General features: G+C 35.0%; 1 protein-coding gene across 1 annotated transcript; it reads right to left on the reverse strand.

Moving 5' to 3' along the window:
• Positions 1 to 39,188: 39,188 nt before the first annotated feature.
• Positions 39,189 to 44,790, reverse strand: LOC145562409 (uncharacterized). The gene is made up of 6 exons (XM_081622680.1): positions 44,566 to 44,790; positions 43,197 to 43,237; positions 42,942 to 43,105; positions 42,366 to 42,465; positions 42,092 to 42,261; positions 39,189 to 39,993 (listed from the first exon to the last, which is right to left on the reverse strand). Exons 1-6 carry the CDS (start codon positions 44,700 to 44,702, stop codon positions 39,457 to 39,459), a joined length of 1,149 nt encoding a protein of 382 aa, XP_081478806.1. The 5' UTR covers positions 44,703 to 44,790; the 3' UTR covers positions 39,189 to 39,456.
• Positions 44,791 to 72,089: the final 27,299 nt, after the last annotated feature.

Below are 72,089 nucleotides of genomic sequence, written 5' to 3' on the forward strand. Positions count from 1 at the left end.
ACATAGAATAGGGTTTAAAACTTTTCAAACTCTAAAATAAAAATATGAAATTAGGAAAGTTATATAATAAATAAAAAATAATTATTTTTTTATAAAATATTATATAAAATCATAAAATATTCGGATATTACAATCTACCCTCCTTAAAACAAGTTTCGTCCCAAAACTTAAAGTAGAAAAATAACTTGACTTGTAAATTTGAGAGAAAGTAAAAACTAATAAACCAAACTTTTCTTTATAAAATATATAGATAGAGTACTAAAATATTAGGGGTATTACAATATACTTCCTTTGTTTCTTTAATTATAGATGCAATACTTCTCTTTTCACGCTTGCCGATACATGATTTTAATCATTAGTATCTTTAATTATCAATTATAAACATTTGATATTTAAATAGTATAAATCGAGATTAAACTGAAAAGATCACACATGACTATATTTTGGCTTACGTATAAATCATTAAAGCTAGTCAAAGCGAAACATATGAATAGTATAAAAGTCAAATTGTTGTAACTATAAAAAAAAAGGAAGTATATTTTATTTTACTACATCACAAATTAAAAATTGTAAGGCGCACGGCTCACTTAGGTTGCTTTACAAATAATGTTTGGTTTGAAGTCATGTCGGGTTAAACTCATATCAAGTTAATATTAGTTTAGGTCAAAACAGATCATATTGAATCGGATTTTATCTGGTCAACTTTTGGTAGGGTTGAGCCCAGGTTGGGTTGAGCTCAGGTTGGGTTATTGGTTTGGTGACATATTCTTAGATGCACCGTACCCTTGTGCATCTAAGATGGCTGCATTACTAATCAAATACCCCCTTGATACACCAAACACACATATATACTATGTAGTATGTACTACTGGAGTACTGGCATATATTACTTCATCTCCTTCCTTCAATCATCTTCCTATTTTATTTCTTTCCTTATTTCTTAATTTTTACATAAATTTTTCTCTCTTTTTCAAATTCTCTACTTAATTATTAATTTTGGTTGAAATTTTCTCCCTCCATTGTGTTTGGCAATATCTTCTTCTTTTAAGATCTTCTCTCTCCTCCATTTTTTTTATTTTCGTTGATTCGTGATAGATTGTTAAATGGCACCCTTATTTTACCCGGTAACGTCCGCATTTAAATATGAATGGACAAACATACCCTCGCGTGTATTCCATGTTTTTCTTCTTTGGCCTCTAAATCAATCTAACATTCTCTCCTGCCAACAAACCACCACCGACTGAGAGCAAGGTCATTAGACACATCGTCGGAATTTTCGTTTTTTTTTTTTTTTTTTTTTTTTTTTGTGGAGGGGGAAAACGTCTATTTTTTTCAAAACTCTAAAGGAGAAAAGCCTAGATTTTTTAAAAGTCCCTAGGAGATTCAAAAATTCAAGGCGTTTTACCCCATAGAATTTTCCAGTTTTTTTTGCGTTTTTTGTTTTTAACATAACTTTTCAGAAATCGGATTAAGACAAATAATATATCGTTGAAAAGCTCTAGAAGTCTACTTTCTAACCTAACTGGAATCAGATCAATATCATTTCTAGATCTTAAGATATAGCTCAAATACTAAGTTTGGTCCAAAATCAAACTTAGTATTGACTTGATTGACTTGATTTTAGATGGTTTGGAAAGTAGACTTCTAGAGCTTTCCAACTATATACTACCTCCGGTACATATTATATGCAACTTTTGCCAAAAACGGAAATTTCACATTAGATGCAACTTTCTTCTTCTTTCCTTTTTTAGTAAATTTTTTTTAATGAAATTACTCAAATACCCTTACTTAAGATGTCATAAACACAATTAAACAACTAAATTAGAATAATAATTTAACTTAATTAACATAATTTTTCTCACCCAATTCAGTTCACCCAAACAAAATCCCATCAACAATCAACCTAAACTCAAAATAATCATTCAACTTCCACCCTTGTTCACAACTCCGGAAACCACCATCGTGAACGTCACCGGCCACCACCACCTTCAAGATTCCCGACTTTGACTCCGTCACCGGCCACCACCAACTTCCTCTCTCTGTGTCGCGCGCTATCTCTCTCTCTAGCGCCGCTCTCGCTCTCTCTCTCTCTCTCTCTCTATCTCGTTCTCTTAATTAAATATTTAGATTTGATGATTTAGGGGTTGGCTGGGCTTGTATTAGGTGTTTTGGAAGGTTTTTGGGGAAGGGTCGAGTGGATCTGGGTGAGTGGTGGAAGGTTTCGAGTGCTTTAGGGGGTTTTTGGGGTGGTTTGACGGTGGTTGTGGGTGGTTCTGGGCTAGTTCGAGTGGAGGCGGTGGTTCTGGGTTAGTTCGAGTGGAGCCGATTGTTCTGGGCTAGTTCGAGTGGAGGCGGTGGTTTTGGGATAGTTCGAGAAGATCGGACCAGTTTCAGGTGGTTTTGGGCTGGTTCTGGGCAGCTTCTGGGTGGTTCGAGTAGGTCAGGCTGGTTCTGGGATAGTTCAGGGGTGGGTGGTGGTGCACTGGTGCCGACGGGTTGGTTTTGCGGTGGTTCAGGGTAGGTTATAGTGAGTCAGGTGGTTTTGTGGTGGTTTAGGGCAAGTGGTGGTGCCGACGTCTGACGAGTTGGTTTTGCGGTGGTTCAGGGTGAGTGAAGGCGGTGCCGATGAGAGGCTGCGGTTAGACGATAATGGTAGCCTAGCTGGGTGACTGTTGTTGTTGGTGGTGGTTAATTATCTCCCTTCTCTCTCCTACCCTTAAATACATACTCTTTAATCCATTAAATCACTATTATGAAATTTTGTATTGGGTTCTGTGAGAGCTCCAAAGTTGCATCTAATATGTTCCGGAGGTAGTATTATTTTTCTTAATCTAAATTTGAGATAAAAAAATTATGATAAAAAACAAAAAACAAAAAAAAAAAAAAAACTGGAAAATTCTACAGGGTAAAAAATCTAGAATTTTAGAATCTCCAAGGGACTTTTGAAAATTCTATGCATTTCTCCCCTAGAGTTTTGAAAAAATTAGGCGTTTGGCCTCCACAAAAAAAAAAAAGATTTTAATTCCGGCGATGTGTCGGATGACCTTGTTCTCGGTCGGTGGTGGTTTGTTGGGAGGAGAGAATATTAGATTGAGTTAGAACATGGAAAATACGCGAGGTTATGTTTGTCTATCCATATTTAAATGCGGGCATTACTTGGTAAAATAAGGGTGTTATTTAGCTTCTCACTTAATTGGAATCTTGAAGAGATTGTTGATATAAGTTAGTTTATGTTACTGATTTGTAATTTGGTTTAATTAGTTATATTTTCTGAATATGTGATTGATATTGCATATATAATTTTTGGGTATTTTTTCAATTTGTAATAAGCGATGAACACAAATTGATTGTAGTACTTTTCTCTTCACTTTTCTTTCCTATAATAATTTTAATCAAAATTTTCATCAAAATTTCGATCATTATTTTCATCAAAATTTTATTCTCCTTTGTTTTTCCTCTTTCTTTCTTCATTTTCTCTCTCCACTTTTTCTTTATTTTTTTCTTTTGTTTCACTTTTTCGATTGATTTTGTTGCTTACTATAGAATTAGTTGTTATTCACAAAGAGATCGTCAATGTAGATTAGTGTTGTTTTTGTTTTGTTGATTGTAATTAGGTTTTTTTAGGTTATATTCAATTCTAATTATATTTTGTTTAAATAATACCAATTTGATCTATGTGTGAATTTTGATTTATTTGCGGTGATTTTGTAATGAATTTTGATCAAATTGATTAGGTTTGTGATGTAATTCATATGAATTGAATTTATGGACTTTAATTATGAACATAAGAAAATTGAAGAAATAAAAATATAAAATGATTATGAAACATACGCATTATTATAAGTATTAAAACTAGTGAGTGGCCCAGGCGTTGTCCCAGGTTGAGACTGTTGTAGACTTCTAATCGAGAAATTTTATTAAAGGCTTTTTTAAAAATGAAATTATTGTTGTCAAACAGTTATTATATGAGTTTTTTTTTTTTTTTTTTTTTTGGGAATTTCTCTTTGGTAACCATGCAAATTTTCATTTTTTCTCTATGCTAAATTGGGATAAAAGTTATTATTATTGGTAACATTGAATTTTTTGTTACCAAAGATAATAACTATTTTTAATAAAAATCTTTTAACCATGGTTAATTAATTTTTTTAATAATAAAATTATTTTAGAAATAATATATTTTTTTTAAATAAAACAAACTCCTCCCCCCACCACCCATCCCTCCTGCCCGTAATGACCCTCCTTCCCCTATTCCCGGGCACCTTAAACCCACCCGAAATCACCCAGAAAACTAACCCCCTTGCCTCAAAACCTTAATCCCGAAACCCTTTCCCCCTTTTCAATAATGGGTTGTTTACAGGTATGGTCTGCCTGGGGAAAGGGAGTGGGTAATGGCTGAGATTAGTTGCTGCTTGTGACGAATTTGGTTGGAAGGTGATGGTGGTCTTGCTGTCGGTTGTTGTCGGGTAATAGCAGGCTTCTCTGGTGGTTTTGGTTGTCGATTTGGGAGGTGCGTGAGGTGAGTTAGGGTGCAAAGGGGCCCCGAGTTAAGTGGAGGTTGGAGAAGGTCGGACGCCGGCACGTGGCAGGAAGAGATGGCTGGTGGGGATTGGGGAAGGGGTATGGTGAGCTGGTGCCTGGTGGGGAGGGGTGATTTTTTTTTTATTTTTTTTTTAAATTGTTAAAATTTTTTTTTAATGATATTTATCTTTTTCTAAATTGTTAAAAATATAAAAATATCTAACTATAGATAAAGATTCATTAAAAAATCATCATTAATTAATGTTATGTTTAACTTACTATCAATAATACAAGTTCATTAGATAATGGGTTTTTTTTACAATTTACCAAAGAGAAAAGTAAAAACTTAGATGTTACCAAAGAGAATTTTTTAATTGAACCTTGTGATTTGCATTTATATAAAAGTTTTTACATATTAAAAATATAGTTAATTGATATGGGCTTAGATGGTTAAGTAGTCACTTTTGATATAAAAGGTTGAGGGTTCGAATCTTCTTATCCTTATGTTATTATATGAAATACTATCGGTTTCTTGGGTGATGTGGCGTCATGAGACCTTGGAAAGGTGACGTGGTGCAATAAAAAGGCCATTATGTGGCACATTCACGTTTTTAGAGATGTCTTTTAATATATTAGTATAGATATGTACATATGCATTAAAAATATAATATACGCATTTGTGAAAATGAACATACGCATTCAAAATATGAACATACGCATTGGTTCATTTTTTGAATGCGTATGAGTTGAACATAATTAAGCATTTTAGAAGGTGAATATATACATTCAAAAATATGAACATAAGAATTTAAGAAAGTGAACATATGCATAAAAAAAATTGAACACATGCATTTTAGAAAGTGAATATAAACATAAGCAGACAAAATGAGAACATTTTATGAACATTAAGAATATTTATCATATGAACAACAAATAATAATCTTATGAACATTTCAAAACATTTTATGAACATAAGATATCCGTTTGATTTCACTAAATTTTTTAACAATTCCAATAAAAATTTCAAACAACAGAGTATCGAACAGTATTCAAACAAAATTAGATGATATTCATATAAATTCAAACAAAATTAAGTGAGTTTTACATAAAATTACCTTATTTGGGAGAATCCATTTGATTTTCATCTCATCTCAATATATTCATGGTTGTTTTGGAAGAGAGAGAGTGAATTGTGTTTGATTGTAAGAGAGAGAAAATCAAAGAGACGAGTAATAAATTTCCGCATATTCTTACATGCATATTCATGCGTAGAATAGGTGCAACACTGCAAAACGCATGATATTCTTCTTGAAACGCAGCCCACTCATATTATGAGTTTATGTTCTAACGTTTCTTCCCGCCTAATTTTTTTTTCCTTTTTTTCCAATTCTCTCTCTTCTCCTTTCTTTCCTAATTCTCATCAAAGTTTTCCATTAAAATTTTCATTGCTATCTTCTCTGTTTTTTTTTTGGACAAATTCTTCTCTGTTTTTTCTCCTTCCTTCTTTAATTTCTTTTACCTCTGTTTTTTTTCCTCTTTTTTCTCTCGCTTTTTTTTTCAATTTTACGATTGAATTTGTTCCTTATAATATGGATTTGGTTGTTCTTCCTGAAGAGACCGTCAATGTAGGTTAATGGCTTGTTTTGCGATTTGTAATTAGGTTTTTTTTTAAGATTAGTTTCAATTGTAATTGTTTTTTGTTTGATTTTAGGTTAGCTTCAATCAATTTCGATTGATTAGTAATTAAATTTCATCTAATTTTTGGTTCTGTTCGATCAATTTGATCTATTATGTATAAATTTCAAATTCTTATGTGGTGACTTTGTGATTAATTTCGATTGATTAGGTTTAATATGATTTTCTTAATTATTATGAATTGAATTTTATGTGATTTTCTATATTTTTTCGATCAATTTGATGTATATATATTTATGCTTTATATTATTTTTATTGATTATGTCTTGATTTTGTTATTAATTTTGTTTAATTTACTGAAATTGATTGTTTCGATTATATTAATATCTGTATTTTGTGCTAATTTTGATGAATATGATATTGTTTTAATTTTTGTGTGATTACTGTGATTAATTGTTAGCATACTGCAATTGTTTGTTGTTATGATTTTTGTAATATATTATTTTTTATGAACATTGACTCTTAAATAATGAACATTACATTTAAAATTATGAAGCTATGAACATTGTTTATTTAACATGAACTTTGATTCTTAAATAATGAACATTACATTTAAAAATTATGAACTTATGAACATTGTCTATTAAATAATGATCATTGACTTTTAAATAATGAACATTACATTTAATAATGAACATTTTAGTTGTAACATTTAGGGGTCTTATGAATATTCTTTACATAGTTATGAATTTATCTATTATACAATATGAACATTCAGTGTTATTTATTTTAGATACTACAGCTGCAACTGTATTTACTGAAGCTAAAGAATCTGAATTAATGAGGAAAATAGTAAGTAGTGATGATGAAGCATATGATTTGTACAATGATTATGCTTTTAAGATTGGTTTTAGTATAAGGGAGGGGAATGTAAGAATAGTTGGTAAGACTACTGTTTGGCGAAGTAGGAGATATGTATGTTAAAATGCTGGTTTGAAGGATGACTCTAAGAAGCACTTGAGGAAGTTTGAGAAGTTAGATTTTCGTACAAATTGTGGCGCTTTTGTGGAGTTCATTATTGATCCACAAGGTGTATGGACTGTTGTGGATCATCAGATGGATCATAATCATCCTTTAATACCAATTGACAGGAGACATTTGTTAAGGTCTCAAAGAAAAGTGATTACAGAGCAATTGAAGGTCATAAGTGTAATGAAGGCAAGTGGTGTTAGGGTAACTGATTCACTACTTCTTTTGTACAAAGAAGTTGGTGGTTCGCCGAATTTTAGGTGTACTCGAAAGGATATATACAATTCTTTGACTATTGAAAAGGCCAATAGACTTGATGGCTCGGATTGTAATAAATTGATTAAGTATTTTTCTCAAAGGCAAGCAAAATTATGAGTTTGAGGTAGATGAAGGAAATTCCCTTACTTGTTTTTTGGAGAGATGGAAGAATGAAAAGGGATTATGAACACTTTGGTGACTTGATGTTTTAAACACTACTTATAGAACAAACAAGTATGGCATGATACGTGCCCCTTTTGTTAGTATAAATCACCATTGTAATAGTGTCATGTTTGGTATGAAATTTGTTCTAGGTGAGAAAACAAGCAGTTTCATATGGTTATTTGAGTCTTTCATGAGATCAATGGGTGCTGGGCGTCATCAGATTACTATAATGATAGACTAATCACCTTCATTGCAGCAGGTTTAAGAGAAATTTTCCCAAATTCTAGACATCGTTTGTGTACATGGCATCTTGGGGAGAACTCAAAAACAAATATCGGTAAATTCAGAGCTTTGAAGGGGTTCACTAATCTTTTTGATTATCTGCTCAAGTACTGTGAAACTTCTGCAGATTTCGAACATTATTGGCGAAGGTACAACATTATTTTTTGTTGTTGCTCATTGTTATTTATATGAACATGTTTATTTTTGTTTATGATCATAATTAGATATTTCATGAATTTATAGGTTTATTCTATGAATATACGTTTTTATGAATTTATTGGTTTAGTATGAACATGTATACTGGTTGTTTTGTTCGTTGTTATTCTTATGAACATTTTAAACATTTTTATGAACATATTTAAATATATTATGAAGTTCTTGGATTATTTTATGAATATATGTAATGATTATATATATGTTTTTGCTCACTGTTCTGCATAAATTATTATCTATTATGAACATAATGATGTAGTTTATGAATATGATGTTTATTAAAGTGAACTTTCTTATACTAGAATGATGAACAAGTACAATTGTAATGATAATGATTGGTTGAATCATTTGTACTCGATCAAAGAAAAATGGTGTCCAGCCTATTCTAAAGAATATTTATCCGGAGGAGTTTGAGTTCACAAAGGAGTGAAACCACAAACCGTTTGGTTTCTCATAGATTAAGGAAGACGGATGGTTTGTATGCTTTTTACAAGACTTTTCTTAATGTTGTGGCTGAGTGGAGGAGTAAGGAAAGTAAGCAAGACTTTCGGTTTTTGAGAGGTAATCGTCATTTGGCGGTTGCTATTGTTAGTCTTCTTATTCATGGTAGAGAGGTTTATACTATTTCGGTTTATATTGTGTTTGAAGATCAACTTTCAAAAGCATTTTCTTGTTTTTAAGAGAGAAAGTATGAAAATGATGAGACAATTAGTTACTTGGTATGGAGTCCTAATAAGGATATAATTAGGCATGAGGTTGTTTTAAATAAATAATTCACTAGGGTAATCAACTGTACATGTAAGTATTGGAGTGAAATGAGTTTATTGTGTTCACATTCTCTTCGTATTTACAACATTCATTGTGTTCAAATTTGATGGACCAAAACCGCTATGTGTAGTCATGTTGTTGACGAAGATGTTGTTCAAGAGAATGTGATTTCTTCTTCTATTTGGAGACTCAAATGTTAAGAAAGTTTGTTCAACTTGTTACATCTTGCCAAGATCATCTTGAAGCACGAGCTAAAATTGAATATACCTTTGAAATGTTAAGGGAGAAGGTTGAGAGTGTTAGGGGGGCAATAGATTTTGATGATGGAGAAGAGGTTCAAGAGGTTGAAAAGGATGCACAACCTATTCTTAATCCGAAAGTAATTAGGAAAAAGGGTGAAACAAATGATAGGCCAAAGATCACTGTTGAAAAAGCTTGTAATAAGGCCAAGGGGCGGAAGAAAAAAGAAGATAAATACAAGGATGAAGTTAAAGCTACTGCTTAAGAGGTTTTTCAGGTACTTTGATGAATTTTTTGTGTAGTTAAGTGAATATATTTGTATGGTATATGAGCATAATTATATTTGTTTTTATATTATTGTAGGTTTTAGATGATGATGGTGATCCTTTAACTTATTCACACCCAACAACAAAAGATTCAAGTCTTATTGTTATTCCAAAACAGAAGAATGGGCAATCATCTATGGTAATTTTTAAAATACTTTCTAATTGTATTAGTATTCTATTATTAATGTTTTATAATATTTGTAGGGTGTTCAAGGTGCAAGTAAGAAGAGAAAAGTACCTGTAAATGATGCTCAAACTTCATCAAGGGAAAATGCTTATAAGACAACAAATGCTTCTCAGACTTTATCACCAAAAGTAATTATTTATTTGAACATTATGCTTATTTATATGCACTTTATGCAATAGAATATGAACATTTATTTTACAGGGTATTGGAAAACAATCTTCAAAGAATAACACTAATACCTTAATAAATGCAACAAATGCTTCTCAGACTTCATCATCAAAAATAATCATCTATGTGAACTTTAAGTTTATTTATATGAATTTTATGCTATAGCATCTGAACATTTATTTTACTAGATATTGGACGACAACCTTCAAAGAAAAACACTAATACCTCAACAAATGCGAGTCAACCTTTTTCATCAAGTCAATTTGGATATCAAGCTAAAAAAGGAAGTTCTCAATATGAGAACAACAAATGGAATCAGGTAAATCTGAACAACTTATTTACGTTTGTGAACATATCCTTTTTATTTTTGAACTTATGTGTTTTTGTAATTGTTTATTAGTATTTTGATGCTAGGCGCAATGCTACAAATGAAGGGTGTGAAGTTGGTGGATCTTCAAATGTTTCACAATATAATGAAATGTTATCCATGTTTGATAAGACAATCAATGTTTAGATTTTTTTAATAATTGACAATTTATTCAATTACCTAAAAGTTGTAACAAAACACATTATTACTTATTTTTATAAATGCTTTTCGTTTTCAAGAATTAATTTACTGATTTTTTATTTCTTTTAAAAATATTTTGCATCTTAACATAGTACAAAAGAAAGATGATCAATTAGCATTATATAAGTGATCTACCATTATATAATAATGAGTGAAATCTCAAATTAAAATGCATAATATCATACAGACCAATGTTTCAAGTCATAAAAGAAATCCACAACTATTATCCAAAGCAATGAATAGTTAAAAGTAAGTTGTCTTTGCAAAGTTATTAACTATAAAAACTAAGTTGATTCTTCCATCCTTCGTCTTACAGCCATCTTTATTCTGTGTGCTTCTTTGTTGGTATTGCTTAGTAATATCTCAGCACAATATTTCACTCTTACCTTCCTGATTTGATCAATCTGGAAAAATGTATGAACATAGATATTTAAAATATGAATAAACAAACTATATAGATGAACATAGTTGTAAATTGAATTTAAAAAGGTTGAAAACTTACATTATCAGCTTTCAGATCACAAACCCATTCTACTGAAGGTTCTGATGTATATGTTTCCATATGCTTCAACAAATAAGCACCACAATTTTAATGGTCTTAATTGCTCCCCTAATTCATTTTATCAAGTTAGGCTTAAAAGCTTTTATTGCATCCAGATCTTTTGCATCGTAACGTTTGGTTTTCAAAAACCCTAAAAAAGTTTCAAGCTAATTTTGAAAATTTATATTCAATAGTTAGTTATAATGAAATGAATATTAGAAATAAATTAGTGAACAAAACACAAAGTTCAAATGAACATAGATGAGTATTTAGTATTTACCATTTTTATGGGACTGAGACCATATCTATCTTTTGCTTTCATACTCATGGGAAGCTTTCTGTTAGCAATCATATCAATAGTGGCATTATACATGTTGAAGCAGACCAAGTAGAAGTGGTTAGGTGCTGACACTGGGAAAAAGAATTGTTTGACTTCTTTTATTTTTTAATACTGCTGTTTTTCATTTCATCTTAAAGTTTGGAAATGAATTTTTGAAATTCTTGTTTTCATGTTATCCTCTTCCTTAACAATTTGGTTTGTGCACACTATCACCTGCATATAAATAATAACCATCTATAAATAAGTTCTAATATATGAACTTTTAATAAAATATTAATGAGCTTCTAATACATTAAAGAAGAACATCAAAATTAGGGTTTTCGCAATATTTTGTTTGATAAGTGTGCGATTTCGCTTATTTTGATTGTAATTTTGTAGCAATTTTTGCTGAGTGTTGTCAGGAATTGTTGTCTAGATTTGATTTTGATTGTGAATTTGTGATTTGGTTGTATATTCTCACGATTTTCTGTACAGTTTAGAGAACATACTTTAATTCAATTTATTTCTAATTTTCTTTGATTAGAATTATTGTATTTTGATTTTACTATGTACATAGTTCTCTTTATTAAGATTTCAAATTCATCCTGGTTCTAAGTTACTTTTGAGAATTTTTTATTTACTTTTGAGATTTTCACTTTGTTTAATAACATTATCATATACCTCAGATAAAATAATTGTCCAGAGGCATATTTTTCCCTTATCATGTGTAATAATACTATCATATACCTTAGATAATATGCCATTTAATTGCTTTTAGATTTTTGTTTTACTTTTGAGGTTTTTTTTATTTACTTTTGAGTAATTTTTATACTTCTAGTGTTTAATATATATTGATCTTTATGACAGGCCAAGAGGATACAGAGAAGTTGGTGCAGAAATTGGAGGATCAAGTTAGGAGCTTAGTGGAAGGTTAGTTCTATAATGGATGTTGTGATTTATCTATTCCATGGGTCGTTGCCCCCGGAGTTACAAATTTGTTTTTTTAGTTTTTTGGTTAATTTTTGTGATTATATTACTCCATAGATATTCATCACTATTTGTGTTAACTTTGGTTGAAATTTATTGATTTATGGGATTGATTGTACTTTTTGGTTTTTGTGTCATGCACTCATGCTGCTAGTTGTATAAAACCATCTTACTAGCTGAATGATGTGTATGTGTGCACTTGTGTGTGTGTGTGTGTGTGTGTGTAATATGTTGGTAAAAAGTGGTTACATAGCTGTAATATGTTGGTTTATAACTCTGATGTGCTTATTATAGGACTAGCTTATTTCTGATATGATTTGTTATTTTCAGAAATTTGGTATATGACCAGCTTTTCTTGTATGATTTTGGCCATTGTTGTCTCTTTTTAGATAATTATATTCAAAAATTTGCTATATGACAAGCTCTTAGTGTTGTGGGAATATGGTGGAGCCTTTGTTGTGTTGTATTGATATATATGTTGTATCTATATTGCACACAGGTTTGGTTTGTATGTGGATTACAACACTTTAGTCTATCCTTAATTTCTCAAAGTCAATGTAGTTAATTTTGTTGCTCTATTGTAGTTTCCTAGTTTATATGGTCTTGGTTTTAATAGGTTTAGATTTGTTGATCAGTTAGTCAACTCTTGTACATGCCAATTCTTGCTCATCGTTCACGAGTCCCTCCTTCACTTTTATGTCTTAAAGAGAGGCATGGCAAAGTCAAGTGTTGGCAAGGAGGCCAAGGACAACTAATTTATGTACCTGACAACGGATTATCTTGAGCGGCTTTGATATATTTTTCATAGTTGTTTGGGGTATGTTTTATTATATATTCTTCAATTTGAGTTTTTATAAACGATTTATTTTTTGCATTGTATATATGTGTTATATGTGCAATAAGGATATTAAAATGATGGAAAGTTGCTCGTTGTCCTCGTTTAAAGTACTTCATATCAGTTCTGTTTCCAATAATTGCATATATACTATAGAACTTTTTTAATTTACTTTTAAATTTTTTTTATTTACTTCTAAGTAATTTTTCTTTACTTTGATTATACAGTAGCCTAATAGCTCAATGGGTAGAGTATTGTGCAATTGCACAAAATATGTGGGTTCGATTCCCACGTAGGTTATTTTATAATATGAATTATTTCTTATTTCATGAGTTTTCTACTAAAAAATCTTTTATTTACTTTTTATATTATTCTATTCACTTTATATTTAAAAACATTTACTTTAATCTTGTTTGCTAATTTCCTATCCAATTATTTTTCATATTTGTAAACACGGGTTATAATTGGCTCATCTTATAATGATATGAAATTCAACGACTCATTTTCTATGTTTATATATTACTTTTAATGATTTATTTATGCATATACTCTAGATTTTTTTTTTATTACTTTTGATATAGTTTTATTTACTTTAAATTTCAAAACCTTTACTTTGAATTCAACATACTTCTTTCGTATAACCTGACTCATCTTGTAAGGATATGAATGTAAATCGTAATTAAAGTTCCATAATTATTGTTTGGGTGGATGATTTGTGATTATGTTTAGTTTTCTTTGTTATTCAAGTATGTCAAAGTTGGCTAATCTACATTGTACATTATTCTTGGCATGTTAAATTAGTTTTGTTGATTTTAATTGATTGATCAAAGGTATGTTCCTATGTTGCTAGCTATTGTGATCAAAGGCATGGTCCTATGTTGCTAGCTATTGTAGCGTGGGTGAGGAGGGGGTTGGACAAGTAGTGTGTTGCAGGGTGGTCGAGGCAGTCAAAAGGTAATTTTTTTACTTACTTTTTGAGAATTTTTATTTACTTTTGAGTTATTTAGCTTTACTTTTGACATTGCCACATAAATTTCTAGTTTGGCTCTGAAAAATACTCCGTAGTATGAATATCATTTTACCCTAGCCCTGCAATGTCCAGATCAATCTACTTTGTTTAGGAATATTTGGAATGGTAGTTGCTCACTTTGACTGGGATTTGAGCATATGCTCTGTATAATTTTTTTATTTATTACTTTTGATATACTTCGGTTTACTTTTGAATAATATTTATTTACTTTTAATTAATTTTTCCTTATATCGAATGCTTTAATGTACACTATCCTACTAGCTCAATAGGTAGAGCATTGTGCAATTGCACAAAAGATGTGGGTTCGAATCCCATGTAGTTTCTACTTACACTTCGAACAATTGGATTATATATATTATTTTTTATATTTAATTTTGAGTTTTTCTAATTTACTTTTGAGTAAATATTATTTACTTTTGAGTAAATGTTATTTACTTTAATGTTGATATTATTCACGTGTATTTACTTTTTTGATATTTTGATTTACTTTTTAGCATTTGTACTTACTTCAGATTAATTATGATTTACTTTTTACATATGTTTCTCTACTTTTGATTTCTTTTCACAGTTATTTTGATTTACTTTAGAGATATATTAATGTACTTTTTCAGATTTTCTATTTACTTTTGAGATTTTTTTTTTTTAACTTTATCGTATTGATCTATCAAACTGAGTGACAGGAATGAGAGCAGGTGTGTCCAATATAGGATCGAGTTAACCTCAAGTTACAAAGATAATAAAAAACCTCTTTTGTTTGTATACATTAGAGCTAATTTGATTTACTTTTGAGATGTTTTGAATTACTTTAGAGTGTCTAATATTTACTTTTAGAGATAACCTATGTAGGAATCGAACCTATACCTCTATGCATCCGCATAGCTCTCTATCACTTGAGCTAATAGGTTTTGGGGCAAAATATCCATAGCTTTTTAGAAAAGCCTCCACATTTTTGCAGTTCCTTTAGTCCACAGAGTGGTAAATCTTTTTGTTCGCTGCCTTGTTTTTGTATAAATGACAATAAAAGCGATCAAAACCACAACCCCTAATGATGAACCAAACACACAACTGTAGAAAAAATATTTCTAGTAAGCAATAATATAAAATCTAAATTAACCACAATAAGAAAAAGATCATTTTCTTTCAAACCAATATCTAACATTTGCATCAGAGCACACTAAACAAATAATGATATCTTTTACTCTTTAAGGAAAATGGAAGTCATGATAAGTATTACATTGTATAAGCTGCTGTATCAACTATCATGTAATTTGAAGAATATAGAAGCAACCTTATTAAAGGTATTTTACTGTAAACGCAATCAGAAGAAAATAAATAACCTATGAGCCGAAGCCTCTTTTCTACAAGAAAAATACCATATCGTTAGTGATACAGTGTTTGCAAGAAAAAAAAAACAAAAAAAAGTTGGTAAGTGCAACAAAGGAGTTTTTTACAAAGGTACTTCATGGCCACATTATTAACAAATTCCTACACATAGATTGAAGTACTTACTATGAACAAGCATAGCACTTTGGGCAGATTGTATAGGTTGAACACATTGAAGAGGTTTAGTTTAACAGTTGAACTAATAATTAGGCTCATCATACCCACACTGCCCACCAGATTCTAAGCAGGCAGTACAAATATAAGCTTTCCAGTGCAACAAAACTCCCCTTTGAAGCATATCCACAACTTTGCCTTTAGTCAGACCCTCATCAGTATAAGACACTTCAATAACAACTCCATTACACTTTTCCTCCAAATCCTACAATTTTGAGTCATTCTTATACACTGCCAAACTCCCATATTTCACTCTTTTATCTACGTATTCTTTCAAAACCTTCTCAGGGCAATCAGGAAACACATATCCATAACGATAATTCATCAGGAACTTCAACAGATCGCTTTGTATCGACTTATTATGAAGCGAATGGAAACAACCCTAGCTACTCGGAGCATCTTCAACAAGAGCTAAGTTTATGACTTGAAACTTTTGATTGCTCATATGTATAGATAGTTTTACATTTTTAATTTACTTTAAAAAAGAATTAGTTTACATCTATTTGGATTTTATCTACTATTTAAATAAATAGTAGGAAACATTAGTCGTTCAATTTAAAATTTAAGCACAATATGTAAGCAAGCAACACTAGCTTAGGTTCAACTTCAATTCTAATAACTAAATAATACAGAGCAATTATGGCTAACAAGCAGTAACAAGCAGCTAACTATTTAAAATAATCGCAATTTTTGCAGTAAACAATTAAACAACACATAATTCACAATCATATATCGCAATTATACCTATTTTGAACTCAATTTTCATCTCGAGCGAATAATTGAGAGTCGTTGCAGAAGTTATACGAACAAAATTCATCAACTTAAATGAGCATATTTCAAATTTTAGCAAGATCTTGATGAATTTACAACAAATTGTTCTAATTTTGCTATATAATTTTCAGAATGTGAAGAACCCTAAAAATCGACTATACTGGATGTAAAAGTAATGAAATTAAAATCGGTGTTCTACAAAATAAATATCTTACCTCATAAACTACAATTGAATATAGAAAGCTAAGAAGTCGCTTCAATGGAGTAGTGAAAGCACGAAACTCCCTTCAATGGAGTAGAGAAAGCTCGAAGGCCATTGTAATGGAGGAGAGAGAAAATGCTAGAGGAGAGAGAAAGGAAAGAAAGTGCGCTTATTTTGGGGAATTGAATTGAATATGTCTGAACAAATTTGGGCCGTTAGATCACGCGCCTTTTGTGTTAGATCTGACGGTTCAGATTAGTTCCTAGTTCCTATTATAGGATTGGTTCTCATTATAACCTGGTCCTATATATATATATACACACACACACACATACACTTAAGTGTAAAAATAGATTTACTTACATAAGGAATTGTGCTGAAGTAAATGCTGTTTTTTCAACACTTGTAATTTAAAATTGTAGCCCAAGCATCAATGATGGAATTGTCAATTTATTCATATGTTCCTAGTGTCTTAATTTGAGATCTGGTAACACTAGTTTCTCCATCAAAGTACATCACCTCACTTCACAACCAATAAAAAACAAAACAATCCCTTTTTAAAAATTGAACAATAAAAATAGATATATGAATAAAAAAGATTATTTTATGAACAAATAATATATTAATGAGCAACTTACTCCTTCGGACCGTCACTGAATGCATAGTCATAAATTATTGCATTCATTGCATTCACATCCTTGAATAAATCTTTGTATTTTACCATGAATGGTGATTTGAGACAAGGTGGCAAATTGTGAACTTGTCTTTTAGGTTGTTTGACAATTTCAATTTCAATTTCTTTATGATCACTACTTAAAATAAAATTTTTAGTTTTAATAAGGTCAGATAATAAGTAAAATTGATACGTGAATATAAATGAACAATTGATTAATATAAATGAACACAAGTTTTTTTCCATTTTTATCCTGGATTTTTTGCTTCTTCTTTAAATCTGTCAATAGATGAACATAATATAAAACAAAATAAATATTAAACAATAATAGATGAATATATATAGTAAAACAAAAAATTCATTATATATTATAATTTTCATAGAATATATAATAATTTTCCATGTCCAAAACAAAACAATCCTTTGATATTACCCTTGATAATAATTTTCCATGTCCAAAAACTTCATACCCAAAAAATTTACATTACTTTTTCTAGTTTGTTCATCCAAAAAATTTACATTAGTTTTCTCTTTACATTACATTAGACTATCTTAGCTAGTTAATGAAACAATATATATATCATAGTTAGGAGTCATATTTCCCTTGATAATGAAATTCAGAACTCAATGGGTCGTTCATAATGTCCTCAAATGTAGGGTCTTGATTTTTGAACATATGATCAAATTCTGATGCTTCAATCACAGGCTGCTGCTGCTCCACACCTGCACTACTTGACCCAAACACTGGCACAGCTGCACTACTTGCCCTAAACACCGGCACACCTGCACTACTTGACCTAAACACAGGCTGCTCTTGCTCCACACCTCACTACTTGACCCTCCCATACCTAGCCCAAGGTTCAGATCAATTGCTTGTGCCATTTGTGTCTCAGTCGGATGAACCATTGGGCTAGGATTAGTATATTCTTTGTCGATCTCTAAGTTCCAAGCATTTTCTAGATTGAATGACTTCCTCAATTTCTTCTTCCCCTTCGCTTTTGTTTTTTCTCTTGCTCTATTTTCAGCTTGTACCTTTTCCAAATAATCCTTTTCAGCCTTATCTAATGCATTCAAGAAAGACTCTGTACCAAATACTTCTTCATCTTGACTCAAGATTGAAGGATTGAAGGATCCTTCAATTTCTTTTCAATATATTCTTCCACAGTATTGAAAAGAAGATTATTTGGGAAAAGTTCTTTTGCATGCTTCAGCTTTTCACCCAGTTTTTCACAATACCCACCCATAGTTTGACCTAGTCAATAAAATCTTTCATAAATTCCTCCTTGAATGAACATACATAAGAAACGTTATGAATATTACGCCTTAAATTATGGACATAAAAAATTAAAGAAATAAAAATAATATCATTATGAAACATACGCATAAAAATTGTGAATATATAAATTTAAGAAAGTGAACATAATCATGCAAAGTATGAACATATGCATAGGTTCTTTAGTGAATATAACCATTCAAAATATAAACATATGAAATTCCAAATGTGAACATAACCATTCAAAATATGAACATTGCCATCGTTTTCTTTAGTGAATATAAGCATTTCAGAAATGGAACATATGCATACAGAAATTAAACATATGCATAAAAAACATATGCGTAAAAAAATATGAACATGTGCATAAACATACTAAAAATATTTCATGAACAACAAATATTTATATTATGAACATTTTGAAAAACTCAATGAACATAATTCATAAAAATAATAAACATGCAATAGTATAGGTATATTTTCTAATCAAACTTTGGCCGTTGGTATATTAGTTGATTCTTCTTGTGTTGTTTCCTTTTTTATTTCAACTCTAGGCAAAATATTACCCAATCCAATTCCATAGCTCTCCAACTTCATCCTTTTGACCACCATATCCTTTGTCCATACAAATATGATAGGAGGAGTTCTTGGTGGCATGATGTTTTTCTTTTGAATGCGATCAAAGTAAAACAACTGACAAAAAAAACAGAAAATTTTTTTATCAATTTAGCATAAGTACAAATATAATAAAAATATGAACATACTGCATATGAAAATGAAAATAATGGCATACCAGAAGAAAAGGCAGAGGTCCTTTGTAAAACCCACTTGGATTCAATTTCCAAGAAATGCTTGTATCCATTAAGCTATCAAGGACATACTTGCACCAATTGTATTCCATGAGTTCAAAGACATTCTTGATTGAGAACAGAAACTTATAGTGGCAATGTATGCTTTGGCTGCACTTCATGAAGCAATTTACAGCCAACACAATGGAATCGATAATGAAGATTTCATTAACTTCACCATTGTTCACTTTCGCAGGTTCAGTGTTCATTTCCAGCTTCTTTTTGTTCATCTTTTCTTTCATTATTTCCAACTTCTTCTTCTTTTCTTCCTCAGACTCATACTTCTACAAAACTTTGTGTGTTTTAGGGCTGCCAGATATAACACCCCAATATTTCCTCCATCTAGTCAAAGGAGTCTCTTCTTGTTCCTCATCTTCAATCTTCTTCACTTCTTTCTCCCCTCTTGGGATTCCATACACAACTTCAACATCTTCGTCACAAATAACAATAGATTTGTTGTATGGAAGATAAAGTGTGCTACTATTCTCTTCAAACAATGCATAAGCCAAGCAGAAAATGATTGGTTATTTTGTAACAGATTTACATCAAGTAATGCTCCAAATCCCATGTTAACAATTGCTTGTTTTGGAGAAGGGCTCAAATTTGATGCAAACGTCATGAATTTGAAATGGCCAACCCTCACTTGCAACTTACCATAATCCTCCACATCTTCAACATCATCAAGATTCACCACCTCATTTGCATCTTTCTTTCTTTTTTTAGGTGCTTTATCACTTTTTACACCCTCAACCTTTCTCAATTTTTTCCCCTTCACCACCTCAACTTTGTCACTTTTCTGAGTTTTCTTTTCTTTCACACCTCCATCTTTCTCATTTTCTTTTGTGTCTTTGATTTCTGTTTGTTCTGTTGATCTTCAGCTTGTGAACTCTTGCTTGAGGCTTCTGAACTTTTGCTTGATGATTTCTTTTTTGTTGCAATATGCTTCACCCTAATAGAATGAATGTAAATTTAAAAAAATGAACATACGTTTATAGAAAGTGAACATAATCATTTCTGAATGTGAATATAAGCATTGAACACATTATCTTTTTTAAGAAAAGTGAATATATACATTATAGAAAGTGAACAAATTCATATAGAAAGTGAAAATAAGTTGTAATGAAATTATAGGCTCATGTTCATATGCATTACTTGTAAGGTGCATTAAGAAGTGGGAGAGTCAAGAAGCAACAAAAAAAGATCAATCAAAATGGCCCTCCAACTGTGAACTTAAGCATTTAAATAAGAGTATATGCATTTACAATATGAGTATGGAAGTGCATAGTTGAATATGAATATATGCATTGCTTGTTTCAGATTTATGCATTTTAAAATGTGAATATATTAATTTAAGAAAGTGAACATAATCATGCAAAGTATGAACATATGCATAGGTTCCCTAAAAGTGAATATAATCATGCAAAGTATGAACATATGCATAAACATACTTAGAATATTTCATGAACAACAAATATTTATATTATGAACATTTCGAAATCATCAATGAACATAATGCATAACTATAATGAACATGCAATAGTATAGGTATCAATATACCTTTAACATATCTAAATATGAATATATGCATTGCTTGTTTCAGATTATGCATTTTAAAATGTGAAGTTAAGCATTTGAATATGAATATATGCATTTACAATGTGAACATACAATGTACATAAGCATTTCATATCTTTTTCTTGGTAAAACTGTTGCTTTTGATTGATCTTTTGATGGGTTTTCTAGTGGTTTTTCCCCTTCTTCTGGTGCTTCTTTTGATGGTTCTTCTATTTTTTCCCCTTCTTCTGGTGCTTCTTTTGATGGTTCTTTCAATGGTTCTTCTGGTGGTTTTTCTTGTCCTTTTGGTGGTTCAACTTCATTGTTGACTCTGAGTAACAAGTTGTGTAAAACAGTGTGCTTTATGTACAAGTTTAAAAAATTGCATAATCACACAATTCAGACATATTGATACATCTTTACATATTTCCCAACAATTTAGACATATTGCTTTACATCTTCACATATAACTTTATAAGGTTCATTTGCTTATTAGGGTCAAACATTAACACTATCACAAGTTTTTATCAAGCCGATCTTAAGCATCCTGGCATGGCAAACAAAAAGTCGGCAACTAATGCTGTAATACTCCGTATTTTATTATATTTATATATATATATATATATATATATATATATATATATATATATATATATATATATATATATATATATATATATATATATATATATATATAAATTAATTATTTTATTTATTAAAATGATTTATTTCATTTTAAAAAGAAATTATTTATTAAATAAATTGTAAGTGTGTATAAATAAAATGGATCATGAATTGAGACAACAAAAGTATTTTTAATTGGGTCAATCCTATTTAAAGGAGTGGACCAACTTATTGGGAATTTAGGGACCCAATAAGTTGGCCCAAAGGGAGAATTTGTAACGGAGTAGGAATTAGCAATAGCAAAGTTGTAAATATGAGTTTTATTTTAAAAAGAAGAGTATAAATACTTTAAAAGCTCAAGATTTTCCACACAAGTTCATAAATGTAAGATTTCACAAAAATTAAAAGGTTTTTCTCTTTATTTTCTCTCTCTTCTTTTTCCCTTATTTTTCTTTTCTTTTTCTCCTCTTTTTACCCCAAAAAACCCACGCACTCTCCTCTCTCCTTCTCCCTCCTCACGCACGGCCACACCACCGGCGCCACCACCACCACCGGCGACGGCAGCAATGCCGGTAGCCCAACCGGCCGGTGTCACTCTCGTCCCTCTCTCTCCTCTTTCAGTTTGTGTGTATAAAAAAAAACACTTCTTTAATCCTAAAATTAATTATATTGATTTATTGTTTTAAAGGCATGATTTTTATTATGTTTTGGTGTTGATTTTGGGATTTTGATGTTGCTAATTTATTGATATAAATTTCAGATTTTTATTTAATTAAAAACCCCAAAATATAAACCCTAGAAATTGGGGATTTTGTAAAATTGGTTAGAGATTGAGGCTAGGTTGTTGTTATTGATTAATTCATGGTCTAATCATGTTTTTGATGAGTTTAAAGCCTTCAATTTAATGTTGGAATTTATTTACACACACTACCTTTTAGTTATTGAGTTAGGTTTTGATTACCCATAAAAGGGAAAAAGGTTTTAATAATTTATGTATGTTTTCCTAGTCTAAAAGTGATGTTTTATATTAAATAAGTATGCTAGAATTTTATTTAAGTCATGAAAATCAAGTCTTTTTGAAAGGATTTAAAGTACCCACTTAAAGAAAAAGTTTTATGGCTTTATTGTCATTAAAAGGGGTTGATTAGTATGATTTAAATAGTTTTATAGTTGCTGGAAATTTGTGAGAATAGTAGATTAATTATAGTTATGTATTTTTAATTGTAGGAAGTTTCGAGCGAGGTGATTTCTAGCAAGTGTGGCCGAGTTTAGGTGTTATTCAAGGTACATATGTATACAAGAATATTTGTGGATGCGTAGTATCATGCTAGGATTGTGAATTGTGATTGAAGTGATGAATTAGTAACATGTTTGGTTGATTATATGCTTGGAATTGATAATGGTTGAACATGAATTATTATGCAATCATGTGAATATGATATTTGAAGCATGACACAAGTTTAATATACGTGAATCATGGAAGTATGTTTTATAATTGAGTATCAAGGAAGCATGAAATTAATAAGCAAGGCTTATGTATGTTAAAAAGAGCTATAATTAGAATTATTGAACATGATTCATGAATTTTATTCTCACCCATTTATTATTGATATTGAGTCAAGGAAGTTAGTTTATTTATTTGCTCATTCAAGTAAGTTGAGATCGAGTCAAGAATGTTTATTAGTGTATTCTATGCACTAAGGTAGTAACTGTGCAATTTTGTGCACAAAACTAGGCAATGAACCTTAATTAAAATAAATAGTATGTGCTCACTAATTAATTCAAGAATTAATTGGAAGAATATGTTGATTATTATTATGTTTATTTTGGATTGATTGGTTGGAGTCTTCACATGTTAAATTGGTAAATCACGTAAAGTGTAAGAGGATACGCACCAAAACTCTTAGAACGTATATACCTTGAGTATGAACATATAGGGGGAGTTATAGAGTCTTATATTTAACCATAGCTTCTACGGGGGTATAAGACGTTGTACTTTCTTTTATTATTATTATTTATGCGCTGGAATTTCGTCACCAAGGTGTGACATAGTAGGTGCCAATTGGGGTAGCTCCTTGGTTGGAAGCTCCATTATTAATGGGCTATATTCTTAAGGAAGGAACCCGTTCGATGCGTAATCCAAAGCTATTAATTAAATAATTAATATTGCTAGTTATGAGTCAAAGGTAAGTTAACTGTGATTGTATGGCGAACATGTTTTACAACTATTCTTATTGATAGGATATTCATGTTAGTGTGGTGCATATGTACTCATCTTTTGCTGATTCGTACTTTTGTGTTTGTGTTTGGCTTTCCTTTGGTTGGCCCTACTATGACCCATTTATATGGTGAGTAGAGGGTTGAAATAAAGGGGAAGTGACATGTACTTGAAGCATGAAGAGCATGATGGGAATGAGTGTCGAGAGTTACTTGTTATGCTTTCCTAGTTTTATGTTTTGATTTATTTTATTAGGGACTAACCTTTACGTTTTATTTAAAGTTGGATTTTTAAAAAGGCCATGTTTGGAATGGTTCCAACTTGTGACTTAATTATTCTTATATTGTTTTATTTTGAAAGTTGGTTTTAATTTAGACTTCCGCTATGTGACTTTGAAAAATAACCTTAGCCGTTATCACGTCGGTGGTAATATTTTGGATATTTTCTTAAAAATAGTTTTAATTAGAATAAAAAGAGTATTTTAAAATAAGGAAATTTTTCGGGGTATTACAAATGCCAAGAAGTTGAAAGTTATTGTGCTAGCTAAGTGTGGAACTAAGAAATTGGTTGTTGAAGTTAATGCTGTTAGGGTGCAAACTTTTAGCTTCCATCAAATACTACACTAAATCTCATAGCCTTGCATTCCACCAAATCAGTTACACATAGAAAGGTCTCTATATGATTTTATCTCCTATTTTAACATCATGCCAGAATCAAGAAGAGATGCCTCTTATACCCTATAGTGCATACTAAACTCATCTTCCTAACACCATCAACACACAGTCTCTAGCACAAATTAAACTAGCAATATACATTCGTAAAACTTTTAGCTTACTGGTTCATATACCACTTCAGTATTTTTTTTACCCAAGAAGTACTTGAGTCTTCACCAAATTAAGTTACTCATATGTGATAACTTCAACGACACTACATCAATTTCAATTAACATACAGATCATACATCCTCTCTAGTCAATTCAATCACACAAATTCTAATAAACATCATCATAACCTATGTGTAGGGAATATTTCAAGCATCCCACACTTGAGCCCCACTGAGATCATACACTTAAGTATGGTGGCGTCCAAAGGGAAGGAAGTTAGAGTAAAAGAGTCGCTAACAAGTTTTAGGAACTTGTAAACCGTTCACAGAGTGAAGGTTACACCCCTTAACGATCCAGGAGATCGTTAACTCCAATAGATCTGGAACCATGACTAGAAGTTCGGGGACGAAGGTACAAATCCAACCTAAAAGAGATTGAACTTGCCCTAAAAATAGGCCTCTACTTTATTCTTCTCGTATTCATGTGTGCTTTCTGACTAACATATAATCAATAGGTTTACCCTAAACCTGTTTAATCTATGTTGGTTGAATATTAATGCACAAACAAATCTATTATTGGCGATCACTTGAATTATAATCATATTAACCCTAAACAAGATTATTAATTATCTTATTAAGCGTGATTACAAGTACAAATTCCCTTTAAACATGGAAGAGATGGCGTGATCAAGCAATAACAATAATAATCATCAAGAAACATAATAAATAATAATCATCATAATCTCAATCTCAATAAAGCATAATAATAGCAAGATCATAGGCATGATACTAACAAGATTAATAACAAACCCTACCATGTCACTAAACAATAAAGATCAAAGCTTTATTCCTAGCATGATACTAACATGATATTAGAAGGAAAGAATAGGAAGCATCATAAAAACATGATATAAGAAACATTAGTTAATCCTAAACATGATACTAGGAAGCAATATAACATCCTAACATGATACTAGGAGTCAAAATAATCAAAGTATGCTTTCTATATCAAAAGAATAACAATTAAATTACTTACTTCGATGCCTCGTACCTCTTTCTAATAAAAAAATACACGCGTTAGTAACTTCAAGGAAAATAATAAATCAACCAATTAAATTAAATAATTGAAATAGGAATTTGGGACCAAACCCTCAGAAATTATAAACCTTTTACGTCTAGGGCGAAGGCAACTTTGAACTTGGCTAGGTGTGTCTAGAGCTAATGTATGTGGAATTTTGTGAGAGAAGGTTTAGAAAAAGAATAGAGAAAGAAAGCTTCTAGCTTTTAGAGAGAGAATAAAAGAGATGATTGTTGTGAATGTTGAAAAACGGGGAGATACGACCCCTATTTATAGAAAAAATAGCTCGAGATACGATAGAAAAGAGTTCGAGTCCCATTCGGAATAAAAGACCTCCTGTTGCCAACGACAGGAGTCAGCGCCAGACGACAATCTCGTCGCCAGGAGACATGTAGCAGAGCCAGGCGACATACCTCTCGTTTGGCGCTGGGACAGTTTTTTTACGGATTTTATTTTTATCATATCTTTTGATCCAGAAGTTCAAATAAATCATATAATATGTCGTTGGAAAGATCTTGAATTCAAATTTCCAACCCAATTTGAATCAGATTAAAATATTTTGTAGATAAAAAGATATGGGCGAAATAGTGAAAGAGTGTCAGTTTTGGATAGAGTTTCGTATTCCATTCATATCTTTTTCGTTATAGCTCAAAATTAATATTATAATATATCATTGGAAAGATAATTTCAAGATCAATCCAACCATATAAGATTTGGATAAATATTATGATTCACAAAAATAATATATTACTGTCTTTGAACATCTTTAAATTCGAATAGAATTAGGACTTAAAAAAGGAAAGTTTTATTCAATTTCAAACTCTTTGATTTTATCTTTTCAAAAAGGATAATTAAGATCTTTTAGAAACTCATAGAAGCTTCTAATAAATCCTAATTAGTTTAGGAATAGTATTAAACCTTTGGACCCTCCACATGATCATTGGGTCGTAGGTAAAATCCGATTTGGGCCCAGTTTAGTATTTTGGCCATAACATCCTCATTATTCATCGGAATTGGGCTTATAATATATCGTTGGAAAGGTCTTTTCTAGACCAAATCAATTACACTATTATTGGACCCTTATCATGGACTAAACTAAATTGGACTGGCTATTTTCATAAATAGAGTAAGAAAAGAAATATTTTCAAAAACAAAAAGAAAGATATTTTAAGAAAAACATCCACATCACTAGGCTTTTCACACTTTCACTTCGTTTGATAATCAAATGACGTGAAAGGTATTCATCATTGGGTTTTGTTTTGGGGAGACACATTTGGGTGTCTACAGAAGCCCCCACTTTGACTGAGTTTGAAGAAACGCATGTTTCGAAAACGAAAAGTCAAAGTAGCGATAGGGACGGAGAATGATTCAGAACATACTGCGATCCTAAATCATTCTTGTAACGCCGATACCTGCAAACTAGCGTTAGTTAAACAGATAAAAGAGTTAAGAAATGCATATCTTGCACCGTCGAGCACACGTCTCTTGAGTAACTGATTTTCGTTTGACAATCTTCCTCAAGCTAGGGAACTCCATCTTGCCGTTGTTTTATGACCATCTTCCACATCCTAGGGAACACGATCGAAGATAACCTCGCTTGAAGTCACCTCCTGTTTTCTGACAACCTTCCTCATCCTAGGGAACACCGTCGAAGATAACTCCGCTTGAAGCCATTCTAAGTTGTCCGACAACCTTCCACATCCTAGGGAACGTCGTCGAAGATAACTCCACTTGAAGTCATCCTCAATTATTGTGATAATATTCCGAAGAAAATTACCGAAGACCAACGCTTGTTGATCCTCAAAGCTCGCTTGAACTTCGCTGTTGTTGATGTTGTGGGGGTGATGACAATCCTCTCTTCTTTAGAAATAGTTGCCAACACAACTCTTGAATGATGTACGACAATCTGATTTAGGGAAAGTTGTCGATGCCACGTAACAATCCATCCTAGGAAATGTTGCCATGATGAATCTCCAATCCGTATCTCGGAAATTTTGCCAAAGTCCAATTTTGGGAAAAGTTGCCAATGCTTCGTAACAATCTATCATAAGAACCTTGCTACGATCGACAATCCACATCTTGGAATATAACTCTAGAAAGCAATCCACCTTGGAATTTTTCCAATATTATGCGGCAATCCTTTTGGGAAAATATTGCCACAATTAACAATCCGCGTCTTGGAACATTTGCAAAAAGAGTCGATCGGCAATCCCTTTTGGAAAATTTGCCACTATTGAAAGGAATGACAATCCACGTTAGGGAACCTTTGCCGAAACGCGTTAAGATGAATAGAGACCCATGACAATCCTTTGGGAAATTTTGCCATAGGGAACTTGATGCATGACAATCCAATCTCGGAAATATTGCCAAGGATTTGATGCATGTATGACAATCCGAACTTGGAAAACTTGCCAAATAGAGAAAGAGTACGACAATCCATGCTTGGAAACATTGCTAATTTGAGATGACAATCCAATCTTGGAAAAATTATCGTTGAAGAATGATGCTCGACAATTCACTCTTGGAAAAATTGTCGTTTTGGTGATGTACTTGCTTTTGAACCAATGCCTTGGTGCTTGTAATGAGCCAATGATTAGGCGCTTAAGCTAAGTGAGATGATCGTCGTCAGGCCGACCACTGATTGCGATTGTAATAGAGCTGACTATTAATCATGTCAATTTGCTTATAGGGGCTAATTGGCGTACCAAGGAACCCAATCAATCAATATGACCATTTGACTCTAGTTGATTTGCTAAGTTGTTTGCGTCCTTTTGCTTCAAATTTTTTGTAAAGATCACCTGTCCGTCTGGGACTTAGTGTGCCTGCATGTATATTTTGGACTTATAGGACTTTGCTCATGTCTTTTAAGGTTGACTTTGTGCTATTTCCTGACTCGACGCGTAACTCGATGTACTCAAATCGACTCGTGTGCGTAGACTTAACTCAATGTGATAACACGACATGACTCAATGTGTACATAACTCGTGTGTGCAAAGTATTATGATGTAAAATGCAGAAAAGCAAAAAAATTTCGTCATTTTTGTAGAGGGTACCGACTTTCTCCCGAAAAAGAAAGACGCAAAAGGGAAGAAGTGAAGTGTTTGATGGTGCATGTTGAATGAGCTTAGTCAAGTGTATGCATTGATGTTGTATCTCATAGTGCAAGGATTAATTCACCCTAGGCTATTTCGATTGTTGACTCGACGATGAAAGTATTTGGGTAACTTAGGCACGGAGGCTAAGTACTTCATACTTTGTGATGCAATAATAGTTATGATAATGAGTGATCTTGATACGACAAGGCGTGCTTCAACGTCATGTTAAGATTTCATGACAAAGGGTTCCTATGATGAGGATTATTTGTCTATGTATCTGTGATGTGTGTGAAAGTGACACTAAAGCTAGGCTGCAAAGGCTAAGTGTATGGAATATATTTTTTTGAAAAGAGTCAAATAATGGTGACTTTTAGGCTAGGTAAGCTAATAATGTAGGGATCAAGCCCCCAAGTCTAGCTTCTAAATGGATAGGGATGAGCATAGAAGATCCCTTGATATGATCATGTATGAATGTAAATATGAATGTGAATGAATGCATTTTTATTACGGCCGCACGTCGATGTGAGGTTGCCTACGTATCTGTTAGGAATCAGGTCGAACGTAGCTCTAGCCGAACCTCGCACAAGTGTGTGTATACCTCAAAGAGGTCTTTTAAGGGTTGTAACATGGTTAGGCTAAAGGTTGAAGAAGAAGGGGATAAAGGCTCAAGACCCTAGATAAGCCCCCCAAGGTGTGCAACCTTGCTTTTGAATCTTTGTATTTTGTATGCTTGAGGTTTCTCACTTTTGAGCTCTTTCCTTTTTTATTTTTGCTCTCTTTTTTTTGCTTTTGCATTTTTTTTATTTTGAACCTTTTTTGGTAAGTATGGGCAATCCCGATCATGCGGTCTATCACTCACTTGGCATTCATGTTTCTCAGGCATGGTACCGAGCACTCGATAAGAGACGCAATATGAAACGTGTTCTTATCAAAGATATGTTCATATCAATGACATTGGAACACTTGCCCTTTTGTACACTTTTATTATTTTTGCTATTTTATTCTTTTGAAATTTTTATAAAATCACTCAAGCTTTTATTCTTTGAAAATTGCATAAGTTGCACGTCATCCCATCCCAAGGTTAGGTAGATATGGGTTGAAAAAAGAAAGGTCTATCGTTAAGTGAGGCTCAAAGTGGTTTATCAAAAAAAGATTGTATATTTGAAAGGGTGAAGATGATATGATAGGCTACAAAGGGTGCCTCAAATAATTGGTATACCTTGTGTTTAGTTCGACATGGATTTTTTTTTTTTTAATGCAATGCGATAATCATATGCAAGAAAATAAATGCTCATTTTATTAAAGGGAAAAAGAAAGAACCTACAAAATAAAATCTAAGGAAAATAAAAGGTTCCTATGCTAGACTTATTTGGGGAAAGGAGGAACAAAAAAGATAGAAAAAGAGGTCACGAGATCTTGTCGTTGAAGCTCGCTCATCACTCGGTCTTCTTGCCAGCTGGAGGTATGGGAAGCTTGTTATTATCGATCAAGTATTGGATGGCCTCTTTTAGCTTCCAACAGCTCTCAGTAGTATGACCCCTACCTTGATGGTACTTGCAATGTGCATCCGGGTTCCAACTAGGCAATCTCTTCTCAGGTGCGGGATCTTGAATAGGTCCAATGGGAGTAATGAGTCCCTTGGCATGGAGTCGATCGAAGGCAGCATCATAGCTCATCCCAATAGGAGTGAAATCTTTCCTTAGTTTCTTTTCAAACCCTTAATTTTCCATGTCTAAGACTTCATTGAGATCAAAGGTACTAACATTGTTACTAGAGTGGGTGTTTTCGGAAGAAGAAGGATTGTCGTTCTTCTTTCCTTTCCAGCCACTGTTATTATTATTGTTAGTAGCTTTTTGTTTCGCAAGGTTATCTTCGATTTCAATACCTATGTCGTAGACGGCCTTGAAAGTATTTAAATTATGTTGATATTTCAAATGCTTCGAATACTTGTCTTGAAGGTTCTTGATGAACATCCTTACAAACTCCTTTTCAGTAGGGACCTCGACCATGTTAGCGGAAGTTTCCCTCCACTTGTTAAAGAAAGAAGTGAACCCTTCATTTTCCTTTTGCTTTAGCATCTCAAGTTGTCTATGGTCTGTTTCAACTTGAATGTTGCACTTATATCTATCAATGAAAGCGATTACAAAAGCATCCCAAGTAGAGGTTTTCTCTTTATCAAGAGAAAAGAACCATTGTTGACAAACGATTTTGAGTGATAAAGAAAACAATGTATGAAAAATTTTCTTATATATCCCCTTAATATTCATTATTGTCTCGAACGCTCTTAAGTGGAAGTAAGGGTTATCTGTTGCCTTGAACTTAGGGATGTCACTGGCATTGAACTTCTGCCAAAGAAGTTCCTTGTCCACTAAGACCCTTTGTGAGCTAATGCCCTGAAATCTATAGTCACCGGATATTTTTCTCAAGCTTTCTTACATGAGCTCCATTTGTTGTTGCCTCGCAGGGTCATTAACTTGAAGAGTTATACCCTTCATTAATTCAGTTAGGTTGTCCACATCCTTCTTGAGTTCATTAACTTCTTCCTGAGACGCCATTATCTTCTTAGCCTTTCTTTTCAGACTAATTGGTTTGTCAAAAAGTAGCACTTGAACAAAGGTGTTGTCCTTGATTAATCGCCCTTCCCTCCTTGACCAAGTGCTGTGGAAAGGGAAATTAGGGGTAAGTTTTTCATTTTTGTCTCAAGCTCTATTCAACATGCGATGGACGGGATGAGATTATGAAAGAAAGGGGAAAATGATAAGTATGGACAAAGTATGTAGAGAATGGAAAAAATGATATAGATGGGAATATACAGAAGAATTTAGGAATGGAGTGGACCCCCAACTCAAATGATGGAAAATTTTTGCATGCGAAACTCCCTAGACATGGTTAAAATATGACATATTATGTGTGTGCTTTAGTAGTGAATGTGAATGACGTACTTTGCCTCTTGTGTGAGACCATGGGACTATGTGCCTAGACTCAATTAAGGACTGAACATGATTACTGTCATTAATAAAACGATTAAACTGTTAATTAGACTCGTCGTGAAGACTCGAGCAAAAATACAGGCTGTCGTCAGACGACATTACTGTCGCCAGACGCTAAGGGTCAGCGCCAGACAACGAGATCGTCGCCTGACGTCGGTCTCTAGCGTGTGGCGCCACAGTCCAAATCTTTGCGCCATTATGGAACATCGACCTGGGACTGTTTCGAGTATTTTTCTATAAAGGGACTAGCCTAAAAGTCGTACTAAGTCAAGTTTGATCAATATAGTAGACTTTAATCATTTGCATTAATTAATTAATTAAATTAGCAAAGTCCTTTAGTCATTAATCAATTTATTTAACTCATTCACAAGTCAAACAAACGGTTAGGGGAAACACATATAAGATTGCGCAACAAGTAATGCACAAGTAGTCATATAGTCACGATATGATGCAATGAGTTTGCAACCTAACCATGGCTCTAGTTCTCTAAAGTTCGGGATATGGGTTAGTCAAAGAGGGTCCATGGTTATGAGTCCGGATGCACCGCGCGGAAGCCTTACCTTTGGAAGAGTTGGCGCGTGTGGATGGGACCCCGCGAGTTAAACTCGCTTCCACGGTTTGGTGAATTCAACAAACTCGGATGTACCCTTCGTTGCTAGCAGCGTTCGATTGGGTAGATGGAGCGTGAATCCCCAGAGGGTTATGGCCATATGTAGAACACATATGGGTTTCAAAAAAAAGGGAAAAACTCAATCTGGAAGTAAATCGAGCAAACAGTACTAGAAAACTAGTCGGAACAAGAAGGAAGATTTCTGGCTCGGTAGTGGAAGAATTCGGCGCGAGACAATAGCGTCTGTCGCCAGGCGACAGCGCCATTGTTTGGCGCTGACACTATTTTCTCAGCGCTAATTCCTACATGCCTCGGCAGCTTTTTGTTCTTGAATTTTCCAGTTTTTTTCGTAGCATTATTTCGACTTTAGTTGTGAAAGATATTTCCCTAATTTTCTTCATGTAAAAATCCTATGTTTTTGACGCATTTCGGATGGTCTTTCCAACGCGGACCTTTTTATACATATACCACAATGTTAATCAAAATTACGCACATGAAATACTTAGAACTTTTCGAGTCTCATCCACTCATTCTAAATCATTGCCAAATTAAATTTTAGGAATTAAAATAGAAATCCTTCCCCAGTGGAGTCGCCAAAAAACTGTAGGGAATATTTCAAGCATCCCACACTTGAGCCCCACTGAGATCATACACTTAAGTATGGTGGCATCCAAAGGGAAGGAAGCTAGAGTAAAAGAGTCGCCAACAAGTTTTAGGAACTTGTAAATCGTTTACAGGGTGAAGGTTACACCCCTTAACGATCCAGGAGATCGTTAACTCTAATAGGTCTGGAACCATGACTGGAAGTTCGGGGACGAAGGTACAAATCCAACCTAAAAGAGATTGAACTTGCCCAAAAAATAGGCCTCTACTTTATTCTTCTCGTATTCATGTGCGCTTTCTGACTAACATACAATCAATAGGTTTACCCTAAACCTGTTTAATCTATGTTGGTTGAATATTAATCCACAAACAAATCTATTATTGGCGATCACTTGATTTATAATCATATTAACCCTAAACAAGATTATTAATTATCTTATTAAGCGTGATTACAAGTACAAATTCCCTTTAAACATGGAAGAGATGGCGTGATCAAGCAATAACAATAATAATCATCAAGCAACATAATAAATAATAATCATCATAATCTCAATCTCAATAAAGCATAATAATAGCAAGATCCTAGGCATGATACTAACAAGATTAATAACAAACCCTACCATGTCACTAAACAATAAAGATCAAAGCTTCATTCCTAGCATGATACTAACATGATATTAGAAGGAAAGAATAGGAAGCATCATAAAAACATGATATAAGAAACATTAGTTAATCCTAAACATGATACTAGGAAGCAATATAACATCCTAACATGATACTAGGAGTCAAAATAATCAAAGTATGCTTTCTATATCAAAAGAATAACAATTAAATTACTTACTTCGATGCCTTGTACCTCTTTCTAATAAAAAAATACACGCGTTAGTAACTTCAAGGAAAATAATAAATCAACCAATTAAATTAAATAATTGAAATAGGAATTTGGGACCAAACCCTCAGAAATTATAAACCTTTTACGTCTAGGGCGAAGGCAACTTTGAACTTGGCTAGGTGTGTCTAGAGCTAATGTATGTGGAATTTTGTGAGAGAAGGTTTAGAAAAAGAATAGAGAAAGAAAGCTTCTAGCTTTTAGAGAGAGAATAAAAGAGATGATTGTTGTGAATGTTGAAAAACGGGGAGATACGACCCCTATTTATAGATAAAATAGCTCGGGATACGATAGAAAAGAGTTTGAGTCCCCCGGAATAAAAGGCCTCCTGTCGCCAACGACAGGAGTCAGCGCCAGACGGCAATCTCGTCGCCAGGCGACAGGTAGCAGCGCCAGGCAACATACCTGTCGTTTGGCGCTGGGATAATTTTTTTGCAGATTTTGTTTTAATCATATCTTTTGATCCAGAAGTCCAAATAAATCATATAATATGTAGTTGGAAAGCTCTTGAAGTCCACTTTCCAACCCAATTAGAATCAGATTAAAATATATTTTAGATAAAAAGATATGGCTGAAATAGTGAAAGAGTGTCAGTTTTGGATAGAGTTTCGTTTTCCATTCATATCTTTTTCGTTATAGTTCGGAATTAATATTATAATATATCATTGGAAAGATAATTTCAAGATCTATCCAACTATATAAGATTTGGATAAATATTATGAGGCAAAAAAATAATATCTGACTATCTTTGAACATCTTTAGATTCGAATAGAATTAGGACTTAAAAAAGGAAAGTTTTATTCAATTTCAAACTCTTTGATTTTTTCTTTTCAAAAAGGATAATTAAGATCTTTTAGAAACTCATAGAAGCTTCTAATAAATCCTAATTAGTTTAGGAATAGGATTAAACCTTTGGACCCTCCACGTGATCATTGGGTCGTAGGTAAAATCCGGTTTGGGCCCAGTTTAGTATTTTGGCCATAACTTCCTCATTATTCATCAGAATTGGGCTTATAATATATCGTTGGAAAGATCTTTTCGAGCTCAACCCAACTACACCATTATTGGACCCTTATCATGGACCAAACTAAATTGGACTGGCTATTTTCATAAATAGAGTAAGAAAAGAAATGTTTTCAAAAACAGAAAGAAAGATATTTTAATAAAAAACATCCACATCACTAGGCTTTTCACACTTTCACTTTGTTCGATAATCAAATGACGTGAAAGATATTCATCACTGGGTTTGGTTTTGGAGAGACACATTTGGGTGTCTACACTATGGAGTTGAGAACTTCCAACCTCATTAACTTCAACAGCTTTAACTATCTCATACTCCAAACATAACAAATGAACCCCAAAATCAATTAAAACAACAAAGTTTCCAAATTTCAAGAATCAGAAGGGTACTTCTTCATCTACAAGCAGAATGTAATGGAGGATAAGGAGACTTTCCGGTGGCACAATTTAAAATCATACTACTTATTATTTAGAGATTATGAATATAATGTTCTCAAACATGAACATCATTATTCAAAAGAAGAACAAGGCAACATATAATTCAGTGCATATTTTGCTACCATTTTTCCCACTCTTTTATACTACACCCCACAACTCCTAATCCCACACCACACCACACCAACCACTCACCAACACTCCCCTGCTCCATACTTCATCTCCCTCCTCAAGCAATCAACAAAAAACAACAAGAAAAAAAATAATCTAAACATCAGTGCAAATTTCGGACAAAATTCACTAAAAAATTAATCTAAACAATTCAATACTGACCAAGCAACAACAAATGTGAGCAAGAAAGAAAATGAATAAACCTGTTCTCTTGATTTTCCCCTTCTTTTGTAACTTGTTTCGAAATGTCTTTGAGTAATTCTGGATCTACAGTAGGACTCTTTGCAACTTTTTTCTTTTTGGCGCCGAACATTTTATTTAGCGGTCTATTCAAGAAAATTAGGGTTTATATCAAACAATTTATATCAACAATTACAATTTAACACAACAATAAAATTTTTAATTTATAGAAATGATAATCTAAAAATAAACATCTACACTTACATATCATCTTGATTTCCAGTAGATTTTGAAGTATTTTTTGATTTTCTACAAAAACAAGTGAAAAACTTGCGTTAATTTATGAATTCACCCACACACAAAAATTAATCTAAACAATTTTTTACAAAGAAAAGAGAAAAAAAATGTAATACAAACTAATATAAACAATTTTCATATAATTTAAACACCAATTTCACTAATTAACTGAAAATTTTCGAAGAGCAGAGTTTTGAAAATTTTGGAAAATTCACTAAAAAATGAAAATTTCGGACAAAATTCAACGCAAATTTACTTTTCTTGGGATGATCATTTTGATTTTGCATCACTTCTCTAATGTCCATTGTTGTTTTTGCGGTTTTTTAGTGAGAGAAAATGAAATAGAGGAGAGAGAAAATCATATAGAAGAAGAAGAGTTTAAAATTTTTGAAGTGTCGTTATTTTAATTAGGTGTGGGTGCGGGTATTGAATTTTCCGTGTTTTTAGTTTTAGGGATTTTTTTTAATTGGGGCGTGTGTAATTGGGCTTCTGGGCCGCTGTTACACCTATCTAAGCAGGTGTAGCTTAGACCAATTGATAAATTTCAGAAATTTAAGTTTGAGAGTGACGGGTTTTTTAGCTATTGGAAGTTACAATTTTGTATAAATGACAATTGGGTGAGTTGCGTTTTAAAGATATGTTCAGTTCTTGGGGTGGGCTCATTTGCTTTGGGGCTTTTTTTAATGGGTAGCGTTTGAAATTGGGCTTGTGGGCTGTTGTTGCAGTTAGAATTAGAGGTGTCAAACCCGAACCGACCCGAAAAAAATTAACCGTTTCGAACTGTAACCGACCCGATTTGATCCGAGAAATTCACGACCCACACCCGATCTGTAACCGAACCGAACTCAACTCGAATCCGAACTTGACCCGATCTGAACTTAATCCGGCACCGATTTGATCCGACCTGAACTCAACCCGAATCCGATTTGACCCGACCTGAACTCAAACCGAACCGATTTGACCCGACTCGAGCTCAACCCGATCCGAAATTGACCCGACAAATAACCGATCAGATACGATCTGTTTTGACCCGAACTGATATTAACCCGACCTGATTTTAACTCGATTTGATTTTTACCCGATCCGAATTTAACCCGACCATAATTGATTATTGACCTTTTTATTCAAGTTCTTATACTATATATTTACTAATTATTAATAAGTTAACTTTTTTACTACAAAGAAAAAGTCTGGAGTCTTAAGTTTACTACAAACCCATCACGTGAGACAATCTTACTAAAAAGTAGGTGGGGTCCATATAAAGAGCTCTCTCTTCCTATCTCTCTTCTTTTTTCTCTCTCTACCATGTGTTTTTAGAATATTTTAATCGTTGTTATGTATTTACAAATACATAAGATTCCTTCATTACTACTTCCTCTACAACTGTGCATTATCCTAGAATTATAGGTATTATACATCGTACGGTTATACACACACTACGTACATATGCAATAATTTATGCTCAAATAAAAAGAATGTACATAGTAACAATTAACTATCACTATGTATAATGTCAAGTTTTTAATATAAAAATTGAATTAGTAATAAAGTAATTCTAACAACTCTAACAAATGTCTTATACAAATTGAATTAGTAATAAACTAAACTAATAGTACAGAACTCATAACCTCGCAAGATTATACAATTAATGAAGAGTTGTAACCTTGTAATAACCTTAAAAAATTGATATTCTATTTTGTATATATCACCATATGTAACTATTATTACTCATCAATATATCACTAGCTCGGTCTCACTTATATAGGTATGATAAGTTATCGATAATTATTCAATCTCAATTTTCCTTTAAGATAAAAATTATACATAACTTGATCAAATGAGAAAACTAAAACTTCGTGCTTCATAATTAATAATCATATTGAACCAATAATAAGGTAAAAACTCAATAATATCTCTAGATTAAAAATAACCTTATTTGGATATGAATTTGGTCAGCTCGACCAAAATCCAGCCAAACACAAAAAAGGAATTGAATCGAAACTGACCATTTAATGAATCAACGGATCAACCTTATCTTAATCAAACCAAACTTGACCGAACCGAAATCATTCGAACCGTAATCAACCCGACCCAAATTCATCCGACCCGAAGTTATCCGGTTAAACCCGTTTTAAACCCGATCCAAATTTATCCGAACCGAAAGTGAACCGATCTGGAGTTGACCCGACCCATATCCGACCCGGACTCGATAGACCATGACCCGAATTTGACCCGACCCGAATTTGACCCGATCCGACCCGATCCGAGTTAAAAGGATAATTTTGATCCGAACATATCCGACCCGAGCAGACCCGACCCGAACAAACCCGACCCAAACTCCATCCGGTTATCCGAATTGACACCTCTAGTTAGAATAGCTACACAAGGGTGCAGCTTATACCTATTGCGGTTCCGTTTGAGTTCAAGTTAAGTCAATCGGTTTTGGATTGACTCCAAGTCGAGTCAAATCAATGTTGGCTTAAGAATAGATCGGGTCAAAATCTGATTTGAGTTGAGTTCAAATTGATTACAGATCTGTTTGGGTCCTAACATAGGTAAACTACTTATAATTTGTGTCATAAGTGAAAGCCTTAACGTCAATATACTCCCTTCGTCCCTTATGGCTAATTTTAAGTCCCAAAATAATAGTCCCAATTGCTTTTTTCAAGTACCATTAATATTAATTTTTTATCAAAATTCCTTCCAATTTATAACAATATTTGTGTAAATTTAACTTTTCCATGTAAATTTTGCTTTTCAACGTAGTTTTATTACTTTCACTCTCTACTTTTTTTGCATACCCAATGTAAATTTACCATTTCAATATACTTTTACTACTTATTATGTTTATTAATTCCCGTGAAAATGCCCATAAGGGACGGAGAGAGTAATACTTTCCTTGATACACGCCAAATTGCTAATAACATGTTATACTTTTGAGTTTGAATTGTATTACCTTTTTTTTTTCTTTTTTTTTTTTTTATTTGAAGGGCAGTTTGATTTTATTTCATAACTCACATATTCTATTTTAACCAAGTGATTTTTACATAAAACAACTATAGTCATGTTTCACCAAATAAATATTAACTTTTTTTTTTTTAATTATAATCTATAATTACTGAAAGTTGCAAATATCTAAAGTATTGCATTGGACATATATTACGGTCATACTAATGTAAACGTGGCAAGGCATAAATACATTAAAAAGCTGACGGGAAGAATGCTTCATTGCTTCATAAGCTAGCAAGCAAAATTTAAGTAAATTATAGTCTCCATGAATGAAATATCAACTCATTGGTACAATGAACAAATTGGCCTCCATCAGTACAAGCAAGAGCTCAGGCTTCCTATCATTTAATGCCAAACAAAAAGTAAAGTGAAAAGCAAACAGAATACATCAAACTAGCAGAAGCAAAGGCAGTCCTTTTGAGGGATTTTATCCAAGGGAACCATAAGACCCTTTCTTCTACCATCTTGCTACCTGGAGTACGGATGATAACGCCCATTTGCTGCTGCACTACTGTATCCTCCTCTACTGCTACTGCCGCTGCCATATAATGAACCTCCACTACTGCCTCCATAGCTACCTCCCATTGCAGAATCATAGCCTCCTCCATATCCGCTTCCAGCCGCAGCCCCTCCATAAGCCCCATAGCCCTCACTGGGCCCACCATATCCACCACCACCCATGTCATAACCTCTACTATAGCCACCACCACCGTAACGGCCAGAGTATCCATAAGAGAGCTCACCCCTATATGCACCCATTCCACCTGCACCATATCCTCCATAACTGCCAAATTCACTTCCACCATACCCACCATATCCACCAGCTCGGGCCCCATATGCTGCGCCAGCTCGATAGGAAGCAGGACCATAACCACCTCCTCCATACCCACCACCATATGCATCGTTGCCAAATCCCCCACCATAGGAAGGCCTTGAATCATTATAGCGTTTGGAAAAAGGTGGGGGAGCATTTGGCTTCTTTGGCTCTGCCTTCTTTATCTCCACCTGGAAACAAGAAAGATACGGAACTAATTGTCAAAAAAATAAAAAACACACACTCACACTAAAGCTCTGATTCCCCCGCCCAATTTTCACTTATTTCAGGTCTAATACATTTACATAAGTTTAGTTCCAAACCTATAAGTTTTGAGGATACGTTTTGATTATTTTATTTGAAATAATCTTATATCCTGGTTTATTTGAATCGGGTTAACGGGTCAGCGGGTCAGGTATTGCAGGACAAGTAATTATGAACACCCCTAGATTAAATCAGATAAGTTCAAAGCTAATAAATTTATATGAGATAAGTAAAGGAATAATATGTTCAAGCAAGTTTAGGACTACTAAGTTCGTATATGTTTAGGAATTAGGACTATTAAGTTTATACTTCCTCCGCTCTCTTTTAAATGCAACACACACTTTTGCACAGAAATTAAGAAAGTGGAGAGAGAAGGTAAAAGTTTGGTCCTACATAAGCTTAAGCATTTTAATTAAAGGAGAGATTAAGTGTTAATGTGCGTAATACCCATGTGAACTGAAAAACCCACCCCACCTCAAGCACCACCAGCCCCATCGGAAACCATCAACAACCCCACCGAAAATCACCAAAACTTCTACCACTCCTACCAAAACCATCATCACTTCCTCTGAAAACCACCAAAATACCCATCACTCCCACTAGCTGAAACTTCCTGAAACCACTACCACTCCCACCAAAACAGTCAAATTCTCCACCTCTCTCACAAAACTTCCTGAAAACTCCACCACTCCCATCAAAACTTTCCAAACCCACCAGTTTTAAAGCACCCCACCATGCTCACCCAAAATTACGAGGGCTCTAATAAGGTAAAAAAAAATTGATTGATTAAGGAGATTCATTACTTAGATCCATGAATATGTTGTTCATTTTCAAAAAGACGACAATTTGGATTTCAGATCTGGAACTCAAATGCTCAAATAAGGTAAACAAATTAGGGTTCTTGGTGAATTTTGGGGGAAAATTCCAGAATTGAAGCGAAGGAGAGGGATTTGTGGTTTTCGCTTGTTTTGGTGGGAGTTGTGGTAGTTTCGGTGGGTTTAGTGGTGGTTTCGGTGGTTTTCAGTGGGAATGGTGGTGGTTTTCAGTGGGAGTTGTGGTAGTTTTGGTGGTTTTTATGTGGGTGTAGTGTTGGTTTCAGTGGTTTTTGATGGGAGTGGTGGTGGTTTCAGTGGGAGTTGTGGTAGTTTTGGTGGGTGTAGTGGTGGTTTCAGTCGACGTTACGGTGATTATGGGGGAAATGAGGATCAAGACAGAGAAAGAGGGGGGAGGTGAAGTCACCGGTACAATGGTTTGGGGGTTGGAGTAGCTTGGGTTTAATTAATGTCAAGAGTGGTGTTTGAATAATTAAAATATGTATTATTGTTTAACTAAGGGTAAAACTGGAAATTCACTTAAAAAACTTACCATATAAAGAGTGTTGCATTTAATATGACATTTCCATTTATGGGAAGTGTTGCATTTAGAAGAGAATGGAGGAAGTATAAGTTTAGGACTAATAGGTTTAGATAAGACAAGTTCATAGCTAATAACTCATATTAGATAATACAATAAAGTTTAGGTGAAGAGAACACTACCTAAGGGGTAGCTTGGTTGGATTTGATAGAAAATTGCAAATCACTAGGGAAATTCCCATTTGAGTTAACTACAAGAACTATAAAAAGTTTCAAGATTCCAAGAGTTAAGAAAAACATATCCCATCATGTGAGGACCTCAAAGTACTTCACTTAATTATTACTTGGATGTTTGCATGCCAAAATAAGATTTTAATACTCTACAAAGTTGTACTTTTTAAGTTTTTACTTTGGTCAACCAAATGACCACTAGAGTTTCACACAAGAGTAAAGATTGATTCACTAAGTCCTTGAGTATCACCAATAAGGTAAGTCACGATTAACCAAAACCAAAGAAGTTGATGAAAAACCCAAATACGCATCAACAATACGCAATTTAATATTTTCCAAAATACCCAACGATATGAAGGTAACATTTTAGCAAGTCAAACTTTCAGTTTGGGAAAAAAAAAACCTTTTACAATGATACCAGTTGCCTATCTAAAAATAGTACCTTAGTTCCAGCAAACTCTATCCGGTTTCCCTTTGACAAAAGTTCATCAACAGCTTCTTCTGTATCAAAAGTAACAAATCCAAAGCCTCGGGGACGATTAGAAGCATGGTCCCGCATTATTTGGTGCTCTTTAACCACACCAAATGTGGAAAAGAAATCACTGAACTCATCTGCAATTTGTTTAAATACAACAAAAAGCCTCGGCATCAGATTCCCTATTAATTGAATCAATCGAGCAAAAAGTGGGCAAAAATGCAATTGAGAGTGATCTGACCTTCATTCACTGATGTAGGAATTCCGCCAACAAATATTTTTTTTGTTTTGAAATCCTTTGAGCCAATTGCACCTTTTGGTATTGTCCGCTTGATTTCAACCTACAAAATTTACAAAGGTAAAAGAAAACAGAGAAACAAACCTATACTTGTAAAGATGATCTCTACATTATCAGAAGATTGACATTTTTGTATTCATTACCAAGCAAATTAATTAGAACCGTAGCGAATTAGCAATTATATTTCACATAATTCTAACTATTAATTCTTTAAATGACAGATTTTATTGAGTATTATGGAGAAGCGTACGGTATTTACCAAAATAACTTTAAATATACTACAAACAATTTAGAAAAGTTCCCAGGAAAGGAGAGGACCAATATGCTTAAAAAGATCTACAATATATTTGAATTAATTGGTATATATTGATTTATCTTTGATTGTACACGCTGATCATTTTTCACATAGGAGATCAGTGTTCGATTCCTGAATTCTTAATCCTAATCATATATCTATATCTTCTTTACAAAATTTTTGCACAAAATTATGACCACAGAAGCATGCATGACTTAACATACTTGTTTTCCGTGTAGAATGTGAGTATCCTGAATGACTGCATCCACCACAGCAGGATCTGCATAAGTGATGAAGCCAAATCCACGTGGTTGACCCGTCCTCCGATCCTTCATTATTACAGAATCTGTGATTTCACCATACTTGCCAAAATGCTTGACAAATTGCGCTACAAGAATATTTTGATTGAAAATCATTCACATTAGCAACCTTGCATCCTAAGTGTACATAGCAAGAACAGAAGATAACAAAGAACTAACCAGCAGTTGTTTCTCTAGCTAAACCTCCTATGAATATCTTTCTGCAATTACATGTTTACTAGAATTAGAATCTTGTACCTACTAGACACCAATAAGTCATAAAGCACAGTAAACTAACCATTCCTACCACAAGCACAACAAATCAAGCATAAGCCATGAAAACATATAAAGGAGAGAAGGGAGGGGGGGAGTTACTCCAAGGTAGTCCTTAAGAGGAACTAAGAAATCAGATTATTATCCCTTGTTTTTTTTTTTCCTTAAATTTTTGTTTTTTTGAAAAACCAGCTCCAAGTCCCCATCCATACCTACACCTTTAAAGTGTCTTAAAATATACAGCACCTTCCGTAGTTACAAAGTAAAAACTGAGGTTACTCTCGACATCAGCATTTTCTTTCCTTGTCCATGTCCACGATTAATAATGACTGTCTTCATAATTCAGAAGAAATCATTGGGGGAAGGGGGGGATACTTGAAAATGACAAGTCTTCAAACTACTCTCTCCATTTTTTTTTGTTCTACTCACTTTCATTATAGTCCTTTCTTTTAGTTCTACTCACAATCTTTTTTCTAATTTTTTTTCTTACCCTTTTACCATCTTATGCAGTTATGCCTCTATTTCTATACACCTTTTCACACAGTCTCTTACTTAATTCACTTTTACCTTACACAAATCCCACCGCTTCACATTCTCTCCCTTATTTTCTCCAACATTATCTTACACCCACTATCTTTATTCGATACTTTCTTAAATTGCGTATCTAAAAAACCAAATCTTAGTCTGCTTTTTCCTAGACTCCTAATTCCCCGGGAGAAAATCACAATTCTGGCATTGGACGCGCCAAACAGAGCCTGAATTATAAAACTCTTATCCATCATCAGGGTTATCATTGGTTCACTATTATTAGTTCTTCTATAAGTTTATGTGACCCTTCCCAATCCCTGATGATAAGTTAGCCAAAAACAGTATTTATCTTCTCTCATTCTCCCAAATATGAATTTAAAGACAAATTCAATATCGATAATTTGGATTAATTATGTTATATTAAGTACTTTTCTGGGTTTAATTTGAATCAGAGAATGATGAGCAGACAACTAATTATTCGGTCGAGGAACTTAAGAACAAGAAATCAATCAAAAACTAAAATTACTGGAAAATACAAACTTTCAAGTCTTCTTACTTCAAATAACCCTAAAATTTACTTCCCAACAAATCAAATTCGTAACAAATTAGCTACTCAACATCTTTCAAATTGCATCACATACTCAAACAAACACTAAAAATTCAATCAACTAAGAAAAAAAAAAATCAAATCAATTAAACTATTCAATGCTTGTTTGATTTCATAAGAGTAGAGAAAAAAAGGACAAACCCAGGACTAGCGCCATCGCCAGTAAGAGGCTGAGACCTATCATCATCATCATCATCGTTGTGATGTGAAGAAGGATTATCGTTGATATCGTCGTTAACCTCGGCCTCGTAGTTGGTGTCGGGTTCTCTGGACTCCATAGCTTTAGGCCTTTAGCTTGGTTGGTAGGAGAGAAAAAATTGAAATGAAGCTGTTTGGGGAAATATTTTAGAGTGAAAGATATGAGAAAGGTTAAAACCCTAGATCCGGTGGGTTGAGTGACCGTAAGAGAAGTTCTGATGATCAACGGTGGAAGGGTTAACCTCAGGGGTCCACTTACGAGGTCAATGATTTAAATGTCGATAGAATTATTCGAGTTCGCTTTCGTATTAATGGACTAGATTAGGCTCGTACGATGCACAAAATTGAACAATAATTTTTTTTTCTTAGTTGTGTGTAATACGTACGTCGTATTATTATAAACAAGTTTAGTGCCCCGTACAATGCCTGGGTTGATTATTGAATTTTAGATAAACTTTTTATTTTTTATTTTTTTTTTAACAAGAACGAGAATTATATTACATATCCACTAGATGATTAAAACCATCTAGGCAAATTAAACCAAAGTTTGTTACCAAAATAAGCTTCCATGATTGCGGTGATGCTGAAAATTGCACAACATGAAGCCAACCCAAAACGAACAAGTACTAAAGAAAGGAGCAGGAAAAGCAATACGTAAACTAGCAAAGTAAAGGAAAGAGGGGGAGCCTCGAAGAGACTCATGAGCAACCCCTGAACCCGCCTGGTCAGTTAGTCATGGATGTAGTGTTTGCAAGCTCCCTCATGTAAGAAGAGGTAAGGTCAAGTGGTGAGTGGAAGTGGTAAACCAGCTCATCCTCCTGCCCTCTCCCAATATTAGCCAAATCATGAGCTAATTTGTTAGATGTCCTCTTGACATGAAGTATTGTAACATTCCACCCCCTTTGAAGCAGTTGAGAAACGTTGTTTATGATATTAGCCAAGTGATGATCCATTTAGTAAGTTGGTTTGCAACATGTAGGTGAGAGCTTGAGCGTCTGTTTCAGCTCCAAGAATCGAATCCCCCTTTCCCAAGCTGTGGTGAGACCTTCTCTTATGGCTAACAGTTCAGAGGAAGCTGGCCTCGGAGTTTTGATCTTCATGGAGTAGCCAATCTGCCATTTCCCTTTGTCGCAGCGGATAACACCCCTAGCACTTGCTTCTCCTTAGCTTAGCTAAGATCCATCTGTGTTCAGTTTTAGTAGCCTCGTCGAGGAAGAGACCAAACTCTAGGAGAGACACTTCGACTCGAAGAAGCAGTCTCAATATCAACCTGAGACAGTTTCATAGTGATAGCATAATCCGAGTAAAACTTATGAAAGAAAGTAGAAATGAAATCCATAGATTGTTCAAAAACCATTTTATTCCTAATGGACCAAAGATGCCAAAGGGCAACACAGAATAAAACCTTCCGGCCTTTATCATGATTGAAGTTAAGAGTGATCCAATTTTTAAAATTATCATTATAAAAACTAGTTAAATTAAAATCTGTAAGAGGGAATTCAGAGAATATAAGGGCCCAAAAGGCAAGACTATTAGGACAATCACGAAAACAAATGGATGTTATCTTCATTATGCCAGTTACATCTAGTACATTTAGGATGAAAATGTTGAATCCTAGTGGCCAGCATAGTCCCTATAGGGAGAATGCCTCGGATAATGTTCCAAAATAACATTTTATATTTAAAAGGAGCATGAATTTTCCACATTCGTTTTCAAGGGAAGTTCGAAAGAAAACTGTTGGGGGAAATAGTAGGAGTAATGGAAGAGAAGTAAGCCGATTTAATAGTGAAGGAACCATTAACATGAAGGGACCAAGTAAGAGTTTCTTTAGGGGAGTGGAAAATTGGTAGGGGAGTATGTAGCTTCAATATTAAGAAGAATATTGGGGGGAGGAGGTGGGAAATGGGATTTGTGAACCATTTCTTGTCTCGTATGATGTTAGAGACTCTCCAATGGCCTTTTCTATCTGAATGGAGATGTTTTCATGGAGGTAAAGGGGTTTATCACCAATCCATTTGTGGTACCAAAGGGAGGTATCCTCTCCATCACCAATACGAATAGTAAGGCCCTTTCTTAGAATTTCTCTTCCTTGGAGAATGTCTTTCCTGATTTGAGAATTGGAAGGTTTACCAATGTAGTCTACGAAATTCGAGTACTTTAGATTTCTTTTTGTTAGAATTTGAGCCCAAAGTTTGTTAGGTTGGGTAAGGAGCTTCCAACCTAGCTTAGCCATGAAACAAAGGTTCCAAACTCTAAGATTCCTTATCCCCAAGCCACCACAATTAATAGGATTGCAAACAATGCCCTAAGAAGTTCTAGGAGTGTATCTAGCCTTATCGACCCTATTCCAAAGAAATTTCTTGATGTTTTTTTTTAAGTTCATCAACAAGGGAAATAGGAAGGATGTTCGTTTGCATAGCGTACATGGGGTAGGAGTTTAGGACATATTTTATTAGAGTGCAATAATCAGCCATGTTTAAAAGTTTGCTTTGCCACCCCCTAATTCTAGAGTTAGTTTTGTCAAGGAGGCTATAGTAGTCCTTTATATTTAGTTTATTAGGGCTTATGTTAATCCCCAGATATTTCCCAAAGGAAGAAGAATTTTTTATGTTGCAGAATTCAAAGATCGACTTCCTTATGTTGAAGTCCATTTTCCTAGGAAAAATGATGGTAGACTTATTAATGTTTATAGCAAGGCCAGAATTTTTTTTGAATTCGTCAAGAACTCCCATCATAATTTCAATATTTTCCAAATTAGCTCTCCCAAAGAGGAAGACGTCATCAGCATAAAAAAGATGAGATAAGTTAATGTCTTTGGCAATTTTCATTGGTTTCTTGTCATTACAATGAACCTTCTCCTGTATCATACAAGAAAGACAGTTAAGGCATAGAACAAAAATATAGGGGGGAAAAGGGACATCCTTGTCTAATTCCCCTCGTGGGATTAAAAGCATTAATGGTTTGACCATTCCAAAGGACATAAATTTTAGGGGTGTAGAAACAACTAAGAATGAGAGTTGTTTCGGGGTTTTCTGTGTCCCTCGTGAGAGTTACGTCACCAAGACTGGAATCTGTTGTCTGTACCTGCAAAACAATGGAGACTCTGGGTGGTTGGAGTTCCGCCTCCGAAGATCAAGTAATTATGTGTACGGAGAATATAAAAAGGTGCGGAAAAGGTAAAAGTGAGACCTTCTCGGGTTCCGAGATCAGGTGTTTTCTCTGATATGAGAGAATTCAGGTGTTTTGTAATAAATGAACGTGTCCCAAAAATGAGGAAAATCTCCCTATTTATAGAGTCATTGGAATGTGCGCCCCTTAGGTCATTCTGACCTAATGGGCTGCGCCGTTTAGCAGTTTTCACGGGAATTGGGCCCTGAAGGCAGCCATTTCCTTTGCAGATTAGGGATGCCACGTGTCAGGATGTAAATGGCCCATGTTGGACCTGTCTTGGGTCGACACATGTCCCTTTCTAATTGGGCCACGTATCAAGGGTATTTTTACCCAAAACATTTGCCCCTCACAAAGGTGACGTGGTGTGTTACGTGGCGCCTGTGATACGCGTCACTCTAGGGTTGGTGAACGGTTATTATCGTTTCACCTTCTGAGAAAATTACGGGGATGCCCCCGTTTTACCCCTCTATAAATAACCTTTTACCCCCTCACCCTCTCTCATCTTTGACATTTTCACAAGTCTAGAGAGAGAAAGAGAGGATTTCTAGAGAGAGAGACTCTAATCACCGCCTGTAGACATTTTCGTGAAATCTTCCGTCTGCGTTTTCGTTGACCCAGCTGGTCACCGCTTGTGACGTGTATCAACAAATTTCTTAAAGGTAATAGTCTCTTCTCTTCTCTATTCTTTCAAACTTTTTCCATTTGTGCATATAGTTTTTTAATAAATGGATTCACCATCAACACACACGGCAAAACCTAAGACAGTAGTTAGCTGGTCTCCTGGTACGGCTGAGTCTAGGACTGGGGGTGCCGTCTTTGAATGTATGGACCTACTTTGCTCATCCCCGAATCCCACCTTCTCTTTGTCTGTGCAGGACACAATGGTGAGGGTTAAACAAACGATTACCATGCCAAAGAGAAGGCGCACTTTGGAAGTGCTGGCTGACGAGATCACCCCGGATAGGGAATATGAAAGGTTTGACGAGCAAGCAGATTCACCTCTAGGTACCCCCACCACTCTTAGTGATGGGATCTTAGAGGAGTCAGACGGTGAGGAGTTAGTCTCTACTCCTAATGAAAACGAGCCTGATCTGGACGGTGAAGAAGCCGCCTAATGGTCAGGGTCTGAAGCGTCAAATCTCACCAGGTGGAAGCCGACTATGAAGAGGCTAGGATGTCCAAAGGGGCCTCTATGGATAGCCCTATAGAGGTGCGGATGGCCGCTAAGGATAGATTAACTCTGGAGGCTAGCTTCTAAGCCTTCAAGGACAAGTACCCAATAGGGAAGAATTGAGAGATAATAGTGCCGCCTGCGGAGCCAACCGTCATCTAGGAGGATGACCTTGACCATGCCGACAATTACTTCGGTTGTTATGAGGCGGCAATAAAACCGACTTCCACTTCCCCCTTCACAAAGGAATAAGAGATATTTTTAAGGGGTATGAGCTAGGCGTCTGGTAGCTCACACCCAACTCGTGGGTGAACATCTTATGTTACAGTACCGCCTACGAGATGCAAAATGTGACACCTAGCTCTGAGGCGTTTGCTCATATGCATTATATAAGCCGCGCCCTAGGCGGTTGGGGAGCATGGTATACTCTGACTACTTACCTGGAGTATATGATGACGCTTGACAAAGTGTCAAAGTGGTCCAAATGGAAGGACAAGTTCTACCTGATCTCTTCCCCGTCTATGAGACATAACCACGTCCTCCGCCGGTATAATAAGGATCTAGATCTATTGGGAAGAAAGTGTGCTCGTCCACGTATTCCCGAAAAGGTCTGGGACAATGGCACTAAAATAATTGTCCCCAAGCACTGGATACCTCATCTGGATTGGCTTAAGGATGAGGCATTTTTCTCCGCCTGTGGTCTTAGCACCATGTTTGAGAGATGTATGTTTGGTCTCACAACCAGCTGTCTATAATCATTTGAACTTATTATTGTTTTTTAATTATCTTTTGAAGATGGTTGACGCAAACAAGACGCTTGTCAACCGCTCAGATCCTGAAGGATCTGCTTGAACAAAGAAGAACCAGCTAGAGACCAAGAATGATAGGGTAAGCTTCGTTCGACTTTTCTAACTTGTGAACTTTTTGTCATCAAATGAGTTATGACCGGCTGTACCCCTAGGGTTTCTTTTCAGAGTGGAAGCAAGGTCATTCCTAGGTCAATCTCCAAAATGCTCAAACGAGGTAGGGTCGAAAAGCCTGGGAAGACCTCTAAAGTGAGCAGAACAAGGACAACCCAAACGGCCTCAACTGTGTCGATTGGACCCAAAAGACCAACCACCGGGGGTAAAAGCCCGGCTTCCATGAAGGCTCTCAGCGAGTGCGCCAAGATTAGTGGAAATGAGCCGAACGTCTCTAAGGCGTCAAAGAGTGGCAAGCCACTCAATGCTGCATCCGATTTTGCAGCGGCTGGGGGTGGAAAGATCCCTCAACCCGAAGCCAAAGGTATGAGCAACTGCTTTGAACTCCCATGTCCGCTTGAGTATATGAAAGTCAAATGTCATATTACTCAATCGGGGGATTCATCTGGCAGCCGGCACAATATAGGTGCCGCCTATGCTACTATCTCACCATACACTTCTTCTGGTGTAGATCTCTCCCAAATGCAGCCAGACATCCAGCAGTATTCAAAGCGAATGCAAAGGACCATCACCCAGTCTGAGAAGGAGAAGATTCATGCGCTGCATACGGTCAATCTAGACCGTATTTGTTCCCTGCGGGCTGAGGTAACTTAGCTTTTTCTTTACTTAGTGAGTTTTCTTAGTGTCTTGACTAACTCACTATCTTGCCGGCTATGTTATACAGGCAATGCTGAGAGTGGACGGGCTTAATGCTCCATTTAGGAGGAAGCAAGAGGAGGTAAATGATGCTAATCAGAGGGCTATGAATGCTCTCAACGCTGCTCAATATCAAAATACCATGAGTGAAATTGAAATTAAAGCTCAGGAGTTGAAATAGGAGGAGCTGGTCAAGACGCTGATGGTTGCGGTTGAGGAGGCCAACAAAAAGGTTGACGACCTTGAGCTCAAATTGAAGAATGCCCAGTCCGACCTCAAGGCACCGGAGGGAGCTGACACTGAGAACACCAAGCTTCGGTCAGACGTAGGCCGACTCAAGGAAGAGATGGTCCAAATACGAAATGAGCACAAGGAAGCAATTGCTAAGGAGCAAAACGGGCTGGTTTCAGAGAATGAGAAGGACTGCAAAGAGCGCATGAAGTTAGCGTGGCAGATCATTCATCCGAAAATGTAATACTCAGTATTTCTATGTATTTTTATAAAGTATTTAAGTATTAATAAAATGTATTTTTAAGGGCTCAAGTATTTTAATAAAATATTTTAAAGGGCTAAAGTATTTTAGTTATAAAGTTTTACAAGAGTAAAATATATTTGGGCCAAACCTTTATTAGTTATTTAGCCTTGTTTAAAAATATCGTATGTAAACTAGTCCTACGTACTCTATTAGAATAACCCATTTCATTTCAATAAGCCCAACCCTTTATTTGAACCCTTATGGGTCAAATATTCCATAACTTAAGCCCATTTATTTACTAAGCCCAAACTTACCCTATACTCTCTACTCTATAAATATCCCTCAAAACCCCAAAATTTTCCCACACAAGACCCTCAAAGAAATCAGATTTTCCCATGTAAGTTTTCTTTTCTTCCTTATTTTTCTTTCTTTTCTTCTTTTTCCCCTTATTTCTCCTTTTCTTATTCTTTATTTCCTTTTCTTTTCTTGCATTTTGGGTTTCATGCGTGAAACTCCTTCTTCACGCATGGCTTATCCTTCACGCATGTCATGGTTCCCATGCATGCCCACCTTGCTTCCACTCCATCACCGCCATGTCATCGCCGGCGACGCACTAGTTGCTGCCCAGCCGCCGGCCACCACCAACGGTGGTAGGTTCTTCTATCTCCTCTTGTTTTTTTTTAATTATTATTATTATTCCTATAATTATATATTTTTGGGTATTGATTTTTATGTTTAAAAATTATGTTTTAATGATTAAAGAGTATAAATTTCAGATTTTGTATTGTTTTAAATTATGATTTTATAAAGTATAAAAAGTTAGGGTTTCAATTATAAAATAATTGATTTTTAGGGTTCTAACTTACAATTGATTTGGGGGTTTTATATACCCATTGATTGAAAGTGTTAATAAAACTTAAAGATTATATGTTTATGGAGTTTTAATGAGTTTTTGTTAATATGTTAATGCTGGAATTTTTATTTTAGTACTACTTTTGTGTTTTAATAAAAAGGGGTTGATTACCCATATATAGAGAAGGTTTTAATTGGTTTTAATGAAATTTTCAGATTTATTTGAGGGGTTTAAACCTTAAAAAGTATGCTGGAATTTTTATATAAGCGATATAATTAAGTTTCTACTTTGTGGTTTAATTACCCACTTAATGAAAGAGTTTTAAAGGTTTTTAACCAAAATTTCAGCTTGTTAGAGAGGTTTTAAAGTGTTTAAAAGTTGCTGAAATTTTGTGTAATCAAGGGATTAATTGAGTTTATATACTTGGTATTGTAGGAGACCTTAAATTGAGTAATTTATAGCATTATGACTAGTTGGAAAGACGAATTGAGGTACGTATGAGCGTAGGATTTATTAATTATGCGTAGTACCATGTTAGAAAATTATATTGGTATCAAGTATGATATTAGTATCATGTTAAGTTGTTATTGTGATACTTAGAATGGTTGATTGATTATCCATGTCTCATATGTAAGCATGTGTATATGTTGAAATTATTATTATGAGCTTGATACAAGTTGAAATTAATTGAATCATGTTATATTATTTATTATTTATTAGTAAGAAGCATGTAATTATGTTTATTGAAAAGAGCTAAAGTTATATTTATTGAGCACGATTCATGATTTTATTCTCACCCATTTATTATTGGAGTTGAGTTAAGAAAGTTAGTTCATTTATTTACTCACCCACATAAGTTGGGGTAGAGTCAATAAGTTAGTATATTACTCACTCACATGGTTGAGATTGAGTCAAGGAAGTTATTAGTGCATTTTATGCACAAGGTAGTAATCGTGCAATTTTGTGCACAAAACTAGGCAAGGAACCTTAATTAAAATAAATAGTATTTGCTCACTAATTAATTCAAGAATGAATTAGAAGTTTGTGTTGAATGTTATTATGTTTATTCTTGATTGATTGGGAGTCATCACAAGTTAAATTGGCAAATCACGTAAAGTGTAAGAGGATACGCACCAAAACTTGGAATGCATACACCTTGAGTATGAACACATGAGGGGAGTTATGTGACTTTATATTTGATCATAGCTTCTACAGGGGTACATGACGCTGTACTTTCTTTTATTATTAATGTGCTGGAATTCCGTCACCAAGGTGTGACATAGTAGGTGCCAATTGGGGGGTGGCTCCCTGATTGAAAGCTCCATTTTTAATGGGCTATTTTTAAGGAAGGAACCCGTTCGATGCGTAATCTATAGCTATATATTAATAAATTAAAGTAAAGTTATGAGTCAAAGGTAAGTTGACTTGTGTTGTATGACAAGCATGTTTTATTTATTTATTGTCTATTGCTAGGATATTCATGTTAGTGTGATTATTCTTATTGGTGCATTATGCATATGTACTCAGCTTTTGCTAATTCAGACTTTTGTGTTTGTGTTTGGCTTTTCTTTGTATTGGCCCTAATATGACCCATTTTATATGGCGAGTAGTGAGGTTGAAATAAAGAGAAGTACAGGTAGAAGGAGCATATCAAGCATGATGGGATTGAGCGAAGAGGATTATATGTTTATTTGTTTATTATTTACTGTATTGAATTGTTTATGTAATTGTTGACACTAACATATAATTATTATTTTGATATTTAAGTTTGATTTTTAAAAGGGCTTTTAATGATTCTAATTTAATAGTTTAATGTAAGTTGGTTTTAAAGTTGAGTTTAGTTTTATTAAACTTTATTTTATTTGAGTTTTTAAAAGTTAGTCTTCTGCTGTGTGACTTTGAAAATAGCCTTAGCCGTTATCACGGTGGCGGTAATGTAGACACCTAAAAATGTCTCCCCAAAACCAAACCCGATGATGAACAACCTGTCACCGTCATTATTGGTCGGGTTGATTATTTAATCTTGGAGTGCTTAAATCCATATTCAATCCCAATACATTTCATAAACCAACTCAATTCCTAGTCCATTTTGCTAAACTATAACCTACTTTCAACTTTTCGTGTCCACATCACAAAACCGAGAGTAACTGATTTTGTAGCCCTATAATTTTGATCCAATAATTATTTGGTCGTATAGGCCTTTCAATAAGCTTTCCAATGATATATCATAAGCTCAATTTCGATTTAAAACAAAAAAGATATGAGCAGAACACTAAACTCGGCCCAAAACCAACACCCTTTCACTAAAACGGCAATATCATAAAATCTAAAAATTATTTTGACTTGATTCAAATTGGGTTAAAAAGTAGAATTCATAAGCTTTCCAACGATATATTATATGCATTATTCCAAGTTACGGATAAAAAGTTATCATAGTTTTAAAAACGCGTTAAAAACTAGAATTACCGCGCAACAGCTAAAATGCCATGTCACGGTGTATGCCAACATGGCACGGTGCATTGTACCATGTCACGGTATTCTTCAGCGTGTCAAAGTGCTTTCACGTGTCTTTTCCATGTTTTTTCTGATGCGCTAAATGAATTTGGACGCATTTTTGGACAAACTGTATATCGCAACACGGTGTATTGTACCGTGCCACGGTGAACAGTACCGTGTCACGGTGCCCAGTACTGTGTCACGGTATACACACCATGTCACGGTTCCCCATTATGGTTTTTCCACAGCTCTTATCTCTTCTAGGGTTCCTTGCATCCCCCTGTTCATTTCCTCTATAAATACGAACCTGATTTCATCAATTTCGGGGCACCAAATCATTCTCTCTTCCTCTCTTATACATCAAATCATTCTCTCTTCTCCCTCTTATGCTCTAGCCTAAATACTAGCCTCCCTATTATCTCATAATACTTTCGCTAAGCACTCCAAGGAGTCCATACTTGACCCGAGGTTCCGTCCTTAAACCAAGGCGTGAAAGGTAGAATTAAATGAGGGTTTGGACCAAATAAACTATACTTTTTATTTAATTTAATTGATTCAGTTTGATTTATATTTTTATTGAAGTTACTAACAGTTTATTCATGATGTAGCAATTCAAAGAAACACAGAACATGAGTTATTATTCACCTAATTACTTTTTTATTATTCTTGTTTCTAGTATGATGATTAGGTTTATTTATATTTGATTTGACTAACATTGTTATTGTTAAATTGCTTTCAATATTAATGATGATTTTATTACATTTGTTGGTCACCATATTGCATGTTTAAAGGGAATATGTAATTGAAAATCACGACTAATAAGATAATTTGGGCAACCGGCTTAGGTTCCTTTTTAATCTTGTTATTTAATCGAAGTGATCACTAATAATTAGAATCATATGTTGCATTAATATTTCACAAATTTAGCCTAATGATATTTTGGAGCAAATTGAATCTTTGTTTGCATGCCTTTGAGATCGTTGGAATCACTTTTCACTATAAGAATCGAGTAGAGGCCGATACGGGCGAATGTGACTCCATGACTCACTTCGTACCATCATCCTTGATCCTCCCTTCGTGGTTCCGAACCATATAGAGTTAGTAATCTCATGGATTATGAATGGGGTGCAGCCTTCACGGGTCAATCGTTGTTGCATATCGTTGTCCCCTTATTCGTGGTTGCCTTAAATGATCCGTGAACGGTTTACAAGTTCCTTAAAAACTTGTTGGCAGCTCTGTAGACATCTACTTTTGGCCTCCTATCCCAACATGAAGTGCTATGACGATAAATAAAACCATCTTAGTGTTGGATCAACGTGAAGAATGCTTATAGACAACTGATTAAGTCACAAGAATGCAAAATGGCTAGCTTAATTCAAAACAAAATGAATTGAAGTCCAAACTAACTAAGCCCGATCATAATTAGGCTTAAGCCCGAGGTTAAAACCTAATTATGACGGATTTAGAGGCGCCTAGGTTAAAAACCAATGCTGCCGCAGAAAAATCCGCTCGCATCTCAATGAGTCGCGCTGGTCTTGCGCGCGCAACTCACAAGGTTGCGCGTGACACCCAACGCAACTTCTAGTGATGCAATTGTGAAAGATTAAGAATTTCGTAAAAATATAAAATCGAATCTTACCATAATACCACGCGCAAGACATCTAGTTGCGCTGCCCTGAGCAGCGCATCTGAATCACTTGCGTTGGGCTATCACGCGCAACCCATTTTGATGCGTGTGACACCTGCTGCGGCAGAATACTCGAAACCCTAAATGCATCCATTCCCTATAAATAGAGGCTTAATACGAGGCTGAAATAGATATAAATTAACCTAAAACTCTGGCAGAAACTTTGTGAACTCTTAAGAGACCCCCCTGTCCTAAACACTCACCCCCTCAATACTTGTTACTACGGTGGAGGTTCCTGAATAAGGAGTCTATAAGTGTTCTAAACGAAGATCTAGCAAGGAGAAGTGGTAAATTCCCGAGCACATAGATCAATCACCTTTGTTTTCTTGTTTAAATAACTTTTAATTAATTAATTAGTGTTGTTTGATCACTTTAAGCGAACTTTTAATTAATTAATTCCACATAGTATCTTGTGTTAAATAAAGAACAGAATTGAATAATTAATTGTTGATTGATCACCGAAGTCAAGGTGAATCTTGTTTATTCATTGTTATTTTCATGAATATTGATTAAATAAGAATAACGACTTTTGCAATGTAATTCCTACGTGATTAATGCTTGTAAATAAAATCAACTAACTTAGTTTTAGGTATCATGTTGCATATATTGTTTGGTGATGAAATTGTGAAAAAGGAAGAGCTAGTAGAGGCCGTACTAGGGCTAGGATAGCGATTCCCCTCTAAAGGGAACGTTATTTTAGTACCCTCGCTCCCGAACTTATTTCTGGTACACGTAGACCAATTTGGGCATGGGTAAACTTACGATTCGTGCTAAATATCCCTGAACTCTACTTGGGAGAAAGGCATGAATGAGGTTTATGAGTTTTCCTAAAACTCATTGGCGACTCCTACTTGTTTCTTACAAAAAAAGGGTAATGATAGGATCAATTCTAATTCAAGGTCCCCTAGACAGTCAGGAATTCAAATCCTAATACACCCTAACAAGTGTAAAGTCTTAGTCTTTTAAAGGGCCATGGGCATTTAAGGAGAAGGATCCCTTACAATGGGCACACCCTCCTTACAATGGCGACTCTGCTGGGGACTTAGAGGTTACAAGATTAATTTTTAGTTACGGCCCAAGGTTTCCAACACTAGGTTGCCTATGGGTTGTGACGGGAATTAACTTGGATAATCTCTAGTTAGAGAGCAAGACTTGAACGCATAATATCTTCCTTTTTCACAAAAGTAAAAGCCAAACAAGCAATATTGCATCATACATAAATCATAGCACACTATAACCTTTGGGGATTGGCTCATTGACTAGGGGTTGCCAACACTAGGCTTATATCCCGAAATCAATAACAATCATCCCACCCATATCGCCAACAAAATGTTGGGAGGGTTATGTCATGAGTCAACACGTTGAGTGATTGATTTGTGCATCATTTCTTAAGATATGGTACCCTTAGACATCCAAGCTTTTGACCTTAGAAAGGAATTATGTGAATCTTGGCTTATGGTATGCTTATGTGATTATATGACTATATGCGAGGTGTTTAGGATAGCTTATTTTTAGTTTGGTTAGGTTTCCAATTGCGAAGTTGTCCCTTCGTAATTTTAAGTCGCATTCGAAGGGTATCACAAAAAAAAGTCGTTAAAAAAAAGACACAAACATAAAAAAAAAACTACTGGTAAAATAAAAACTTGCACAAGCATGTGCGCGCGCAACTCATGAAGTTGCCGGGACGACGACCAGCGCAAGAGCCAGGGATGCGCGCGCCTTCCGCACGCAACCTGGTTACTTGCGCACGCCTACTTTTACGAGGTCCTTTTGATTTCTCTAGAACAATTGACTCTTACAAACAATATCATTATTAATGAATTGTTTAAAGGTGATGTTAACCATTCGAATGCATCTTACGTCTTTTTCTTCTCTTTGTCTTCTAAACAAGCGTATCGATTTCCTTAACATTTCGTACTTCCTTTAGGGTCAGTTTCCAAGCTTGGGAACGAAGACTCCCGAGCACTCGTATTCTACGTTTACCATCAAACAATTCACCCCTTTTAAACCATCTTCCCTCAACAACTTACTCTAGTCCAGCAACGATGTCAACCATAGAGCAACTCCAAGAAGAGATTGTTCGTTTAAGAGAAGAAAAGGCTCAAGAGGCCGAGGAGAGAAGAATTAAGAAACTAGAAAAAGCTGAAAAGAAAAATGTCGAAGCTTTGGCCTTACAACAAAATATGGATGAACTATCCATAAAAGAGAAGTCGTTAGAGAAGCTTGTCCTTCGTTTTACAATGGGGAACAAGTACTTTGACGCAGAAAAGTTTGCGCCTCCTACAGGACTCACTTTACCAGAAAAGTTCACAGCTACGGACTTGCCAATATTCAAGGTGACCAATAATCCAAAAAATCATTTAATGAGTTTTACTGGCACCATGGCTTTAAAGGGAGTTGATCCTAAGCTTTATGCTTTGACTTTCCCTTTATCTCTAGATCCAGCCACGAGAGAGTGGCACTATAGGCTAGATGCTAAGTTCAAGACATCATGGGAAGATGTAGTTTCGGCTTTCGTTACCCAACATGAGAGTAAGTAGAGTTCAAATCAACTTTGCGTGAACTTGAAATGCTTAAGCAAGGCGACGGTGAAGGTTTCCTTGCTGTCTATGATAGATGACGAGAAAAGGTGGCCCACCTTGCCTAAAGGCCACCTGAACTCGAGTTGGTACAAAATTTCATTGACAATTGTCATGAAAAGTATAACAAACATCTACGCTACCTTGGTTTAGACACTTTTCAAAAGGTTTATTCTGTGGCTACTAGGATTGAAGATGATCTTGCTAAAGAAAAGGCAAACAAGCCTCATCATCATCAACCTAAGAACAACTACAAAAAGGGGAATGATAACACTTCATCCTCTATTGATGTATTTGCGACTTCCACGCAATATAATAGCACAATGCGATATAATGACCCTCGAAGAACATGGACAAAAGAGAGAAGGTTTACACAATTTCCTGTGAGCTATAAAGAATTACTAGAAAAACTAAATGGAAAAGGATTGCTCGCACCAACAAGGCCAACGCCACCCAATCCTCCAGAAAAAAGAAACTCCCAATGCGATGGCAATGCCTATTGTGCTTATCATAGAGGTATTGGACATGATACTGAACGTTGCTTTGTCCTAAAACACAAAATACCAGATCTAGTAAATGATGGGAGAATTCCCACGCCTAAACCCAACAACAATGTATCCCCATTGGGGACATTTCACATTGATGAGGATCATATGGGAAGCGATACGTTCAATCCTTTGAATTATATCACTCCCATAAGGAAGCCTCTAACCAGAACACTCATATGGGCAACTAATGAAGTGTGTGGTTTATGGGACGACGACATCCAAGACTTATATGTCTCTAAGTATGCCGCCGTCCCACCTCTACATTGTCTACAAAACGAAAGAAGTGGAACGATTGATTGGGATCATTTCTTGGGAAAATCACAAGATTTATCGAATCTCTCCTTGGATGAACAATGACATCAAGCACAACTCATGGAGCATCTTGAAATGGAGGCACATTCAAAGCCTTTAGAAGAAAGTTGGTTCATGAGTCCTACAACTAACCCAATCAAGATAGATCATTTAACTCGTTCTGGGCGAGTTTATCAATCACAACCAAATGGATCTTCGACCACTCAAAATCAAGTTCAAAATTTAGTACCACCTCCACCTGAGGTGGAAGATCCATTGGTCAAACAACTTCGTCAATCTAAGGCGAATGTTAGCATTTGGGAACTCCTAAGTACTTCTAAAGAACATAGGAATTCTCTTATGAATGCTCCAACGACTTTATCTGTAAGTACATACACAACTCCACAGGATCTCGTTAGCTTGCTTACTAGCGAAAAATCCAACAAATTAATCACCTTTACTAGTGATGATTTGCCCTCAAAAGACATTACCCACAACAATGCATTATACCTAACTGTGGGGGTGTAAGGGATACAACATCCCTCTTACTTTAGTTGACAATGGGTCTGCCATAAATGTATGCCCATTACGAACTACAAAATATTTAGGCTTTAATCTAGAAAAATATTTTCAATCAACAACAAAAAGCATTAGGGCCTATGACAATTCAAGGAGATCAGTGTGTGGGACTGTTAAGCTACCAATTACCACAGGCCCAATACAAAAGATGGTTGAATTCCACGTCATTAAACCTACATTCAACCTTCTTCTTGAACGTCCTTGGATACATGAGCTTGGAGCAATACCATCCTTGCTCTATCAAATTAGGTTAAACTATCAAGGTCTTCCTATGACTATACATGCTTCTCCTCTTAAAATAACAATAAATGATCAATCACTTCTGGAAATAAACCATGATAATGATGAATAGGACATGTGGGGATTCGCCACAGAGGCAATTTGCACACTAGAAATGGAGGAGAGCCTTGAAGAACCATTCAAGCTTGATCTATATTCCACCCCAATAGTTAACAACATCTTATTCAAGAGTAGTTACTTTCCTGGGATGCCTTTGGGAATAGGAATAAAGAAATCTCTTTTACTTCCTATCCCAAAGAAAAGCTTCTCTTTTGGATTGGGATATAAGCCAATCAAAGAAGAACTCGAGTCTCACGATGCTAAGATTAAAGCACGTAGAGACAATAATAAGAAAGGGATAATCTCTTTACTCTCATCCTACAATCAAACCCTCAATGGTCAATTCGTTAGGGAGGGAGAAGATTACCCATGCTATGACTTTCCAGAAACCATTAGTTCTAGAAGGTATCAAGAATCCTGGATTCGAAATATTCCACGATTGCTACTTCTTGAATGACGATTTCAAAATTGTTCAATCAAAACACCCAACTCTAGGGTGCTATGATAGGCAAGCATTCAACTTGCTATTTGGACTAGAGCAAAACCATGTTGCTACAATGACTAATCAAAATGCCATCCAAGATGAAGCTTTTGACCCAATCTCGTTGATCACCCCTTTCAACGAAACCTTCGAGCATGGATGAAGGAAGACTTTCAAGTGGATTAACCATAAAGGTGACAAGTTGGAGATCACCACAGGCGAAGGAAAGATTTTGAAGAATCTGATGATGAGTCTAGTCTAGATTTTAAGGAAGCTGAAAATTTAGGCCTTGTAGCCATTACTGAGTCTTTATTTTCTAGTTCTAAGGATGAGGATCCCAAAAAGGATTCTCCTCTTAATGTACTTTCTTTTGATTTCAATAATATGAGCTCTATTTCCGAGTATATGCCTTATTTTGAATCTTTTGAATGCTATAATAATCAATCTAATGCAGATGATAACATTAACAAACTGGTTGAATTAATGAATGAACGAGAATAAAAGAATCCCGTAATTGAAGAAACTGAAACAATCAATATAGGAACTACAAAAAGGAAGTCAAAATTGGCTTAACCTTAAATCCGGAAGAGCGATCAATCCTCATATCGACGCTCAAAGAATTCGAAGACGTGTTCGCTTGGTCATACAAGGACATGCCTGGAATAGATAGGGAAATTGCGGAACATACCATTCCCTTGAACCCTACCTCTAAACCAGTAAAACAAAAACTTCGACGAATGAAACCTGACGTCACTTTGAAAATAAAAGAAGAAGTACAAAAGCAATTAGACGCAGCTTCATTCGCGTATGTAATTACCCAGAATGGGTAGCAAACATCGTCCCAGTCCCTAAAAAAGATGGACGAGTTCGCATGTGCGTCGATTTTAGGGACCTCAACAAGGCTAGCCCTAAAGACGATTTTCCTCTACCTCATATTGACATATTGGTAGATAATACGGCTGAACATGCGACGTTATCCTTTGTGGATGGATACGCAGGTTACAACCAAATTTTAATGGCAAAAGAAGACGAAGAAAAGACATGCTTTATCACCCCTTGTGGTACATATTGCTATACAATCATGCCATTTGGTCTAAAAAATGCAGGAGCTACGTACCAAAGAACGGCTACGACTCTCTTGCATGATATGAAGCATAAAGAAATAGAAGTATATGTGGATGACATGATTGTGAAGTCCAAAGATAGAATGGGACACATAAAAGCTTTACGCAAATTCTTCACTCGCATAAAAGAATATAAAATGCGATTGAATCCACAAAAATGCGCCTTAGGAGTGACTTCTGGCAAGTTACTCGGATACGTAGTTAGCACACGTGGTATTGAGATCGATCCCTCTAAAATAAAGGAAATTGTTGATATGCCTCCCCCTCAAATAGAAAAAGAAATTAGGGGGTTCCTTGGCAAACTACAGTACATCAGTCGATTTATTAATAAGTTGACAATGACTTGTGAGCCAATATTTAAAAAATTGAAAAAAGAAGTAAAACATGAATGGGACGATCAATGCCAAGAGGCCTTTGAGAAAATCAAAGATTATCTCAAAAGTCCACCAATTTTAGCACCACCAGTACCCAAGCTACCTCTTAGGCTATACATCACCGTTACAGATACGGCCACCAGAGCCATGTTAGCACAAGAGGTAGAAAAAGTAGAGCGTGCAATATATTATATAAGTAAAAAATTCCAATATGAAACAAAATATAGCACCTTGGAAAAAACAAGTTTAGCATTAGTGTGGGCAACCAAAAAATTACGACATTATATGCTACCACACACCACTCATGTGATTTCACAATAAAATCCGATAAAGTATTTGTTTGATTAACCACCCATACAAGGAAGAATATCCAAATGGTTAGTAATGTTAGCGGAATTCGAACTAAAATATATTCCTGAAAAATCAATAAAAGGAAAAGTAATATCCGATTTTTTGGCTCAACATCCTATTCAAACAAGTCATGCAGAAACTACTCATCTTCCAGATGAAGAGATTCTCATGACACAAGATGACAAGTGGGTAATGTACTTAGAAGGTGCATCCAATAAAAAAGGATGTGGTGTAGGAGTGTTACTCATAAGTCCAGAGGGAGCACATACTCCAATCTCTGTCAAACTAGAATTTGAGGTTACTAATAAAGCCGCGGAATGTGAAGCGTGCATTATTGGACTAGAAGCAACAACTAGCATAGGTGTGCAAAAATTAGAGGTATATGGAGATTCCAGGTTAATAATAAATCATATACTTAAAAAATGAAAAATTAAGAACTCCACAATGATATTATACCAAGCACACCTAGAGCAACTCATCGAGCATTTTGATTATATTGATTTCAAATACCTCCCAAGGGATGAGAATCAATTTGCTGATGTGCTAGCAAAATTAACCTCAATGATCAACATTCCAGATCACTTAAATATGATGCCATTGTGCGTTGATAAAAGAGACGAACCAGCTTATTGCAACGCAATAAAGGAAATAAACGACATCGAAGGAGAAAGTCCTTGGTATGATCATATCCTCCAATACATTACTCATGGCACATATCCTGCAAATACTTCATCGAAAGACCAACGAGCTTTGAGAACACTCGCAGCCCAATATGGTTTATTAAATGGTCAATTATGCAAAAAAGTACCCAATGGTCAAAGATTATTGTGTATAGACCCTTTGGAATCCACGCGCCTTATGGAGAATACTCACAAAGGTGTTTGTGGACCTCACATGAATGGAAAAATGCTTGCTAAAATAATCTCTTGACAAGGGTACTTTTGGTCTACAATGGAACATGATTGCATACAATACGTCAAGAAATGTCCAGAGTGCCAAATGTTCGCTAATTTACAACACCTTCCACCATTCGAACTATATAACCTCACTTCCCCTTGGGCTTTCTCGACTTGGGGAATTGACATAATTGGAAAAATTTCTCTAACAAGAGTAGGAGGACACGAGTACGTACTAGTAGCCATCGATTACTTTATTAAGTGGATCGAGGCCGCTTCTTACGTTAATATCACTTCTAAACATGTTGCAAAGTTTCTCGAACGAAACATATTTTGTAGATATGGAGTTCCACATGAACTAATTGGTGACTAGGGATCTCAATTCAAAGCAGAAGTTGAGACCCTCTTGGCTCGTTATAAAGTAAAACATCATCATTCGTCTCCATATAGACCCCCAATGAATGGAGCAGTAGAATCGGTGAATAAAAACCTAACAGTCATCATTAAGAAAATGGCAGAAAACTATAAGGACCGGCCGAAAAAATTACACTTTGCTCTATGGGGTTATAGAACATCCATACGAACATCAATAGGAGTTACTCCATATTCCTCAGTTTTCGGCATGGACGCAGTTCAACCAGTTGAACTAGAAATACCATCCTTACGCATCGTACTCGAAAGTAAGCTACCGGAAGCTGAATGGGTACGAGCAAGGTATGAAGAGCTTTTATTCCTCGATGAGCGATGATTATAAGCTTTGCATCATGTACAAGTCTACCAACGACGTATCGCGCGACACTTTAACAAAAAGGTACGACCCCGTAATATTAAAGAGGGTGACTTTGTACTAAAAGAGGTTAGGGGTCCACCAACAGATCCAAGAGGGAAATTTAAACCTAATTGGATAGGACCATCCATACCGCGTAATTGAAATTCTATCAGGAGGAGCCGTTCGATTAATGGATATTGGTGGTGATGAAATCCGTCAATTAATAAACATTGGTCGACTTAAAAGGATTACATATAAAAATCCGAATAAACTCTTTCATTCATAATTAACAATCATGTCTATTAGCATTCAAATAAAGATTCTAAGTGTTATGCACTTTACCGAATCACACGGTAAAGCTCATAACAAAAAAATATATACCGTTCAAAGTGTTCAGATTTTTTCGAACATCACGAAAAAACTCTTCACACTTGGGGGGGGGGTAATAATGATTAAATTTTTCTTAAAAAAAAACGCTCGTAGCACAGGTGTCGCGCGCAACTAATTCAGTTACGCGCGGATGTAACGTGCAACAAAATCAGTTGCGCGCGATAGGCACGCACAACCTTGGACGTTGCGTGCGCGACCCGATGACGAACTACGAATCCAAAATTTTACGCTTGAATAGAATTTCGATTTTTACTAGCGATAAAATAAGGGCATTTTTCAAACATTATGTATACTCGGAAAATAACAAAATTAAACTTTGATTTAAGTTATTAAAAAAAGTTTGATTAATTTTTCATTTAATCTCTACAAGTAGGATTAAAGAAAAATTTTAAAATATATATATATATATATATATATATATATATATATATATATATATATATATATATATAACTCTGATTTCGTAAAGAACTATGAAAAAATTTTAAGTTGCAAAAGAACTACGCAAAGACCTGATTTTGTAATATGAATACGTAGGCAATCTTTATGATTCGGTCATATAAAAAAAAGAGCTCTTTTTTAATTCCAAACCAAATTTAAAAAAAAACAAAACATCATAGAACTAGATAAATAATTCGAAAAAAAAAGATAGTAGTGATTATACTTTATTCAAAAAAAATTATTAAACTACTAATATTGTGTAACACTCTAAGGTTTTACTATGTCTTCAATCGTCACAATTGATGGAGGAGTAGTTTCCATTGCAGTACTTTCGGCAGCCTTAGAGCTTTCCCCTTCACCCTTCTTTTTGACCCAAACATTGTTCTTCAACTTAGGAATAAGGGCCTTTTCAATTCTCTTTCCCTTGTCCTTAGTATTTGTTGGAGCCTTTTGCGAGGATTTGATGAAGGTTCCTTAATCTTCATGCCTTGTTGCGCGGGTTTAGGAGGAGCCTTCTTTTTAGATTCCCTTGAACGAGCCTTAGGTGATGAGGAGAAGTCTAACTTTCTTCTCACTCCTTTGTTTTGGCCATTAGGAGGAGTAGAAGTGGCCGAATGCATCGAAGACTTGGGTGGATTGCGAGCCGAGGCGGCTTGATTTTGTTGGTGAGCCTTATTTAACCCTCCCTTGTTCGTCGCATTCATCCAATCTTTGTAAAAGGAAGATAGTACTATGCTCGCTGTGGGATTTTGAACCACCCACTTAGGAAGACTAAACCAATATTCCATCCAACGAGGAATCCGTTCAAGTTTAAAGCTCACATCTTTAGGGGCATCACAAAACTATGGGGAAATAATTTGTTTCATCCCATATTGTCTCATCACCCTGCAAGGAAAGATGTAAGTAGTACTGGAGAGGCCTAAAAGCCTAATGTAGGGAGAATTAAAACTATTCCCAATCATACTACTTATGTTCCACCAAGGAATCACAAAGCATATGTTTGGAACCCCATGACAGAAAAAAGACTTCCATTCTTCCTCATTCTTATATTTGTAAAGAATGCGACGACCAGGGGCGTTCTCACTCCATTAGCCTCAAGATTTTGTAGCTGATCAACAATTCACAAACGCCCCATGAGCCAAATCTGAAAAAAAGAGAGAAAAATTAATTTGCGACATTACACCAGCAGGTGGTGCGCAAATGACAATCAGTCGCGCGTGCAACCCGTGCGCATCTCGGAAGATTGCGCTGGTCAGACCAGCGCAACTTTCAAGATTGCGCTGATATACAATGTAAAAAAAAAAAAACGTACGTGTAATAGGAGTGGACTTCCCGTGTGTAGGGAATATTTCAAGCCATTAACCCCAAGCTTGAACCCCACTGTGATCATACACTTAAGTATGGTGGCGTCCAAAGGGAAGGAAGCTAGAGCAAAAGAGTCGCCAACAAGTTTTAGGAACTTGTAAACCGTTCACAGGGTGAAGGTTACACCCCTTAACGATCCATGAGACCGTCAACTCCAAAAGGTCTTGAACCAAATAGGGTTCGGGGATGAAGGTACAAATCCAACCTAAAAGAGATTGAACCTGTCCTAAATAGGCCTCTACTTTATTCTTCTCGTATTCATTTGCGCTTTCTGACTAACATGCAATCAATAGGTTAACCCTAAACCTGTTTCTCTATGTTGGTTGAATATTAATGCACAAACAAAAATAATATTTGCGATCACTTGAATTATAATCATATTAGCCCTAAACAAGATTATTAATTATCTTATTAAGCGTGATTACAAGTACAAATTCCCTTTAAACCTGCAAGAGACGGCGTGATCAAGCAATAACAATAATAATCATCAAGCAACATAATAACAATCATCATAATAATTATAACAATAATAACAATCATAATAATCATAATTATCATAATCATGTTAAAGCATAATATTAATAGCAAGATCCTAGGAATGATACTAACAAGATTAATAACAAACCCTAGCATGTCACTAAACAATAAAAATCAAAGCTTTAAACCTAACATGATACTCACATGATATTGATATGATATTAGAAAGCATAGGAAGCACCCTAAACATGATACTAGAAAGCAATAATAACATCCTAACATGATATTAGAAATTAAACAAATTTAAACATGCTTTCTACAAGAATAGAGCAATAAGATTACATACTTTGATGCCTCGTACCTCTTTCTAATAACAAAATACACGCGTTAGTAACTTCAAGGAAAATAATAAAATCAAACAATCAAATTAAATAATTGAAATAGAGATTTGGGACCAAACCCTCAGAAATTATAACCTTTCACGTCTAGGGCGAAGGCAACTTCGAACTTGACTAAGTGTTTCTAGATCTCGTGAATGCGGAATTTTGTAAGAGAAGGTTTAGAAAAAGAATAGAGAGAGAGAAAGCTTCTAGCTTTAGAGAGAGAAAGAGAAAGTTGATGATTGTTGATTATTGATTGTGAGAATTGATTGATTGTTGATTGTAGATGATTAAAAACGGAGGTTTAGGACCCTATTTATAAGAAAACAGTCCGGAAATAGTTAGAATTTGATAAGGAATAAAACTCTACGCTGTCGCTGCAAAACCAACCTTGTCGCCAGGCGACAGGGTCTATCGCGTGGTAACAAAGCCTGTTGCGTGGCGATAGGCCTGTCGTCTGGCGACAGCCTGGATTTCTACGCGCTTTCAACACGGAGTCCACATATGAATTAAAATTGATTTGTAAAGTCCGTATGAAAATCGAAATCGTATTTTTCATAAAATAATATTTTATTCCAAATAAAACTTTATCAAAATGTAATTATTAATTATAATTCTATTAGGATTAAAAAGAACCTTCTAGAGAATTCTAGAAGACTATAATCAATTCTAATAAACTTTAGGAATAATAATTAACATTGGGCCCTCCCCTAGATCATTGGGCTGCATGTAAAGACCAAACCGGACCCAATTTAGTATTTTGGCCATAACTTCCTCATTATTCATCGGAATTGGGCTTATAATATATCGTTGGAAAGATCTTTGCAAACCCCATCCAACTACACTATTATTGGACCCTTGTCGTGGACCAAACTAAACTGGGTTAGCTGTTTTCATAAAATAGAGTTGTTTTTCGAAAACAGAAAGAAAGAATTTTAATAAAAACCAATCGCAACACTTGACCTTTCACACTTTCACCTTGTTCGATAATCATTCGACGCAAAAGGTATTCATCATCGGGATTGGTTTTGGGGAGACACATTTGGGTGTCTACACCGTGAAACCATTCTTGTTCGGGTCTCCTCTATGGCGATTCAAGCAAAGAACATTTTCTGCCAAAGCTAACGGAGCAGGTGAATGACACCCGTCTATTTGCTCCACTATGGACACCATAGAATAATCCCCATATTCTTTACCTGTCCTAAGCAAACAATTGACAACAAGACAAAAACATAAAGCGAGGATTTTAAAACGTTGTTTAGTCAAGTTGTCACGAGGGGCGACGAAGTGTTCAATAAATTGAATTAAATTCACGCCTTTTTCTGTCCCAATTTTGGCCATATCATTGTCATTCAAGCCAAAAAGTCGTTGAAAAACAGGTTTGGAATTTGACAAGGTAGGGGCATATGTCACAGGGAGAGTATTTGCAAGGAAGCCTAGTAGAGCCTCAAATTAGCCAGGTAATGGGACAATTTCATCCCCTTTAAAGAGGAAAAGATGGTGGTTTGAGTCCCAATGATTAACCGCAGCGTGGAGGAAATAAAAATTTATATTAAGTTGCATATAGCTTAATAGGGGTCAAGGTGGTATATTTTAAAAGCTAATTTATCCTCAATTGAAAGGGAAGTGACCCATTGTTTCAAAAGTTGCTCAAATGTTTTTACCATTGTTCAAATTAAAGAAAAAAAGAAAAAGAATGCGGAGAAAGAGAGCAATTTTTTTTCTTTATAATATGAATGAATGTGAGATGATCAAAAGCCTACACGAAACCACGTTTAAATAGACCCAAACGGGGTAATTTTTCGGCAATTTTTGCCCAAAGGAAAGTTCACCCGTAGTTGGCGCGCGCATCACACGATGGGTTGCGCGCGCCCTGTTCTGTCACTACATGTTGGTTGGTTTATTTCCGTATTTCGGATTACCAAATAACGGAATATCAATGAAATCTTATGACTAATCCATACACTTGCCTTTGTTAGTTTTGTTTCCTTTCTTCATTCTTTTTATTTTTTTTTTCTTTTTGCTTTTTTTTTTCCTAACTTCCTTTTTATTTCTTATTTTCTTTTACCTTTTTTTCTTTCCCCTTTGGTTTTCTTTTCGTTTTTTCCTTTTCTTTTCTTTTTTGGTTATTTTTTCGAGGGGGGTAAGTCGGGAACCCTTTTCCTCCCTCGGAAATTTTATCTTTTTCGCTTTTTAACACTTATGGAAAAAATATGATATATACAAAAAATGTGTGTCATATGTACAACAGTAAAAATAAAAAAAAAATGTGTTTAAATGTACATTTTCCATAAGCCAAAAAAAAAATATATATATAAAAATGGAAGTCAAGATGCTCGACGACTCCTGAAAGGCTACTGTACATCACTACTACATTTTCGATCAAATGCAACGTCTAAAATAAGCCTAATGCAACGGCTGCATAGATTACCGTTGCATTAGCATGGTCCAATACATCAATTGCTTAACAGTAGAGCTTAACACAACGGTTGTGAGTTTGCCGTTGCAATAGAGCGGTCTAATGCCACGGCCATTAGGATATTATTAAAATATAACATAGGCACATTATATCCCTCTTACTTTCCCTAAAATTGAAAACCCTTCACTACTTTTATCTTTCCTTCAACTCAATCCGCCGCAAGGTCACAGCTCTTCATCATTGAGATTCTTCTGCCATGGCCTTGGTTATCTACCTTCACCCGACAAAGCTAATGTTGATTCTCTAGTATTAATTCTCCTTTTTTTGTTTTATTTTAGAAATTTTCGTTTTTATATAGTCTTAGATCTCGAATTTTCTTGGTCAGTTTGTTCTTAATTTGCTCGAAGTGTGAGTTACACCCACCACTACAAGGCGTGAAGGCGGAGGTCGTGATAATAAGCTCCAATTCACTAATGAACATGCTGGAACTCACAATTCTCTCATGGTGGAACTTTCTATGCTCATCTCATTGTTCTCGGGTTTGTTTATAATTTTAATTTCAAGGTTTAATTTTTCTGGGCTTTTTTAATTAAATTTTTATGCAATATGGGATTTGTTGGTGTTTCTGTCTGATCCAGACTTCCCCAAGAATTCGGACTTGAGATCCTGATACTTCTATCGGCAAGCTGAGAACCTACACAATGAGATGAAGTTAGCTAACCCCGGGGTGATCCGGGGATAACCACTCCGATGATAAAGTCAGAAAGTGTTTTAGAAGAGAAGATAAGTAAGAGAGAGAAAGTAGAGAAAGAGAGAGTGAGAGAGTAATTAATGCCCTCATTAATGAGGTCTTACCTACTATTCATAATAGTTTACCTTGACAGGTGGCTCTCATCCATGCAGAGCCTTTTGTGCCAAGTGTTGAGCTTCTGTTGCCACGTGTTGAATTTCGGCAGGCCGACATGTCTTCTTTCTGCAACATATCAGCATCTTCTTATAATTATTAAAACCTGGCCGTGTGTTTTCACAAGATATCGGTCATGCCCAGATATCATCCCATACAATTAGCCCCCCAAGTGAGGACGTATGATCATTCATCATCGTGCTCAGTTTATATGAGTAACAAGCTGATCCTGACGAAACAAACTTTGGGTTCCACATGTCATTCTCCAGACTTTTCCTTATGCTGTAAATTTTATTGTAGCAACGTTTCTTGTACTCTGTCAAGTACTGCTTACTAACAAAGTTTTATTACTGATCTTGCGATCTTGGCGTTGTCACAATTCATTTTACTTGCTTGACTTGTATCCAGACAAATTAGCTTGTATATATATATATATTTTTAAGCCCTATATTCTTTTGCTGAGAAGTTTTATATTTGCCTGCTATATTTAGTACTATTTATTATTACCTATGTAAGAGGACAATTTTTGTGCCGTAACGCCGTGTATTGCATTATTTGTATAAACTCCGTCTTCCTCCCCAAGTGACCTTGTGTGCCGATAGCAGACAAGGTCTACTTGCTATAAAATACTTGGGAGCGAAAAACTCCGTTTTCCTCCCCAAGTGACCTTGTGTGCCGATAGCAGACAAGGTCTACTTGCTATAAAACACTTGGGAGCGAAAAACTCCGTTTTCCTCCTCAAGTGACCTTGTGTGCCGATAGCAGACAAGGTCTACTTGCTATAAAAGACTTGGGAGCGAAAAGCTCCGTTTTCCTCCCCAAGTGACCTTGTGTGCCGATAGCAGACAAGGTGTACTTGCTATAAAACACTTGGGAGAGAAAAACTCCGTTTTCCTCCCCAAGTGACCTTGTGTGCCGATAGCAGACAAGGTCTACTTGCTATAAAACACTTGGGAGCGAAAAACTCCGTTTTCCTCCCCAAGTGACCTTGTGTGCCGATAGCAGACAAGGTCCACTTGCTATAAAAGACTTGGGAGCGAAAAACTCCGTTTTCCTCCCCTGGTGACCTTGTGTTCCGATAGCAGACAAGGTCTACTTGCTATAAAAGACTTGGGAGCGAAAAACTCCGTTTTCCTCCCCAAGTGACCTTGTGTGCCGATAGCAGACAAGGTCTACTTGCTATAAAACACTTGGGAGCGAAAAACTCCGTTTTCCTCCCCAAGTGACCTTGTGTGCCGATAGCAGACAAGGTCTACTTGCTATAAAACACTTGGGAGCGAAAAACTCCGTT

The sequence above is a fragment of the Chenopodium album genome, chromosome 10 (assembly GCF_948465745.1).
Source record: "Chenopodium album chromosome 10, dcCheAlbu1.1, whole genome shotgun sequence".
In the NCBI taxonomy this organism is placed as follows: domain Eukaryota; kingdom Viridiplantae; phylum Streptophyta; class Magnoliopsida; order Caryophyllales; family Amaranthaceae; genus Chenopodium; species Chenopodium album.

Bases quoted from the DNA above. Each gene is read 5' to 3' on its own strand.
- LOC145562409 (XM_081622680.1), bottom strand. From the start codon at position 44,702: ATGGAGTCCAGAGAACCCGACACCAACTACGAGGCCGAGGTTAACGAC. The intron at 43,106-43,196 runs GTTAGTTCTTTG...ATATTCTTGTAG, and splicing joins AGCTAGAGAAACAACTGCTG to CGCAATTTGTCAAGCATTTT. The intron at 42,466-42,941 runs GTATGTTAAGTC...TAAATTTTGTAG, and splicing joins ACATTCTACACGGAAAACAA to GTTGAAATCAAGCGGACAAT.